The sequence below is a fragment of the Oncorhynchus kisutch genome, linkage group LG25 (genome assembly GCF_002021735.2).
Source record: "Oncorhynchus kisutch isolate 150728-3 linkage group LG25, Okis_V2, whole genome shotgun sequence".
Classification (NCBI taxonomy): domain Eukaryota; kingdom Metazoa; phylum Chordata; class Actinopteri; order Salmoniformes; family Salmonidae; genus Oncorhynchus; species Oncorhynchus kisutch.
Window position 1 is genome coordinate 41752615 of NC_034198.2, and position 72089 is coordinate 41824703.

At 44.6% G+C, this 72089-nt stretch overlaps 1 protein-coding gene across 1 annotated transcript; it reads right to left on the reverse strand.

The window, feature by feature from the left end:
- Positions 1-2628: 2628 nt before the first annotated feature.
- Positions 2629-46872, reverse strand: LOC109884088 (cadherin-related family member 1-like). Its single transcript, XM_031804549.1, has 18 exons — positions 46742-46872; positions 46492-46494; positions 44689-44784; positions 43497-43642; positions 43311-43361; positions 43085-43174; positions 42232-42318; positions 36519-36635; positions 25490-25633; positions 23235-23313; positions 22629-22729; positions 21701-21907; positions 18521-18673; positions 17982-18146; positions 14939-15006; positions 12699-12927; positions 10901-11155; positions 2629-4043 (listed from the first exon to the last, which is right to left on the reverse strand). The coding sequence occupies exons 1-18, from the start codon at positions 46818-46820 to the stop codon at positions 3423-3425; spliced, it is 2691 nt and encodes an 896-aa protein (XP_031660409.1). The 5' UTR covers positions 46821-46872; the 3' UTR covers positions 2629-3422.
- Positions 46873-72089: the final 25217 nt, after the last annotated feature.

The window sequence follows — 72089 nt, forward strand, 5'->3', positions numbered from 1 at the left end:
TACCAATCCACCACCAATCCAACACCAATCCACCACCAAACCACCCCCAATACAACACCAATCCAATACCAGTCCACCACCAATCCAATACCAATCCACCACCAATCCACCCCCAATACAACACCAATCCAATACCAATCCAATACCAATCCAACACCAATCCAATACCAATCCACCACCAATCCACCACCAATCCAACACCAATCCAATACCAATCCACCACCAATCCACCCCCAATACAACACCAATCCAATACCAATCCACCACCAATCCACCCCCAATACAACACCAATCCAATACCAATCCAACACCAATCCAACACCAATCCACCACCAATCCAACACTAATCCAACACCAATCCAACACCAATCCACCAATCCAACACCAATCCACCACCAATCCAACATCAATCCAACACCAATCCACCCAATTAAAAGATTACCCTTTAGAAATCCAAAAGCATTTAAGAAGAAAAAGCAAGTGATTTGAAACAAGAGCTTCAGAATCTTCTAAGTCTCTACTTCAAAATACGACCAACACCATTAGAATGTCACTACACTAATACTTCTCCTACATTTAAAATGTGGATTGAACAGATTGTTGACTTTCTTCTTCTTGAAAAGCTCACGTATGACCTCCGCAAGAGACAGAACCAAGTTTGATAGACTCTGGTCTCCACGACTCAACTATATTTCAAACTGGACAGAGTGAATGGGGTGATTGGGGGAAATGAGCAGATACATGTTGTGTAAGGTGCTGTTAAAACCAATGATTTGCTCGTCGTCTCAGCTAAGGTTGGAAATAGAACAAGAACCTTGATAGTGCTGCTGTAAGATTATTTTTTTACAGTTTTTTTTATTATTATTGTCAGTTATTTTTTTATATATTTTTTATAAGTCTGTCACATCTGTGAATGTGGAATGTGTTTATAAGTCTGTCACATCTGTGAATGTGGAATGTGTTTATAAGTCTGTCACATCTGTGAATGTGGAATGTGTTTATAAGTCTGTCACATCTGTGAATGTGGAATGTGTTTATAAGTCTGTCACATCTGTGAATGTGGAATGTGTTTATAAGTCTGTCACATCTGTGAATGTGGAATGTGTTTTTAAGTCTGTCACATCTGTGAATGTGGAATGTGTTTTTAAGTCTGTCACATCTGTGAATGTGGAATGTGTTTATAAGTCTGTCACATCTGTGAATGTGGAATGTGTTTATAAGTCTGTCACATCTGTGAATGTGGAATGTGTTTATAAGTCTGTCACATCTGTGAATGTGGAATGTGTTTATAAGTCTGTCACATCTGTGAATGTGGAATGTGTTTATAAGTCTGTCACATCTGTGAATGTGGAATGTGTTTATAAGTCTGTCACATCTGTGAATGTGGAATGTGTTTATAAGTCTGTCACATCTGTGAATGTGGAATGTGTTTATAAGTCTGTCACATCTGTGAATGTGGAATGTGTTTATAAGTCTGTCACATCTGTGAATGTGGAATGTGTTTATAAGTCTGTCACATCTGTGAATGTGGAATGTGTTTATAAGTCTGTCACATCTGTGAATGTGGAATGTGTTTATAAGTCTGTCACATCTGTGAATGTGGAATGTGTTTATAAGTCTGTCACATCTGTGAATGTGGAATGTGTTTATAAGTCTGTCACATCTGTGAATGTGGAATGTGTTTATAAGTCTGTCACATCTGTGAATGTGGAATGTGTTTATAAGTCTGTCACATCTGTGAATGTGGAATGTGTTTATAAGTCTGTCACATCTGTGAATGTGGAATGTGTTTATAAGTCTGTCACATCTGTGAATGTGGAATGTGTTTATAAGTCTGTCACATCTGTGAATGTGGAATGTGTTTATAAGTCTGTCACATCTGTGAATGTGGAATGTGTTTATAAGTCTGTCACATCTGTGAATGTGGAATGTGTTTATAAGTCTGTCACATCTGTGAATGTGGAATGTGTTTATAAGTCTGTCACATCTGTGAATGTGGAATGTGTTTATAAGTCTGTCACATCTGTGAATGTGGAATGTGTTTATAAGTCTGTCACATCTGTGAATGTGGAATGTGTTTATAAGTCTGTCACATCTGTGAATGTGGAATGTGTTTATAAGTCTGTCACATCTGTGAATGTGGAATGTGTTTATAAGTCTGTCACATCTGTGAATGTGGAATGTGTTTATAAGTCTGTCACATCTGTGAATGTGGAATGTGTTTATAAGTCTGTCACATCTGTGAATGTGGAATGTGTTTATAAGTCTGTCACATCTGTGAATGTGGAATGTGTTTATAAGTCTGTCACATCTGTGAATGTGGAATGTGTTTATAAGTCTGTCACATCTGTGAATGTGGAATGTGTTTATAAGTCTGTCACATCTGTGAATGTGGAATGTGTTTATAAGTCTGTCACATCTGTGAATGTGGAATGTGTTTATAAGTCTGTCACATCTGTGAATGTGGAATCTGTTTATAAGTCTGTCACATCTGTGAATGTGGAATGTGTTTATAAGTCTGTCACATCTGTGAATGTGGAATGTGTTTTGGTGGTTGATTGAAACACTAAAGAAAATGAAATAAAACTTTAAATTGAAGAAGAAGAAAAAAGAATGTCACTGCAGAGGTCTATGAGCACTTCATGTTTAAAAGCAACGGCATTTATCCTGTCAAGAATATCTCATATTTTATAGCTGTCTTATATACCGTTATCTGCATTATCACTGCATTATCACTGCATCATCACTTTGATGAACAAGTCAAAGTGAGTACATTTGCCAGGCAACATAGTTTAAACATTAATCCGTATTCTATATTATAGCACTATTAAATGAAAACATTACATGATCTTAAGCAAATAAAATACAACTTTTCAGGAAACGTCAGGAACACACGTTCAGTTCTGTATACACATAAATGCTCAGTAATCCTTCCCTCAGACATGGCTCAGTAGTTCCCCCTCGGACATTCTTGTTAACATGTTTCCCTCAAGATGGCAGCAATGCAAAAGATTTATCTAACAAGCATCCCATTACATGATCTTCAAGATGGCAGCGCAGAAACATGTCTAGGTATTTCTAATGCTGGATGACAGAGTGTGCATCCCAAGAGGCACCCTATTCCCTAAATACTGCACTATTCTGGACCAGGGCCCAAGTATCCAACGTGATGTTAACATCTTTAAGAACACATGTAGAAGTGGTTGGATTAAATAGGTTCAATAAAATGTGTTGGAACATTGCTTTGACAAAGGACTTGCTTTGAAATTGTGTCGTCAATAACATTTTAAAGGAAATGAACCTGCTGTCCTCAACCTTCCTTTACATTTGCAGTTTTACAATCCTAGGACTGAGTAACCTTCAGAAGTCGAGACAATTACTGACAGATTGGTTAAAGTGAAAACACACTACAATAATCAGATTTAATAATAGCTTGAGTTGCTCTCAATGATTTTCTGCTCTAGTCTCATTTTGAGTTCAGAGACCAGGGCTGAGCTGACGGGGATCCTAGAAGTGTCAGAGCTGATGTTGATCTCCCTGCTCTGGCTGGAACTCCTGGAACCAGTACAGGTCAGGCCCCCAGAGACGGTGGGCACTGCTGCCCAGTGCCGGGGCCTCTCACTGGGCCTGGGGTTGGAGGACGGAGGAGGGCAGGATGGAGGGGGCAGGCAGGGAGCTCTAGGGGGCGTAGGCTTGGGTTTTGACCTGGAGCACCGGGGGCCGCCTTTGTTGTTGAGGTTTACGTTGACACTCCCTGCTTCCTGGTCGCCTACAATGAACTTGTTTGACGAGTCATTTCCGCTACCACGGAACGGTACGTTAAAAGTCCACGGCTTGCGGTCCCTTGGCAGTCTCCGTCTGATGACGATGCGACGTGCCGGCATTATCCTGTTGGACTTGGTGTTGCGCAAGAACGTAGCCGTGGAGATCAAGACAGTGACCCCTACCAATATGCTGATGACACCAGCGACCATGCCAAGGGCCTTCATTGGGTTGTCCCTACTTTGCAATAAAAAGTCTGCCATAGGCCCATTGATTTGAGTCTGTAAAAGAGCACAAAGAGAAATACTTTTAATCACGGGACTAGATTATCAAACATTTTAAACGTTCACCATTTAGGGTCCAAAGCATGTAGGCAAGCAGTGAGGTCAGAGGTCAGACATGGATGATCCAAGCACCGACAGAGGAGCCTCAGACAGACTACATCTCTATAACAGTACTGACAGAGGAGCTCCAGACAGACTACATCTCTATAACAGTACTGACAGAGGAGCTCCAGACAGACTACATCTCTATAACAGTACTGACAGAGGAGCCTCAGACAGACTACATCTCTATAACAGTACTGACAGAGGAGCCTCAGACAGACTACATCTCTATAACAGTACTGACAGAGGAGCTCCAGACAGACTACATCTCTATAACAGTACTGACAGAGGAGCTCCAGACAGACTACATCTCTATAACAGTACTGACAGAGGAGCTCCAGACAGACTACATCTCTATAACAGTACTGACAGAGGAGCTCCAGACAGACTACATCTCTATAACAGTACTGACAGAGGAGGCTCAGACAGACTACATCTCTATAACAGTACTGACAGAGGAGCTCCAGACAGACTACATCTCTATAACAGTACTGACAGAGGAGCTCCAGGCAGACTACATCTCTATAACAGTACTGACAGAGGAGCTCCAGACAGACTACATCTCTATAACAGTACTGACAGAGGAGCCTCAGACAGACTACATCTCTATAACAGTACTGACAGAGGAGCTCCAGACAGACTACATCTCTATAACAGTACTGACAGAGGAGCTCCAGGCAGACTAAATCTCTATAACAGTACTGACAGAGGAGCTCCAGACAGACTACATCTCTATAACAGTACTGACAGAGGAGCTCCAGACAGACTACATCTCTATAACAGTACTGACAGAGGAGCTCCAGACAGACTACATCTCTATAACAGTACTGACAGAGGAGCTCCAGTCAGACTACATCTCTATAACAGTACTGACAGAGGAGCTCCAGGCAGACTACATCTCTATAAAGGTACTGACAGAGGAGCCTCAGACAGACTACATCTCTATAACAGTACTGACAGAGGAGCCTCAGACAGACTACATCTCTATAACAGTACTGACAGAGGAGCCTCAGACAGACTACATCTCTATAACAGTACTGACAGAGGAGCTCCAGTCAGACTACATCTCTATAACAGTACTGACAGAGGAGCTCCAGGCAGACTACATCTCTATAAAGGTACTGACAGAGGAGCCTCAGACAGACTACATCTCTATAACAGTACTGACAGAGGAGCCTCAGACAGACTACATCTCTATAACAGTACTGACAGAGGAGCCTCAGACAGACTACATCTCTATAACAGTACTGACAGAGGAGCTCCAGACAGACTACATCTCTATAACAGTACTGACAGAGGAGCTCCAGACAGACTACATCTCTATAACAGTACTGACAGAGGAGCTCCAGACAGACTACATCTCTATAACAGTACTGACAGAGGAGCTCCAGACAGACTACATCTCTATAACAGTACTGACAGAGGAGGCTCAGACAGACTACATCTCTATAACAGTACTGACAGAGGAGCTCCAGACAGACTACATCTCTATAACAGTACTGACAGAGGAGCTCCAGGCAGACTACATCTCTATAACAGTACTGACAGAGGAGCTCCAGACAGACTACATCTCTATAACAGTACTGACAGAGGAGCTCCAGACAGACTACATCTCTATAACAGTACTGACAGAGGAGCTCCAGACAGACTACATCTCTATAACAGTACTGACAGAGGAGCTCCAGGCAGACTACATCTCTATAACAGTACTGACAGAGGAGCTCCAGACAGACTACATCTCTATAACAGTACTGACAGAGGAGCTCCAGACAGACTACATCTCTATAACAGTACTGACAGAGGAGCTCCAGACAGACTACATCTCTATAACAGTACTGACAGAGGAGCTCCAGACAGACTACATCTCTATAACAGTACTGACAGAGGAGCTCCAGGCAGACTACATCTCTATAACAGTACTGACAGAGGAGCTCCAGACAGACTACATCTCTATAACAGTACTGACAGAGGAGCTCCAGGCAGACTACATCTCTATAACAGTACTGACAGAGGAGCCTCAGACAGACTACATCTCTATAACAGTACTGACAGAGGAGCTCCAGACAGACTACATCTCTATAACAGTACTGACAGAGGAGCCTCAGACAGACTACATCTCTATAACAGTAACAGTACTGACAGAGGAGCCTCAGACAGACTACATCTCTATAACAGTAACAGCATCATGACTGCAGGTGGTCCTTTGTGGCTCAGTTGGGGGAAAAAGCATGGGTTCAGCAACACCAAAGTTGGGGGTTTAATTCCCACAGGAAGCTCATAGATGCGCCAATGAAGTATGTACTCACTGTACTGGATAAAAACATCTGTTAACTGGCACATACAGTGGGGAGAACAAGTATTTGATACACTGCCGATTGTGCAGGTTTTCCTACTTACAAAGCATGTAGAGGTCTGTAATTTGTATCATGGGTACACTTCAACTGTGAGAGACGGAATTTGCAATAAAATGCTAATTAACTACTTAAAAATCATACAATGTGATTTTCTGGATTTTTGTTTTTAGATTCCATCTCTCACAGTTGAAGTGTACCTATGATAAAAATTACAGACCTCTACATGCTTTGTAAGTAGGAAAACCTGCAAAATCGGCAGTGTATCAAATACTTGTTCTCCCCACTGCATGATATTACGATATATGAGTTTGACGCTGATCCATTCATCCCAGCCTGCTGTGACTGTTGATCATCGAGGCTTAGGATGTGACCCAAATTACAACCTATTCCCTACATGGTGCCCTGCCCGGTGGGCTCATCAGAACTGTCTGTTCCATCTGTTCACTAGCATGTTTCTGATGAGGATTAAGTTCCTGTGACAGGTTCACAAAGCACTGCATTGACAGCTACTGGATCTCTCTGGTTGATATGAGAGATTATTCTGTTCTTCTGACAAAGGAGCTCAAACAGACACTGGGCCTGTAATTAAATGACTTCACGTTTGTTACCTCAGTATAGTTGTTAGTATAGTAAACTGTTTAAAGTAGGCTATGGTAAGGGTTAGTTAAGGTTGGAAGGCTATGTTAAGGGTTAGTTAAGGTTAGAAGGCTATGTTAAGGGTTTGGGTAAGTTAAGGTTGGAAGGCTATGTTAAGGGTTAGTTAAGGTTAGAAGGCTGTGGTAAGGGTTAGTTAAGGTTAGAAGGTTATGGTAAGGGTTAGTTAAGGTTAGAAGGCTGTGGTAAGGGTTAGTTAAGGTTAGAAGGCTATGGTAAGGGTTAGTTAAGGTTAGAAGGCTGTGGTAAGGGTTTGGATTAGTTAAGGTTGGAAGGCTATGGTAAGGGTTAGTTAAGGTTAGAAGGCTATGGTAAGGGTTAGTTAAGGTTAGAAGGCTATGGTAAGGGTTAGTTAAGGTTAGAAGGCTGTGGTAAAGGTTTGGGTTAGTTAAGGTTGGAAGGCTATGGTAAGGGTTTGGGTTAGTTAAGGTTAGATGGCTATGGTAAGGGTTTGGGTTAGTTAAGGTCAGAAGGCTATGGTAAGGGTTTGGGTTAGTTAAGGTTGGAAGGCTATTGTAAGGGGTTGGGTTAGTTAAGGTTAGAAGGCTATGGTAAGGGTTAGTTAAGGTTAGAAGGCTATGGTAAGGGTTTGGATTAGTTAAGGTTAGAAGGCTATGGTAAGGGTTTGGGTTAGTTAAGGTTGGAAGGCTATGGTAAGGGTTAGTTAAGGTTAGAAGGCTATGGTAAGGGTTTGGGTTAGTTATGTTCAGAAGGCTATGGTAAGGGTTTGGGTTAGTTAAGGTTAGAAGGCTATGGTAAGGGTTAGTTAAGGTTAGAAGGCTATTGTAAGGGTTTGGGTTAGTTAAGGTTAGAAGGCTATGGTAAGGGTTAGTTAAGGTTAGAAGGCTATGGTAAGGGTTTGGGTTAGTTAAGGTTAGAATGCTATGGTAAGGGTTAGTTAAGGTTAGAAGGCTGTGGTAAGGGTTTGGGTTAGTTAAGGTTAAAAGGCTATGGTAAGGGTTTGGGTTAGTTAAGGTTAGAAGGCTGTGGTAAGGGTTTGGGTTAGTTAAGGTTAGAAGGCTATGGTAAGGATTTGGGTTCGTTAAGGTAAGGATTAGGGTTAGGTAACGTAGGTTTAAACTCTTTACAACCCAGTGATGCCGATGCTCACCACAGCCGTAGTCAGCAACAAAAAAGAAATTGACCCAGAGCTAATTTCAGGTCTGCTGAGCACAAACTTGAACGTTGTGACACTTCTGTGCAACTTCCAGCGCGCACGTCCTGTAAACACCGAGGATGTGACCACTATAAGTTACAGTTTTAACAGTTGTCAAGTAGGCTGCTGTGGCTATTTGATCATAATGTAGTGCCTACCAGAGTGGCCTACCATCAAAAACTATGGAGAAAATGCATCCCATAACATTTTAACATGGAAATAGCTGTTCTATCATCCAGCCTACAGTAGCAGCCAATGTGTGGTGTTCAATGTAAGCCTACATTCCGAGATAACATGCAGGGCTTGACATGAACCTGTGTATCTACGTGTCCTTCAGACACGGAGGTGACTGAAAATGTTGTTGTGTTGTTCGATGCAAAATACCACTTTACAGAATAAAAATGCATTATTATTCCCATAGCATTATTACAGAGTCAGACACATTATGCTCCCCTCTGCCTATTGGCTACTGAGCTTATTCAAGCCTGTATCAAAATACAACACTGCCACTTTAAGTTAAAAAATATATAAAAAATAAGTTATTTACCTGACTGGCTTTTCAAAGACATCTAGAAATGTACATATTTTGGGCTCTTGTAGAAAGTATAAAAACAACAGTTTTTTTGCCGTACTTGTTGACAGTCTCTCTCTAGTCGTGGTTTTAAACATTTGTTGACAGTCTCTCTCTAGTCGTGGTTTTAAACATTTGTTGACAGTCTCTCTCTAGTCGTGGTTTTAAACATTTGTTGACAGTCTCTCTCTAGTCGTGGTTTTAAACATTTGTTGACAGTCTCTCTCTAGTCGTGGTTTTAAACATTTGTTGACAGTCTCTCTCTAGTCGTGGTTTTAAACATTTGTTTACAGTCTCTCTTTAGTCGTGGTTTTAAACATTTGTTGACAGTCTCTCTCTAGTCGTGGTTTTAAACATTTGTTGACAGTCTCTCTCTAGTCGTGGTTTTAAACATTTGTTGACAGTCTCTCTCTAGTCGTGGTTTTAAACATTTGTTGACAGTCTCTCTCTAGTCGTGGTTTTAAACATTTGTTGACAGTCTCTCTCTAGTCGTGGTTTTAAACATTTGTTGACAGTCTCTCTCTAGTCGTGGTTTTAAACATTTGTTGACAGTCTGTCTCTAGTCGTGGTTTTAAACATTTGTTGACAGTCTCTCTCTAGTCGTGGTTTTACACGTTTTGAAATTTTACAGTCTCAATTTTGCTGTAGATTTATTTTATGCCTGCTCACGTCACTGCAGACATCCGATTGGCCAGCGGTTTATAGTGCACTTGATTTGCTCTCCGGGCCCACCAGAGACGGTCATCTGAGACATCCGATTGGCCAGCGGTAGGTTTATAGTGCACTTGATTTGCTCTCCGGGCCCACCAGACACGGTCATCTGAGACATCCGATTGGCCAGCGGTAGGTTTATAGTGCACTTGATTTGCTCTCCGGGCCCACCAGACAAGGTCATCTGAGACATCCGATTGGCCAGCGGTAGGTTTATAGTGCACTTGATTTGCTCTCCGGGCCCACCAGACACGGTCATCTGAGACATCCGATTGGCCAGCGGTAGGTTTATAGTGCACTTGATTTGCTCTCCGGGCCCACCAGACACGGTCATCTGAGACATCCGATTGGCCAGCGGTAGGTTTATAGTGCACTTGATTTGCTCTCTGGGCCCACCAGACACGGTCATCTGAGACATCCGATTGGCCAGCGGTAGGTTTATAGTGCACTTGATTTGCTCTCTGGGCCCACCAGACACGGTCATCTGAGACATCCGATTGGCCAGCGGTAGGTTTATAGTGCACTTGATTTGCTCTCTGGGCCCACCAGACACGGTCATCTGAGACATCCGATTGGCCAGCGGTAGGTTTATAGTGCACTTGATTTGCTCTCTGGGCCCACCGGGGAAGGCAGTTATTACCTTCAGACATAAGAAATGTTCAAAATGGCAACAGTTCTCCTAGCCAGCGCGCAGGGCAGCTGAATCAGGTGCACCAAGTACCACCGACAGCACAAGACTAAATCATTCAAAAGGAATACAAGGCTTTATCATTGTTGTTGTTTTTTACAGAAACGTTTGGCGATCGACTAGGAATGCTTAGGAGATGGACCAGTCGATCGTGATCAACCGGTTCGTGACCACTGCTCTAGAAAGTTGAGTGAAAAGTCAATCTCCTGCTTCTCTCTGTGGACTGATATTTCTAAGTGGCAGTCATGGGGAGCTGCAGCTTAGATGGAACATTGGGTCAGCATTACGGTTAGATTAGGGTTAGGGTTATAACTCTACGGTTAGAGTTAGGTTATGGTTAGGTTAAGGTTAGGATTCGAGTTAGGTTAAGGTTAGAGTTATGTTAAGGTTAGAGTTAGGTTATGGTTAGGGTTAGGTTAAGGTTAGGGTTCGAGTTAGGTTAAGGTTAGGTTAAGGTTAGGGTTCAAGTTAGGTTAAGGTTAGGTTAAGGTTAGAGTTAGGTTATGGTTATGGTTAGGTTATGGTTATGGTTAGGTTAAGGTTAGAGTTAGGTTATGGTTAGGTTAAGGTTAGAATTAGGTTTAGGTTAGGGTTAAGGTCAGGAAACATTGAACTTACCGCCTCAGTGATGTCGATGTTGACCACGGCGGTAGTGCTGAAGGACGGAGACCCTCGGTCCCGGGCTTGGACCACCAGAGACCACCTGCAGTCCTTCTGCTTGGTGATGTTCTGCACGATCTCCATGGACTTGATGTACGACTTCAGCTTGATCTCTCCAGTCTCTGCGTTGATGTCGAAGATGTTGTCCGGCTCAGCTTGCATGATGGAATACTCAATGATGTTATTGGGCGACCCTGCATCGGCATCTATTGCCTGAATGAAATAAGGAAAAATCGGCAAAAACCAAACACATGACTTAAATGTATACTGTATATATACTCTGAAGCGGTTCTGGATACACTCACATTTGACATTTCAGGTAATTATCATCCAAACATTCACTACACAGTTGTGACTAGGGTCGTAACGATTCATACAGTGTTTACTAGGGTTGTAACGATTCATACAGTGTTTACTAGGGTCGTAACGATTCATACAGTGTTTACTAGGGTCGTAACGATTCATACAGTGTTTACTAGGGTTGTAATGATTCATACAGTATTTACTAGGGCCGTAACGATTCATACAGTGTTTACTAGGGCCGTAACGATTCATACAGTATTTACTAGGGCCGTAACGATTCATACAGTGTTTACTAGGGCCGTAACGATTCATACAGTGTTTACTAGGGCCGGAACGATTCATACAGTGTTTACTAGGGTCGTCACGATTCATACAGTGTTTACTAGGGCTGTAACGATTCATACAGTGTTTACTAGGGTTGTAACGATTCATACAGTGTTTACTAGGGTTGTAATGATTGATACAGGGTTTACTAGGGTCGTATTGATTCACAGGGCCGTAATGATTCATACAGTGTATTTAGGGTTGTAATGATTCATACAGTGTTTACTAGGGTCGTAACAATTCATACAGTGTTTACTAGGGTTGTAACGATTCATACAGTGTTTACTAGGGTCGTATTGATTCACAGGGCCGTAATGATTCATACAGTGTATTTAGGGTTGTAATGATTCATACAGTGTTTACTAGGGTCGTAACGATTCATACAGTGTTTACTAGGGTTGTAACGATTCATACAGTGTATTTAGGGTTGTAACGATTCATACAGTGTTTACTAGGGTCGTATTGATTCATAGGGTCGTAATGATTCATACAGTGTATTTAGGGTTGTAACGATTCATACAGTGTTTACTAGGGTTGTAACGATTCATACAGTGTTTACTAGGGTTGTAACTATTCATACAGTGTATTTAGGTTTGTAACGATTCATACAGTGTATTTAGGGTTGTAACGATTCATACAGTGTTTACTAGGGTCGTATTGATTCATAGGGTCGTAATGATTCATACAGTGTATTTAGGGTTGTAACGATTCATACAGTATTTACTAGGGTTGTAATGATTCATACAGTGTTTACTCGGACCAAACCGGACCGATGGCCAGTGAACCCCTAGGGAACACCTCTACACACCACACTGTACCTCCTTTAGGGATCTATAATTTACCCCCTTTTTCTCCCCAATTTCAATCTTGTCTCATCGCTGCAACTCCCCAACGGGCTCTGTAGAGGCGAAGGTCGAGTCATGCATCCCGCAAAACATGACCTGCCAAACCGCACGTCTTAACACCCTTCCGCTTAACCCGGAAGCCCCCCCCCCCCCCCCCCCCCCCGGCCAAACACTCCCCTAATCCGGACGACACTGGGCCAATTGTGCGCTGCCCTATGGGACTCCTGGTCACGGCCGGTTGTAATACAGCCACTCTTATCTTATCTTATAGCTACTGTACATACCTCTACTTTAACAGGTGCACCAATGACCATGGTCCTCTCCACAAGGCTGTCATCGAACTCTGGAGCATGGTCGTTGATGTCCAGGACAGTGACAAACACCTCCGCCAGGCTGTACTTTCCCTCTGTGTCCTCTGCCTTCACGTAGAAGTTGTACTTGGACTTGACCTCAGCATCCAGAATGGCCCAGGCCTGGGTGTATATGATGCCTGAAGACGGATGGATGAGAAACCTGGAATACACAACAGAGAGTGGATTGGCAGTATATTAGTAGTATATTGGGAGTATAATGGCTGTTTGATAGCCTTATATTGGCAGAATTTTAGCGGCATATTGGCAGTATATTAGCAGTATATTGGCAGTATATTAGCAGTATATTGGCAGTATTTTAGGAGTATATTGGCAGTATTTTAGGTGCATATCGGTAGTATATTGACAGTATGGCAGTATATTGGCAGTATATTAGCAGTATATTGGCAATATTTTAGGAGTATATTGGTAGTATATTGACAGTATGGCAGTATATTGGTAGTATATTGGCAGTATATTAGCAGTATATTGGGAGTATATTGGTAGTATATTGACAGTATGGCAATATATTGGCAGCATATTGGCAGTATATTGACAGTATGGCAGTATATTGGCAGTATATTGGCACTATATTAGCAGTATATTGGCAGTATATTGACAGTATGGCAGTATATTGGCAGTATATTGGCAGTATATTGGCAGTATACTGGCAGTATATTAGCAGTATATTGACAGTATGGCAGTATATTGGCAGTATATTAGCAGTATATTGGCAGTATATTGACAGTATGGCAGTATATTGGCAGTATATTAGAAGTATATTGGTAGTATATTGACAGTATATTGACAGTATGGCAGTATATTGACAGTGTGGCACTATATTGGCAGTATATTAGCAGTATATTGGCAGTATATTGACAGTATATTGACAGTATGGCAGCATATTGGCAGTATATTAGAAGTATATTGGTAGTATATTGACAGTATGGCAGTATATTAGCAGTATATTGGCAGTATATTGACAGTATGGCACTATATTGGCAGTATATTAGCAGTATATTGGCAGTATATTAGAAGTATATTGGCAGTATATTAGAAGTATATTGGTAGTATATTGACAGTTACAGTTTAATCTTGGATTAAAACTTGTGGTAAAAATATGTCAAGAAAGTCCTGTGTGTCACGCCTTGGTCATTGTATTTTGTGTTTTCGTTATATATTTGGTCAGGCCAGGGTGTGACAGGGGTTTATGTTATTGTATTTCGTATTGGGTTGTAGTATTTGGGATCGCGGCTGATTAGGGGTGTTGTATAGGCTTGGCTGCCTGAGGCGGTTCTCAATCAGCTGTCAGGTGATTCTCGTTGCCTCTGATTGGGAACCGTATTTAGGTAGCTTGAGTGTCGCTTTGTCTTTCGTGGGTGATTGTTCCTGTCTTTGTGTTAGTTAGCACCAGACAGGCTGTAAAGGTTTTCACGTTTAGTTTGTTGTTTTTTGTATTATAGTTATTTCATGTATCGCTATTCTTCATTAAAAGACATGAGTAACCACCACGCTGCATTTCGGTCCAACTCTCCTTCAACAGACGAACGCCGTTACACTGTGGTCCAGAGGCTGGATAAAGTTTTCTGTATTATCCACAAAGGTAATTATTTGTCCAGTACACATTTTGTATGTCCAATGTTGTTTAAAGTGGCACATATTCAGCCATTTTCAATCATTTTCCTTTCACAACGTATTCCCTGTGAAAATTAACAAATACAAAGCAACCTGTTAACTTTAACAAGTTTAGAATTAGACTTCCCGTGTCAAGACGGCTAGCAAAACTGGAAGATAAATTGACACTTGTTTTTTTTCAATGTACTGCCTGCCTTGCTTTCCATAGCAGAGCTCCAGCTGTCACATTGCATGTTAATTGGCCCTCTCTACATGGGGCATCCAAGCCTGGCAGGCTATTTCTTACCCTACAATCCAATTACGAGATTAACCAGTCAGTATCTTGCTGCCATCTTAGAGGAAGCTGGTACAGGGGAAAGGGGGGAGCTACAGTCTACCAGCAGAGCCACAGATGTTACAAATAATGATATTGTATAAGTGATCATTTTTTTTGCCCATTTTGATCTATTCAACTGGCTCCACATCAACCGAGGAAGTGATTTTACACAGATCATCATGTCCGACAATCATTGGTGTTGGCAGGACTCTACTGCACTTACAAATCATATCTGGATCCATAGATGGAGTACTTGACTTCACCCCAAAGGCCAGAGTCTGGATCATTGGCCTGGAAAGCAACCAAGGAAAGGGAGTTAGAACACTGGAATGGAAATTAGAGTAGACTAGAGGAGAGAATTTAGAATGCTGATAGAACACTGGAACGGAACATAGAGTAGACTACAGGAGAGAATTTAGAATGCTGATAGAACACTGGAACGGAACATAGAGTAGACTAGAGGAGAGAATTTAGAATGCTGATAGAACACTGGAACGGAACATAGAGTAGACTAGAGGAGAGAATTTAGAATGCTGATAGAACACTGGAACGGAACATAGAGTAGACTAGAGGAGAGAATTTAGAATGCTGATAGAACACTGGAACGGAACATAGAGTAGACTAGAGGAGAGAATTTAGAATGCTGATAGAACACTGGAACGGAACATAGAGTAGACTAGAGGAGAGAATTTAGAATGCTGATAGAACACTGGAACGGAACATAGAGTAGACTAGAGGAGAGAATTTAGAATGCTGATAGAACACTGGAACGGAACATAGAGTAGACTAGAGGAGAGAATTTAGAATGCTGATAGAACACTGGAACGGAACATAGAGTAGACTAGAGGAGAGAATTTAGAATGCTGATAGAACACTGGAACGGAACATAGAGTAGACTAGAGGAGAGAATTTAGAATGCTGATAGAACACTGGAACGGAACATAGAGTAGACTAGAGGAGAGAATTTAGAATGCTGATAGAACACTGGAACGGAACATAGAGTAGACTAGAGGAGAGAATTTAGAATGCTGATAGAACACTGGAACGGAACATAGAGTAGACAAGAGGAGAGAATTTAGAATGCTGATAGAACACTGGAACGGAACATAGAGTAGAGTAGAGGAGAGAATTTAGAATGCTGATAAAATACTGGAACGGAACATAGAGTAGACTAGAGGAGAGAATTTAGAACGGAATATAGAGGATACAGTAGAAGTTAGAATGCTGGTAGAATACTGAAACGGAACATAGAGGATACAGTAGAAGTTAGAATGCTGGTAGAATACTGAAACGGAACATAGAGGATACAGTAGAAGTTAGAATGCTGGTAGAATACTGGAACAGAACATAGAGGATACAGTAGAAGTTAGAATGCTGGTAGAATACAGGAAGGGAACATAGAGGATACAGTAGAAGTTAGAATACTGGTAGAATACTGGAACGGAACATAGAGGATACAGTAGAAGTTAGAATGATGGTAGAATACTGGAACGGAACATAGAGAATACAGTAGAAGTTAGAATGCTGATAGAATACTGGAACAGAACATAGAGGATACAGTAGAAGTTAGAATGCTGGTAGAATACTGGAACGGAACTTAGAGGATACAGTAGAAGTTAGAATGCTGGTAGAATACAGGAACGGAACATAGAGGATACAGTAGATGTTAGAATACTGGTAGAATGCTGGTAGAATACTGGAATGGAACATAGAGGATACAGTAGAAGTTAGAATGCTGGTAGAATACTGGAACGGAACATAGAGGATACAATAGAAGTTAGAATGCTGGTAGAATACTGGAACGGAACATAGAGGATGCAGTAGAAGTTAGAATGCTGGTAGAATGCTGGTAGAATACTGGAACGGAACATAGAGGATACAGTAGAAGTTAGAATGCTGGTAGAATACTGGAACGGAACATAGAGGATACAATAGAAGTTAGAATGCTTGTAGAATACTGGAACGGAACATAGAGAATACAGTAGAAGTTAGAATGCTGATAGAATACTGGAACGGAACATAGAGGATACAGTAGAAGCTAGAATGCTGGTAGAATACTGAAACGGAACATAAAGGATACAGTAGAAGTTAGAATGCTGGTAGAATACAGGAACGGAACATAGAGGATACAGTAGAAGTTAGAATACTGGTAGAATGCTGGTAGAATACTGGAACGGAACATAGAGGATACAGTAGAAGTTAGAATACTGGTAGAATACTGGAACGGAACATAGAGGATACAATAGAAGTTAGAATACTGGTAGAATACTGGAACGGAACATAGAGGATACAGTAGAAGTTAAAATACTGGTAGAATGCTGGTAGAATACTGGAACGGAACATAGAGGATACAGTAGAAGTTAGAATACTGGTAGAATGCTGGTAGAATACTGGAACGGAACATAGAGGATACAATAGAAGTTAGAATACTGGTAGAATACTGGAACGGAACATAGAGGACACATTTTTGTGGACAATATTGTTGAGTTGGGACTCATCTCCTGAGAAGGTCATACAATGACTATCCATTAGTTGATTGGAACAGTGTGCGGATAAGGTCAAACACGATGTGAGGGAGATTTCACCCCAGCAGGGGCTGTCTACTCAGCTCTATCCAATTCCCTGGGGGTGAGTAGCACACGGCCACACAAGGACATCACAGGGTAAAGGTCAATATGATAAACCCTAACGGGATTGTTTCCATCTCACCAAACTGTAATTCCTGCTAAACATTTACTAGTAGGAATATCCCAGTATATATAATAATACTGCTATGGAAGCAGATTCATGTCAAAATAAATAATAGTCCAATATGACCTTTATTTCAACATTGTTATCATCGTTGTTTCAATACTACTTTCTACTTCTTTCGGGAATGAATCTGGTTACACAGTTTCTGTTTACATTTTAGTCATTTAGCAGAGGATCTTATCTAGAGCGACTTATAGTGAAGTGTATTCATCTTAAGACAGTTAGTTGAGTATTGTACGGAGAAAGTAGTTTATCTCTACCAATTGATATCAACATTCAGTGACACTATGCTTGCAGGTCAATCATACAGGTGTTAGTTCTCTCTCTCCTGGCGAAAAAAATATCAAATTTTGTGGAATTCCTACAAGCCTGAAAAAACCTCTGCTTCCTTTCAGTTTCCAATTAACCTTAACCATTAATATTTATCTATCAGTGGATTATTGTTGGGGGATTACGTAACCATATTTAGCTGGCAGTGGCCTTCGAGTAGAGTTGAATAATCCAGATGTACTCACGGTGACAGACACAACGTTGGAGCCTCCGGGGGAGTTTTCCGGGATACGTGCGATGTAATACTCTGAGGTGAATCTGGGAGTGTTGTCATTGGTGTCCAAAAGATGAATCACAATATCAGCCGTCGCACTGAACCTCTCAGGGGTGTCAATCTCCACCGCTAGTAACTGAGGGGGGGGGGGGGGGGGGGGGGGGAGAAAAAACATGTCAAATCTATCAAATACTCAGTGCTATTTCTGCTGTTGTACTAAAGTAACAAAATATATATTATGGAATGAACATGGTTGGATTCCCTCTGGGACCAAACATAAGAAATATATGCAAGCAGTACTGTAGGTCACTTAAGTCACAATTATTCTTATATTATATTAAGCAACTCATAGGTTATTACTGTATAATAACCATTATAATTTACCATGGAAATTTCTGCACCATTTTATTTTTTAAAGTTCAACCAAATGCATTTTACAGTGTCCCTCCTAGGAGCAAATATTCGATATCCCAGTCTGTCATAAGTGCAGCTGAAGACAGTCTGAAATACCTTGTATGTTAAGGATTTGCCTTTTTCGTAATCGATGGCAGCAGAGTCTTCAACGATGACGGTGACCTGTGCTTCATTGAGGACCGTCTGGGGCACCACTCTGAGTACGTGACCAGGCCCCACCAACCTCAGTTTAAATTTAGCATTCGCACCCTGTCAGAGAAAAAAAACACACCTACATGAGGCTGCCGTTGATGACAATATTCATGGCAAATACCAGAATCTTTTGACCTCTGTCTGATAACAGTCACTTTAATTTAGCCTATGGGCTGAGGGAGAAAACTGTCAATGGATACAAGTAGAAAATATTATGTCATGTAAAAAACAACATATTTTAAAAAACGCAGACAAGGAAATCTGCTAAAATCCTGTTTTCTGGGAACATCGACATAATGATAATGATTCGCTGAATAAGGGATTATGATATTTATTTCTGAAATGGGGTTACGTAATGTGACATACTGTCAACATACTGTTTCAGATGGATAAAGAATCCTTTATGAAATCTAGATTTGAAAAATAAAATAAATAAATGTTAGGGCCTTCAGTAAAATCAACCAGCAAACATGAATGAAACCATAGTCATGGTTGGATATATCAACACCTTAGTATCAGTCAAGAGGTCAGAGGTTAGGGATCCACACGTTTTTAGGACACACACTATAGGGCTATCACAGTGGTTTCCATGAGAGTAAGAGGGGAAATAAATCAGGAATGGGGTGATATAGTGTAATATAGTGTGATATAGTGTGATAGGGTAATGGGTGATATAGTGTGATAGGGTAATGGTGTGATATAGTGTGATATAGTGTGATAGGGTAATGGGGTGATACAGTGTGATAGGGTAATGGGGTGATATAGTGTGACAGGGTAATGGGTGATATAGTGTGATATAGTGTGATAGGGTAATGGGTGATATAGTGTGATAGGGTAATGGGGTGATATAGTGTGATAGGGTAATGGGGTGATATAGTGTGATATAGTGTGATAGGGTAATGGGTGATATAGTGTGATAGGGTAATGGGGTGATATAGTGTGATATAGTGTGATAGGGTAATGGGGTGATATAGTGTGATAGGGTAATGGGGTGATATAGTGTGATAGGGTAATGGAGGTGATATAGTGTGATAGGGTAATGGGGTGATATAGTGTGATAGGGTAATGGGGTAATGGGGTGATATAGTGTGATAGGGTAATGGGTGATATAGAGTGATAGGGTAATGGGGTGATATAGTGTGATAGGGTAACGGGGTGATATATTGTGATATGGTAATGGGTGATATAGTGTGATAGGGTAATGGGGTGATATAGTGTGATAGGGTAATGGGGTGATATAGTGTGATAGGGTAATGGGTGATATAGTGTGATAGGGTAATGGGTGATATAGTGTGATATGGTAATTGGGTGATATAGTGTGATAGGGTAATGGGGTGATATAGTGTGATATAGTGTGATAGGGTAATGGGGTGATATAGTGTGATAGGGTAATGGGGTAATGGGGTGATATAGTGTGATAGGGTAATGGGTGATATAGAGTGATAGGGTAATGGGGTGATATAGTGTGATAGGGTAACGGGGTGATATATTGTGATATGGTAATGGGTGATATAGTGTGATAGGGTAATGGGGTGATATAGTGTGATAGGGTAATGGGGTGATATAGTGTGATAGGGTAATGGGTGATATAGTGTGATAGGGTAATGGGTGATATAGTGTGATAGGGTAATTGGGTGATATAGTGTGATAGGGTAATGGGGTGATATAGTGTGATATAGTGTGATAGGGTAATGGGGTGATATAGTGTGATAGGGTAATGGGGTGATATAGTGTGATAGGGTAATGGGGTGATATAGTGTGATAGGGTAATGGGGTGATATAGTGTGATAGGGTAATGGGTGATATAGTGTGATAGGGTAATGGGTGATATAGTGTGCTAGGGTAATGGGGTGATATAGTGTGATAGGGTAATGGGGTGATATAGTGTGATATAGTGTGCTAGGGTAATGGGGTGATATAGTGTGCTAGGGTAATGGGGTGATATAGTGTGATAGGGTAATGGGGTGATATAGTGTGATAGGGTAATGGGGTGATATAGTGTGATAGGGTAATGGGGTGATATAGTGTGATAGGGTGATATAGTGTGATAGGGTAATGAGGTGATATAGTGTGACAGGGTAATATAGTGTGATAGGGTAATGGGGTGATATAGTGTGATAGGGTAATGGGGTGATATAGTGTGATAGGGTATGGGTGATATAGTGTGATAGGGTAATGGGGTGATATAGTGTGATAGGGTAATGGGGTGATATAGTGTGATATAGTGTGATAGGGTAATGGGGTGATATAGTGTGATAGGGTAATGTGGTGAAATAGTGTGATAGGGTAATGGGGTGATATAGTGTGATATAGTGTGATAGGGTAATGGGGTGATATAGTGTGATAGGGTAATGGGTGATATAGTGTGATAGTGTAATGGGGTGATATAGTGTGATATAGTGTGATAGGGTAATGGGGTGATATAGTGTGATAGGGTAATGGGGTGATATAGTGTGATATAGTGTGATAGGGTAATGGGGTGATATAGTGTGATAGGGTAATGTGGTGAAATAGTGTGATAGGGTAATGGGTGATATAGTGTGATAGGGTAATGGGGTGATATAGTGTGATAGGGTAATGGGGTGATATAGTGTGATATGGTAATGGGGTGATATAGTGTGATATAGTGTGATAGGGTAATGGGTGATATAGTGTGATATAGTGTGATAGGGTAATGGGGTGATATAGTGTGATGGGGTAATGTGGTGAAATAGTGTGATAGGGTAATGGGTGATATAGTGTGATAGGGTAATGGGGTGATATAGTGTGATAGGGTAATGGGGTGATATAGTGTGATAGGGTAATGGGGTGATATAGTGTGATTATAGTGTGATAGGGTAATGGGGTGATATAGTGTGATAGGGTAATGGGGTGATATAGTGTGATAGGGTAATGGGGTGATATAGTGTGATTATAGTGTGATAGGGTAATGGGGTGATATAGTGTGATTATAGTGTGATAGGGTAATGGGGTGATATAGTGTGATAGGGTAATGGGGTGATATAATATAGGACCCTAGTCAAAAGTAGTGCACTATATAGGGAATATGGTGCGATTTGGGATACAGAGCCTGCCTTCCAGTACCTGATCAGAGTCGTTGACTGTTATCTTCAGCCCCCTGAGGATCTCCCCCTCTGGAGGGTGCTCATACATGGTCACCTCGAACTGGCTCTGGGGCCCGTTCTCTCCGTAGAAGGTAGGAGGGTGGTTGTTGAGGTCCACCACTCGAACCGTCACCACAGTCATGGTATAGTAGTCCAACAGCTCCTCACTCGGCCCCAGCTCAGTGGCCTGAGAGACAGAGAGAGAGACAGAGAGAGAGACAGAGAGAGAGACAGAGACAGAGACATAGAGAGACAGAGGAGAGAGACAGAGAGAGAGACAGAGACAGAGAGAGACAGAGACAGAGAGAGAGGAGGGAGAGACAGAGACAGAGACAGAAACAGAGAGAGAGTGAGGTGAGAGACAGAAAGAGAGAGAGAGAGGAGAAACAGAGACAGAGAGAGACAGAGAGGAGGGAGAGAGGGGAGAGACACAGAGAGAGAAAGAGACAGAGACTCAGACAGAGAGAGAGGGGGGAGAGACAGAGACAGAAACAGAGAGAGAGAGAGAGAGTGAGGTGAGAGACAGAAAGAGAGAGAGAGAGAGAGAGAGAGAGAAGGAGAGAGAGAGAGAAGGAGAGAGAGAGAGAAGGAGAGAGAGAGAGAGAAGGAGAGAGAGAGAGAGAGTGAGGTGAGAGACAGAAAGAGAGAGAGAGAGAGAGAGAGAGAGAGAGAGAGAGAGAGAAGGAGAGAGAGAGAGAAGGAGAGACAGAGACAGAAACAGAGAGAGAGAGAGAGTGAGGTGAGAGACAGAAAGAGAGAGAGAGAGAGAGAGAGAGAGAGAGAGAGAAGGAGAGAGAGAGAAATAAATAAATAAAAATAAAAAGAGATTAGACAATAAAACATATGCGATAACCATGTAATAACCTAGAAATAACAACGTAATAACCGGATAAGGAAAGGCTTATTACTTTGACTTGTATTTCATATAATTCATTCCTCAGCGTGACTGGATAAGCTGTTAGGCTGATACAACCACTTGTGCTATTGATGGTGAAGACACCCTCACTGCCTGCAGAAGAAAGGAACGCATGTGAATCATGACTCATACAGAAATCACAAATATCTGTCAAACGGTAGACAAACACACAGTTTATCAGTATGTAAAGAAATAGCTTTGTATTGTGTGTGTGTGTTCGTGTGTGTGTTTGTGTGTGTGTGTGTGTGTGTGTGTGTGTGTGTGTGTGTGTGTGTGTGTGTGTGTGTGTGTGTGTGTGTGTGTGTGTGTGTGTGTGTGTGTGTGTGTGTGTGTGTGTGTGTGTGTGTGTGTGTGTGTGTGTGTATGTGTTCGTGTGTGTGTGTGTGTGTATGTGTTCATGTGTATGTGTTCGTGTGTGTGTGTTCGTGTGTGTGTCTGTGTGTGTCTGTGTGTGTGCGTGCGTGCGTGTGTATGGTTTCGTGTGTGTGTGTGTGTGTGTGTGTGTGTGTGTGTGTGTGTGTGTGTGTGTGTGTGTGTGTGTGTGTGTGTGTGTGTGTGTGTGTGTGTGTGTGTGTGTGTGTGTGTGTTACCAACTTACCATTGGTAATAGAGTAATGAATAGAATTAGGGTTTCCTTCGTCTCCATCTTTGGCAAACACAGTGGATATTTCAGAACCCTGCAAATACAAATTATACATCATAAAGAAATGGCCTGGAAAATATTTTATAAAAAGTACTGGAACATACACTATATACACAAAACTATGTGGACACCCCTTCAAATTAGTGGATTCGGCTATTTCAGCCACGCCCGTTGTGAACAGGTGTATAAAATCGAGCACACAGCCATGCAATCTCCATAGACAAACATTGGCAATGGAATGACCCGTAGTGAAGAGCTCAGTGACTTTCAATGTGGCACTTTCATAGGATGTCAACTTTCCAACAAGTCAGTTCGTGAAATTTCTGCCCTGCTAGAGCTGACCCCCGGTCAACTGTAAGTGCTGTTATTGTGAAGTGGAGCAACATGTAGGAGCAACAACGGCTCAGCCATTAAGTGGTAGGCCACTCAAGCTCACAGAACCAGGACCGCAGAAGTGCGTAACAATACTATACAACAATATAATACAACATTCACTACCGAGTTGCAAACTGCCTTTGGAAGCAACATAATCAGCACAAGAACTGTTCGTCGGGAGCTTCGTGAAATGGGTTTCCATGGCCGAGCAGCCGCACACAAGCCTAAGATCACCATGCGCAATGCCAAGCGTCGTCTCGAGTGGTGTAAAGCTCGCCACCATTGGACTCTGGAGCAGTGGAAACACGTTCTCTGGAGAGATGAATCACGCTTCACCATCTGGCAGTCTGATGGACAAAATCTGGGTTTGGCAGATTCCAAGAGAACGTTACCTGCCCGAATGCATAGTGCCAACTGTAATGTTTGGTGGAGGAGGAATAATGATCTGGGGCTGTTTTTCATGGTTCGGGCCTCTTAGATCCAGTGAAGAAAAATCTTAACACTACAGCATATAATGACATTCAACACGATTCTGAACTCCCAACTTTGTGGCAACGGTTTGGGGAAGGCCCTTTCCTGTGTTAGCATGAAAATGCCCCTGTGCACAAAGCGAGGTACATACAGAAATGTGTTGTTGACATCGGTGTGGAAGAACTTTACTGGCCTGCACAGAACCCTGACCTCAACCCCATCGAACAGCTTTGGGATGAATTGGCACACCGATTGCGAGCCAGGCCTAATCGCCAACATCAGTGCCCGACCTCACTAATGCTCTTGTGGCTGAATGGAAGCAAATCCCCACAGCAATGTTCCAACATCTAGTGGAAAAGCCTTTCTAGAAGAGTGGAGGCTGTTATAGCAGCAATGTTCCAACATCTAGTGGAAAGCCTTCCCAGAAGAGTGGAGGCTGTTATAGCAGCAATGTTCCAACATCTAGTGGAAAGCCTTCCCAGAAGAGTGGAGGCTGTTATAGCAGCAATGTTCCAACATCTAGTGGAAAGCCTTCCCAGAAGAGTGGAGGCTGTTATAGCAGCAATGTTCCAACATCTAGTGGAAAAGCCTTCCCAGAAGAGTGGAGGCTGTTATAGCAGCAATGTTCCAACATCTAGTGGAAAAGCCTTCCCAGAAGAGTGGAAGCTGTTATAGCAGCAAAAGGGGGACCAACTCCATATTAATACCCATGATTTTGGAATGAGATTTTCGACGAGCAGGTGTCCACATATTTTTGGTCATGTAGCGTATGTTAATATGGCAAGATGTTGTTCAAAAAAACAATTCAAATACGATGTATTGATTATAAAGAAATGACTTGAAAAAGGTTCTCTAAAGAAATTGTTTATAGCTTTTCTATAACAGGGTTCTGTGTTAAAGACCAGAGGATCATCAGGTTACGATGTGTTTACAGGAAGTGAGACCTCGTAGACGTAGCCAAAGTAAGGAGGTTGTGTTGTACTTACAGGAAGTGAGACCTCGTAGATGTAGCCAAAGTAAGGAGGTTGTGTTGTACTTACAGGAAGTGAGACCTCGTAGACGTAGTCAAAGTAAGGAGGTTGTGTTGTACTTACAGGAAGTGAGACCTCGTAGATGTAGCCAAAGTAAGGAGGTTGTGTTGTACTTACAGGAAGTGAGACCTCGTAGACGTAGTCAAAGTAAGGAGGTTGTGTTGTACTTACAGGAAGTGAGACCTCGTAGACGTAGTCAAAGTAAGGAGGTTGTTTTGTACTTACAGGAAGTGAGACCTCGTAGACGTAGCCAAAGTAAGGAGGTTGTGTTGTACTTACAGGAAGTGAGACCTCGTAGACGTAGTCAAAGTAAGGAGGTTGTGTTTTACTTACAGGAAGTGAGACCTCGTAGACGTAGCCAAAGTAAGGAGTTCCAACGAAGGCTGGAGGAGTGTCTTGGGCGTCGAGGACGTTGATGGTTATGGTGGCTGTAGATGTCAACACCTGATGCTTCCCTTTGTACTGCCCGCCCCCATCCTGATGGATACAACAAAAGGGTGGACATTGGACATGGTAAATAATGACTGATTACCCAGTGCTGATGTTACGAGCTAAAATCACTATTGTGAAGCAACGGTACTCTGCAGAAGTTAACCCTCTGTGTTAAGGCTGTAACGGTGTTTAATAGTGAGGAGGTACCACTTCCCCCCCTTAATAGAGGAGGTACCACATCCCCCCCCCTTAATAGTGAGGAGGTACCACATCCCCCCCTTAATAGAGGGGGTACCACATCCCCCCTTAATAGAGGAGGTACCACTTCCCCCCTTAATAGAGGAGGTACCACTTCCCCCCCCCCCTTAATAGAGGGGGTACCACATCCCCCCTTAATAGAGGAGGTACCACTTCCCCCCTTAATAGAGGAGGTACCACTTCCCCCCTTAATAGAGGAGGTACCACATCCCCCCCCTTAATAGAGGGGGTACCACATCCCCCCTTAATAGAGGAGGTACCACTTCCCCCCCTTAATAGAGGAGGTACCACTTCCCCCCTTAATAGAGGAGGTACCACTTCCCCCCGTTAATAGAGGAGGTACCACTTCCCCCCCTTAATAGAGGAGGTACCACTTCCCCCCCTTAATAGAGGAGGTACCACTTCCCCCCCCTTAATAGAGGGGGTACCACATCCCCCTTAATAGAGGAGGTACCACACCCCCCCTTAATTGAGGAGGTACCACTTCCCCCCCTTAATAGAGGAGGTACCACTTCCCCCCCTTAATAGAGGAGGTACCACTTCCCCCCCTTAATAGAGGAGGTACCACTTCCCCCCCTTAATAGAGGAGGTACCACTTCCCCCCCTTAATAGAGGAGGTACCACTTCCCCCCCCTTAATAGAGGAGGTACCACTTCCCCCCCTTAATAGAGGAGGTACCACTTCCCCCCCCCTTAATAGAGGAGGTACCACACCCCCCCCTTAATAGAGGAGGTACCACTTCCCCCCCCTTAATAGAGGAGGTACCACTTCCCCCCCTTAATAGAGGAGGTACCACTTCCCCCCCTTAATAGAGGAGGTACCACTTCCCCCCCCTTAATAGAGGAGGTACCACTTCCCCCCCTTAATAGAGGGGGTACCACATCCCCCCTTAATAGAGGAGGTACCACATCCCCCTTAATAGAGGAGGTACCACATCCCCCCTTAATAGAGGAGGTACCACATCCCCCCTTAATAGAGGAGGTACCACATCCCCCCCCCCTTAATAGAGGAGGTACCACATCCCCCCCTTAATAGAGGAGGTACCACATCCCCCCTTAATAGAGGAGGTACCACACACCCCCTTAATAGAGGAGGTACCACATCCCCCCCTTAATAGAGGAGGTACCACATCCCCCCTTAATAGAGGAGGTACCACACCCCCCCCCTTAATAGAGGAGGTACCACACCCCCCCTTAATAGAGGAGGTACCACACCCCCCCCCCCTTAATAGAGGAGGTACCACCCCCCCCTTAATAGAGGAGGTACCACATCCCCCCTTAATAGAGGAGGTACCACACCCCCCCTTAATAGAGGAGGTACCACATCCCCCTTAATAGAGGAGGTACCACATCCCCCCTTAATAGAGGAGGTACCACATCCCCCCTTAATAGAGGAGGTACCACATCCCCCCCCTTAATAGAGGAGGTACCACATCCCCCCTTAATAGAGGAGGTACCACATCCCCCCTTAATAGAGGAGGTACCACACCCCCCCTTAATAGAGGAGGTACCACATCCCCCCCTTAATAGAGGAGGTACCACATCCCCCCTTAATAGAGGAGGTACCACACCCCCCCCCCCCCTAAATAGAGGAGGTACCACACCCCCCCTTAATAGAGGAGGTACCACACCCCCCCCCTTAATAGAGGAGGTACCACCCCCCCCCCTTAATAGAGGAGGTACCACATCCCCCCTTAATAGAGGAGGTACCACCCCCCCCCCTTAATAGAGGAGGTACCACACCCCCCCCCTTAATAGAGGAGGTACCACACACCCCCCTTAATAGAGGAGGTACCACATCCCCCCCTTAATAGAGGATGTACCACTTCCCCCCCTTAATAGAGGAGGTACCACATCCCCCCCCTTAATAGAGGAGGTACCACACACCCCCCTTAATAGAGGAGGTACCACATCCCCCCCTTAATAGAGGATGTACCACTTCCCCCCCTTAATAGAGGAGGTACCACATCCCCCCCCTTAATAGAGGAGGTACCACATCCCCCCCTTAATAGAGGAGGTACCACATCCCCCCCTTAATAGAGGAGGTACCACATCCCCCCCTTAATAGAGGAGGTACCACACCCCCCCTTAATAGAGGAGGTACCACATCCCCCTTTAATAGAGGAGGTACCACTTCCCCCCTTAATAGAGGAGGTACCACACCCCCCCCTTAATAGAGGAGGTACCACATCCCCCCCCCCTTAATAGAGGAGGTACCACATCGCCCCCCCCTTAATAGAGGAGGTACCACATCCCCCCCCCCTTAATAGAGGAGGTACCACATCCCCCCCTTAATAGAGGAGGTACCACTTCCCCCCCCCTTAATAGAGGAGGTACCACTTCCCCCCCTTAATAGAGGAGGTACCACTTCCCCCCCTTAATAGAGGGGGTACCACATCCCCCCTTAATAGAGGAGGTACCACATCCCCCCTTAATAGAGGAGGTACCCCATCCCCCCTTAATAGAGGAGGTACCACATCCCCCCCCCTTAATAGAGGAGGTACCACCCCCCCCCCCCCTTAATAGAGGAGGTACCACATCCCCCCCTTAATAGAGGAGGTACCACATCCCCCCTTAATAGAGGAGGTACCACCTCCCCCCCTTAATAGAGGAGGTACCACATCCCCCCCCCCTTAATAGAGGAGGTACCACATCCCCCCCTTAATAGAGGAGGTACCACATCCCCCCCTTAATAGAGGAGGTACCACATCCCCCCCCTTAATAGAGGAGGTACCACATCCCCCCCTTAATAGAGGAGGTACCACACCCCCCCTTAATAGAGGAGGTACCACATTCCCCCCCCCTTAATAGAGGAGGTACCACATCCCCCCCTTAATAGAGGAGGTACCACACCCCCCCCCCCCTTAATAGAGGCGGTACCACACCCCCCCCCCCTTAATAGAGGAGGTACCACCCCCCCCCCCCCCCTTAATAGAGGAGGTACCACATCCCCCCCTTAATAGAGGAGGTACCACATCCCCCCTTAATAGAGGAGGTACCACATCCCCCCCTTAATAGAGGAGGTACCACATCCCCCCCCTTAATAGAGGAGGTACCACATCCCCCTTAATAGAGGAGGTACCACATCCCCCCCCTTATAGAGGAGGTACCACATCCCCCCCCTTAATAGAGGAGGTACCACACCCCCCTTAATAGAGGATGTACCACATCCCCCCCCTTAATAGAGGAGGTACCACATCCCCCCTTAATAGAGGAGGTACCACACCCCCCCCCCCTTAATAGAGGAGGTACCACATCCCCCCTTAATAGAGGAGGTACCACATCTCCCCCCCCTTAATAGAGGAGGTACCACATCCCCCCCCTTAATAGAGGAGGTACCACAACACCCTTAATAGAGGAGGTACCACACACCCCCCTTAATAGAGGAGGTACCACCCCCCCCCCCTTAATAGAGGAGGTACCACATCCCCCTTAATAGAGGAGGTACCACATCCCCCCCCCTTAATAGAGGAGGTACCACCCCCCCCCCCCCTTAATAGAGGAGGTACCACATCCCCCCCTTAATAGAGGAGGTACCACATCCCCCCTTAATAGAGGATGTACCACCTCCCCCCCTTAATAGAGGAGGTACCACATCCCCCCCTTAATAGAGGAGGTACCACATCCCCCCTTAATAGAGGAGGTACCACATCCCCCCCTTAATAGAGGAGGTACCACATCCCCCCCCCCCTTAATAGAGGAGGTACCACATCCCCCCTTAATAGAGGAGGTACCACATCCCCCCCTTAATAGAGGAGGTACCACATCCCCCCCTTAATAGAGTAGGTACCACACCCCCCCTTAATAGAGGATGTACCACATCCCCCCCCTTAATAGAGGAGGTACCACATCCCCCCTTAATAGAGGAGGTACCACACCCCCCCCCCCCTTAATAGAGGAGGTACCACATCCCCCCTTAATAGAGGAGGTACCACATCTCCCCCCCTTAATAGAGGAGGTACCACATCCCCCCCCTTAATAGAGGAGGTACCACAACACCCTTAATAGAGGAGGTACCACATCCCCCCTTAATAGAGGAGGTACCCCATCCCCCCTTAATAGAGGAGGTACCACATCCCCCCCCCCTTAATAGAGGAGGTACCCCATCCCCCCTTAATAGAGGAGGTACCACATCCCCCCCCTTAATAGAGGAGGTACCACAACACCCTTAATAGAGGAGGTACCACATCCCCCCTTAATAGAGGAGGTACCACATCCCCCCCTTAATAGAGGAGGTACCACATCCCCCCCTTAATAGAGGATGTACCACCTCCCCCCCTTAATAGAGGAGGTACCACATCCCCCCCCCTTAATAGAGGAGGTACCACATCCCCCCTTAATAGAGGAGGTACCACATCCCCCCCTTAATAGAGGAGGTACCACATCCCCCCCCTTAATAGAGGAGGTACCACACCCCCCTTAATAGAGGATGTACCACATCCCCCCCCTTAATAGAGGAGGTACCACATCCCCCCTTAATAGAGGAGGTACCACACCCCCCCCCCTTAATAGAGGAGGTACCACATCCCCCCCCCCATAATAGAGGAGGTACCACATCCCCCCCCCTTAATAGAGGAGGTACCACATCCCCCCTTAATAGAGGAGGTACCACATCCCCCCCCTTAATAGAGGAGGTACCACATCCCCCCCCTTAATAGAGGAGGTACCACACCCCCCTTAATAGAGGATGTACCACATCCCCCCCCTTAATAGAGGAGGTACCACATCCCCCCTTAATAGAGGAGGTACCACACCCCCCCCTTAATAGAGGAGGTACCACATCCCCCCTTAATAGAGGAGGTACCACATCTCCCCCCCCTTAATAGAGGAGGTACCACATCCCCCCCCTTAATAGAGGAGGTACCACAATACCCTTAATAGAGGAGGTACCACACCCCCCCCCTTAATAGAGGAGGTACCACCCCCCCCCCCTTAATAGAGGAGGTACCACATCCCCCCTTAATAGAGGAGGTACCACACCCCCCCTTAATAGAGGAGGTACCACACCCCCCCTTAATAGAGGAGGTACCACATCCCCCCCTTAATAGAGGAGGTACCACACCCCCCCCTTAATAGAGGAGGTACCACACCCCCCCCTTAATAGAGGAGGTACCACACCCCCCCCCTTAATAGAGGAGGTACCACACCCCCCCTTAATAGAGGAGGTACCACACCCCCCCTTAATAGAGGAGGTACCACACCCCCCCTTAATAGAGGAGGTACCACATCCCCCCCTTAATAGAGGAGGTACCACCCCCCCCCTTAATAGAGGAGGTACCACATCCCCCCTTAATAGAGGAGGTACCACATCCCCCCTTAATAGAGGAGGTACCACTTCCCCCCTTAATAGAGGAGGTACCACATCCCCCCTTAATAGAGGAGGTACCACACCCCCCCCCCCTTAATAGAGGAGGTACCACATCCCCCCCTTAATAGAGGAGGTACCACACCCCCCCTTAATAGAGGAGGTACCACATCCCCCTTTAATAGAGGAGGTACCACTTCCCCCCCTTAATAGAGGAGGTACCACACCCCCCCCTTAATAGAGGAGGTACCACATCCCCCCCCCCCTTAATAGAGGAGGTACCACATCCCCCCCCCCCTTAATAGAGGAGGTACCACATCCCCCCCCCCCCCCTTAATAGAGGAGGTACCACATCCCCCCCTTAATAGAGGAGGTACCACTTCCCCCCCCCCTTAATAGAGGAGGTACCACTTCCCCCCCTTAATAGAGGAGGTACCACTTCCCCCCTTAATAGAGGGGGTACCACATCCCCCCTTAATAGAGGAGGTACCACATCCCCCTTAATAGAGGAGGTACCACATCCCCCCTTAATAGAGGAGGTACCACATCCCCCCCCCTTAATAGAGGAGGTACCACCCCCCCCCCCCCCCTTAATAGAGGAGGTACCACATCCCCCCCTTAATAGAGGAGGTACCACATCCCCCCCTTAATAGAGGATGTACCACCTCCCCCCCTTAATAGAGGAGGTACCACATCCCCCCCTTAATAGAGGAGGTACCACATCCCCCCCTTAATAGAGGAGGTACCACATCCCCCCCTTAATAGAGGAGGTACCACATCCCCCCCTTAATAGAGGAGGTACCACACCCCCCCTTAATAGAGGATGTACCACATCCCCCCCCTTAATAGAGGAGGTACCACATCCCCCCTTAATAGAGGAGGTACCACACCCCCCCCCTTAATAGAGGAGGTACCACATCCCCCCTTAATAGAGGAGGTACCACATCTCCCCCCCTTAATAGAGGAGGTACCACATCCCCCCTTAATAGAGGAGGTACCACACCCCCCCCTTAATAGAGGAGGTACCACCCCCCCCCCCCCCCTTAATAGAGGAGGTACCACATCCCCCCTTAATAGAGGAGGTACCACACCCCCCCCCCTTAATAGAGGAGGTACCACACCCCCCCTTAATAGAGGAGGTACCCACACCCCCCCTTAATAGAGGAGGTACCACATCCCCCCCTTAATAGAGGAGGTACCACACCCCCCCCTTAATAGAGGAGGTACCACACCCCCCCCTTAATAGAGGAGGTACCACACCCCCCCCCTTAATAGAGGAGGTACCACACCCCCCCTTAATAGAGGAGGTACCACACCCCCCCTTAATAGAGGAGGTACCACATCCCCCCCTTAATAGAGGAGGTACCACCCCCCCCCTTAATAGAGGAGGTACCACATCCCCCCTTAATAGAGGAGGTACCACATCCCCCCTTAATAGAGGAGGTACCACTTCCCCCCTTAATAGAGGAGGTACCACATCCCCCCTTAATAGAGGAGGTACCACCCCCCCCCCCCTTAATAGAGGAGGTACTACATCCCCCCCTTAATAGAGGAGTTACCACATCCCCCTTTAATAGAGGAGGTACCACATCCCCCCTTAATAGAGGAGGTACCACATCCCCCCCTTAACAGAGGATGTACCACTTCCCCCCCTTAATAGAGGAGGTACCACATCCCCCCCCCCTTAATAGAGGAGGTACCACATCCCCCCCTTAATAGAGGAGGTACCACATCCCCCCCCTTAATAGAGGAGGTACCACATCCCCCCCTTAATAGAGGAGGTACCACACCCCCCCCTTAATAGAGGAGGTACCACATCCCCCCCTTAATAGAGGAGGTACCACTTCCCCCCTTAATAGAGGAGGTACCACATCCCCCCTTAATAGAGGAGGTACCACATCCCCCCTTAATAGAGGAGGTACTACATCCCCCCCTTAATAGAGGAGGTACCACATCCCCCCCTTAATAGAGGAGGTACCACACCCCTCCCTTAATAGAGGAGGTACCACATCCCCCCCTTAATAGAGGAGGTACCACATCCCCCCCCCTTAATAGAGGAGGTACCACATCCCCCCCTTAATAGAGGAGGTACCACATCCCCCCCTTAATAGAGGAGGTACCACATCCCCCCTTAATAGAGGAGGTACCACATCCCCCCTTAATAGAGGAGGTACCACATCCCCCCTTAATAGAGGAGGTACCACTTCCCCCCTTAATAGAGGAGGTACCACATCCCCCCCTTAATAGTGGAGGTACCACATCCCCCCCTTAATAGAGGAGTTACCACATCCCCCTTTAATAGAGGAGGTACCACATCCCCCTTAATAGAGGAGGTACCACACCCCCCCCTTAATAGAGGAGGTACCACACCCCCCCCTTAATAGAGGAGGTACCACACCCCCCCTTAATAGAGGAGGTACCACACCCCCCCTTAATAGAGGAGGTACCACACCCCCCCTTAATAGAGGAGGTACCACATCCCCCCTTAATAGAGGAGGTACCACATCCCCCCTTAATAGAGGAGGTACCACCCCCCCCCCCCTTAATAGAGGAGGTACCACACACCCCCTTAATAGAGGAGGTACCACACCCCCCCTTAATAGAGGAGGTACCACATCCCCCTTAATAGAGGAGGTACCACATCCCCCCTTAATAGAGGAGGTACCACACCCCCCCCCCTTAATAGAGGAGGTACCACATCCCCCCTCCCCCTTAATAGAGGAGGTACCACATCCCCCCCTTAATAGAGGAGGTACCACATCCCCCCCTTAATAGAGGAGGTACCACATCCCCCCTTAATAGAGGAGGTACCACCCCCCCCCCCCTTAATAGAGGAGGTACCACACCCCCCCCCCTTAATAGAGGAGGTACCACATCCCCCCTCCCCCTTAATAGAGGAGGTACCACATCCCCCCTTAATAGAGGAGGTACCACACCCCCCCCCCCCTTAATAGAGGAGGTACCACACCCCCCCCCCCCCTTAATAGAGGAGGTACCACCCCCCCCCCTTAATAGAGGAGGTACCACATCCCCCCCTTAATAGAGGAGGTACCACATCCCCCCTTAATAGAGGAGGTACCACATCCCCCCTTAATAGAGGAGGTACCACATCCCCCCTTAATAGAGGAGGTACCACATCCCCCCTTAATAGAGGAGGTACCACTTCCCCCCTTAATAGAGGAGGTACCACATCCCCCCCCTTAATAGTGGAGGTACCACATCCCCCCCTTAATAGAGGAGTTACCACATCCCCCTTTAATAGAGGAGGTACCACATCCCCCTTAATAGAGGAGGTACCACACCCCCCCCTTAATAGAGGAGGTACCACACCCCCCCCTTAATAGAGGAGGTACCACACCCCCCCTTAATAGAGGAGGTACCACACCCCCCCTTAATAGAGGAGGTACCACACCCCCCCTTAATAGAGGAGGTACCACACCCCCCTTAATAGAGGAGGTACCACATCCCCCCTTAATAGAGGAGGTACCACATCCCCCCTTAATAGAGGAGGTACCACCCCCCCCCCCCTTAATAGAGGAGGTACCACACACCCCCTTAATAGAGGAGGTACCACACCCCCCCTTAATAGAGGAGGTACCACATCCCCCCTTAATAGAGGAGGTACCACATCCCCCCTTAATAGAGGAGGTACCACACCCCCCCCCCTTAATAGAGGAGGTACCACATCCCCCCTCCCCCTTAATAGAGGAGGTACCACATCCCCCCCTTAATAGAGGAGGTACCACATCCCCCCCCCCCCTTAATAGAGGAGGTACCACATCCCCCCCTTAATAGAGGAGGTATCACATCCCCCCCATAATAGAGGAGGTACCACATCCCCCACTGATCTGCACATCCAGAGACTCCATCCCACTCATGAAAAATACCTTCACCAATGGCGCAAAGAGGCGATACTTCAGACTGAGGAGCGAGCTGCCACAGATCCCCCCCCCCTATCTGCCACAGACCCCCCCCCCCCAGCTGCTACAGATCCCCCCCCCCCCCCCAGCTGCCACAGATCCCCCCCATCTGCTACAGATCCACCATGTACATTTCATCCTGCTTTCTATGTGATCAGGCTTCCGTTAAAAAACACACTTAACATGTAATAAAGGGCTTGTGTTGTTGTTTACAAACATCCAGTCGTAAAACAACTTGCTCCTTCACCCAAGACAATTAGTCGATCAGCTGCCATGTGGTGGGGTCAAGGGTGGCGTTGTAGTGTAGCCTTAGGTAAATCAGGGCTGACCCATCACAAGAGCTTAGAGACGGACACACAGGGATATAGGAGAGGAGCTGACCCTCCCACTGAGGCTAAAAGACAGAGAAGGAAGAGAGACCCCCAGCCCTTCACCTTCCCCCATGGCTCAGAGAAGAGGACAAGTTTTCCTCCCCCTGAGAGACAGGGAAGGAGGAGAGAGAGTTTACCCTCCCTCCCTCTGAGGCCCTGAGATAGAGATGGAAGAGAGAGAGTTTAACATCCCTCTGAAGCCCAGAGACAGGGCCAGAAGATATCAGCATTCCCAGACCAGACAAGATCAAACCAGACCAGACCAGTCCAGACCAAACCAGACCAGACCAGACAAGATCAAACCAAACCAGACCAGACCAAACCAGACCAGACCAGACCAAAGCAGACCAGACCAAACCAGACCAGACCAGACCAAACCAGACCAGACCAGACCAAACCAGAACAAACCAGACCAGAACAAAACAGACCAGACCAAACCAGACCAGATCAAACCAAACCAAACCAAACCAGACCATACCAGACCAGAACAAAACAGACCAGACCAAACCAGACCAGACCAAACCAGACCAGACCAGACCAAACCAGACCAGAACAAACCAGACCAGAACAAAACAGACCATACCAGACCAGACCATACCAGACCAGACCAAACCAGACCAGATCAAACCAAACCAAACCAAACCAGACCGTACCAGATCAAACCAAACCAAACCAAACCAAACCAGACCAGACCAAACCAGACCAGAACAAACCAGACCAGAACAAAACAGACCAGATCAAACCAAACCAAACCAGACCAGACCAGACCATACCAGACCAGATCAAACCAAACCAGACCAGACCATACCAGACCAGACCAGATCAAACCAAACCAAACCAGACCATACCAGACCAGATCAAACCAAACCAAACCAGAACAAACCAGACCAAACCAGACCAGACCAGACCAAACCAGACCAGACCAGACAGGTGTGATACATTGCTTTTGGTTTTTTAGGTCTTTCACATCTATAAAGCACTTTGTGACAACTGTGTTAAAAGAGCTTTAATATATTTTTTTGGGGGGGGGATTAATTGATTGATGGATTGATTGACACATAGCTAGCCTACACTCACCTTGGCAACCACTATCACAAAGTGTGTTGCTGTGGTCTCGTAGTCGAGCGTCTCGCCTGGTTTGATCCGCAGGACCCCACTGTGGCCGTCCATGGTGAACCTGGTAGTAGTGGTGCCCTGGGAACAGACAGTAAAACCCTGGATTATGATAATGCATACTGAGATCTAAATTGAACTACATCTAACTAATCACACCCTCCATTCAATGACTAATTGAACCCTCCATTCAATGACTAATTTAACCCTCCATTCAGTGACTAATCACACCCTCCATTCAGTGACTAATCACACCCTCCATTCAATGACTAATCTCACCCTCCAGTCAATTACTAATTGAACCCTCCATTCAATGACTAATCACACCCTCCATTCAATGACTAGTTGAACCCTCCATTCAATGACTAATCACACCCTCCATTCAATGACTAATTGAACCCTCCATTCAATGACTAATCACACCCTCCATTCAATGACTAATCGCACCCTCAATTCAATGACTAATTGAACCCTCCATTCAATGACTAATCACACCCTCCATTCAATGACTAATTGAACCCTCCATTCAATGACTAATCACACCCTCCATTCAATGACTAATCACACCCTCAATTCAATGACTAATGGCACCCTCCATTCAATGACTAATTGAACCCTCCATTCAATGACTAATTTCACCCTCCATTCAATGATTAATTTCACCCTCCATTCAATGACTAATCACACCCTCCATTCAATGACTAATTTAACCCTCCATTCAATGACTAATCACACCATCCATTCAATGACTAATCACACCCTCCATTCAATGACTAATTGAACCCTCCATTCAATGACTAATCACACCCTCCATTCAATGACTAATCACACCCTCAATTCGATGACTAATCACACCCTCCATTCAATGACTAATCACACCCTCAATTCAATGACTAATTGAACCCTCCATTCAATGACTAATTGAACCCTCCATTCAGTGACTAATCACACCCTCCATTCAGTGACTAATCTCACCCTCCAGTCAATGACTAATTGAACCCTCCATTCAATGACTAATTGAACCCTCCATTCAATGACTAATCACACCCTCCATTCAATGACTAATTGAACCCTCCATTCAATGACTAATCACACCCTCCATTCAATGACTAATCACACCCTCAATTCGATGACTAATCGCACCCTCAATTCAATGACTAATTGAACCCTCCATTCAATGACTAATTGCACCCTCCATTCAATGACTAATTGAACCCTCCATTCAATGACTAATCACACCCTCCATTCAATGACTAATCACACCCTCCATTCAATGACTAATCACACCCTCAATTCAATGACTAATTTCACCCTCCATTCAATGACTAATCACACCCTCTATTCAATGACTAATTTCACCCTCCATTCAATGACTAATTGCACCCTCAATTCAATGACTAATCACACCCTCCATTCAATGACTAATTTCACCCTCCATTCAATGACTAATTGCACCCTCAATTCAATGACTAATCACACCCTCCATTCAATGACTAATTGAACCCTCCATTCAATGACTAATCACACCCTCCATTCAATGACTAATCACACCCTCAATTCAATGACTAATGGCACCCTCCATTCAATGACTAATTGAACCCTCCATTCAATGACTAATTTCACCCTCCATTCAATGATTAATTTCACCCTCCATTCAATGACTAATCACACCCTCCATTCAATGACTAATTTAACCCTCCATTCAATGACTAATCACACCATCCATTCAATGACTAATCACACCCTCCATTCAATGACTAATTGAACCCTCCATTCAATGACTAATTTCACCCTCCATTCAATGACTAATTGCACCCTCAATTCAATGACTAACATTCACACATCAAACCCAACCAATACCATCACACATCTAAATATAGCTAAAACAACCAATAACAGTCGACATATGAACAGTGCCAACTACTGTTTGCTTGCTGATGGCCAAAAGCTACCCTAAGCTTCAGCTAAGCCCTCAATAACTTACTAAAATGTAATTGAAATGTAATCCACTAGAGGGGCACCATTTCCTGCCTCCACTCTAGTGTAAAATTAATTGTTTTCTCTCCACAGATGGCTTCCTTCCTGTTTTGATCAAATACATGCCCTTACCATCCATCTGGTCCGTTTTACACTGAACAAAAATATTAATCATAACATGCAACAACTTCATTGATTTTACTGAGTTACAGTTCATATAAGGAAATACATCAATGAGGTCCTAATCAATGGATTTCATATGACTGGGAACGCAGATATGCATCTGTTGGTCACAGATACCATTATAATAAAGGGTTGGGGTGTGGATCAGAAAACCAGTCAGTATCTGGTGTGGATCAGAAAACCAGTCAGTATCTGGTGTGGATCAGAAAACCAGTCAGTATCTGGTGTGGATCAGAAAACCAGTCAGTATCTGGTGTGGATCAGAAAACCAGTCAGTATCTGGTGTGGATCAGAAAACCAGTCAGTATCTGGTGTGGATCAGAAAACCAGTCAGTATCTGGTGTGGATCAGAAAACCAGTCAGTATCTGGTGTGGATCAGAAAACCAGTCAGTATCTGGTGTGGATCAGAAAACCAGTCAGTATCTGGTGTGGATCAGAAAACCAGTCAGTATCTGGTGTGGATCAGAAAACCAGTCAGTATCTGGTGTGGATCAGAAAACCAGTCAGTATCTGGTGTGGATCAGAAAACCAGTCAGTATCTGGTGTGGATCAGAAAACCAGTCAGTATCTGGTGTGGATCAGAAAACCAGTCAGTATCTGGTGTGGATCAGAAAACCAGTCACTATCTGGTGTGGATCAGAAAACCAGTCAGTATCTGGTGTGGATCAGAAAACCAGTCAGTATCTGGTGTGGATCAGAAAACCAGTCAGTATCTGGTGTGGATCAGAAAACCAGTCACTATCTGGTGTGGATCAGAAAACCAGTCAGTATCTGGTGTGGATCAGAAAACCAGTCAGTATCTGGTGTGGATCAGAAAACCTGTCAGTATCTGGTGTGGATCAGAAAACCAGTCAGTATCTGGTGTGGATCAGAAAACCAGTCAGTATCTGGTGTGGATCAGAAAACCAGTCAGTATCTGGTGTGGATCAGAAAACCAGTCAGTATCTGGTGTGGATCAGAAAACCAGTCAGTATCTGGTGTGGATCAGAAAACCAGTCAGTATCTGGTGTGGATCAGAAAACCAGTCAGTATCTGGTGTGGATCAGAAAACCAGTCAGTATCTGGTGTGGATCAGAAAACCAGTCAGTATCTGGTGTGGATCAGAAAACCAGTCAGTATCTGGTGTGGATCAGAAAACCAGTCAGTATCTGGTGTGGATCAGAAAACCAGTCAGTATCTGGTGTGACCACCATTTGCCTCATGCAGCGTGACACATCTCCTTCTCATAGAGTTGATCAGGCTGCTGATTGTGGCCTGTGAAATGTTGTCAAACTCGGTTCACAACGTTGACATCAGCAAACCACTCCACCATGCAATCCCCATACACGCTGTCTGTCATCTGCACGGTACAGTTGATACCAGGATTAATCTGTTTAGAGCACACTTCTCCAGCGTGCCAGTGGCCATCGAAGATGAGCATTTGCCCACTGAAGTCAGTTACGACGCCGAACTGCAGTCAGGTCAAGACCCTGGGGAGGACGACGGGCACGCAGATGAGCTTCCTGAGACGTTTCTGACAGTTTGTGCAGAAATTCTTCAGTTGTGCAAACCCACAGATTCCTCAGCTGTTCGGGTGGCTGGTCTCAGAGGATCCCACAGGAGAAGAAGTCTGATGTTGCGTGGTCTGCTGTTGTGAGGCCAGTTGCACGCCAAATTCTCTAAAAGGACATTGGAAGTGACTTATGTTAGAGAAATGAACATTCAATTATCTGACAACATTTCTGGAGGACATTCCTGCAGTCAGCGTGCTAATTGCACGCTCCCTCAAAACTTGAAACATCTGTGGCATTGTGTTGTGTGACAAAACTGCACGTTTTAGAGTGGCCTTTTATCGTCCCAAGAACAAGGTCCACCTATGTAATGATCATGCTGTTTAATCAGCTTCTTGATTTGCCACACCTGTCAGGTGGATGGATTATCTTGGCAAATGAGAAATACTCACTAACAGGGATGTAAACAAATTTGTGCACAATATTTGAGAAAAATATGTTTTTTTTGTACTTATGAAACATTTCTGGGATCTTTTATTTCAGATCATGAAACATGAGACCAACACTTTAAATGTTGCGGTTATATTTTTGTTCAGTGTGTATCAGTTGGTACAGAATGGTGCTGTAACACCAAGGTTGTGGGTTCGATTCCCGAGACCACCGTACGTAAATTGTAAAAAAAAAAACGTCTGCTAAATGGCATATACACTCAGTAGCCACATTATTAGGTACACCAAACTGTTCACGAAAATGGTTCACTCCTACAGACAGTGAGGCAGGTGGCCGTGACTTGGTATATAAAGCAGGCAGACAGGCATCGAGGCATTCAGTTACTGTTGGATTGAACGTTAGAATGGGCAAAACGTTATGTTGGCTGACAGTTTGTTACGCTGTCCTTACGAACCGCAAAGCATATCCTTACAGCGGTATGTACCAGGATGTTAGCTACGGTTAACTACATAACGTTTGTTAGCTACTAATTCATCAAACTTTGCCAGTAACTAAGCAACTTTCAGTGTAATATTATCGTCTGTGCCAGGCCGGCCTCCTGGGCTTTTCACGCACGACAGCGTCTAGGGTTTACAGAGAACGGTGCGACAAACAGAAACATCCAGTCAGCGGCAGACCTGTGGGTGAAAAAAACAGCTTGTTGATGAGAGAGGTGGGAAGGAGAATGGCAAGAATCGTGCACGCTAACAGGCACGCTAACAGGCACGCTAACAGGCACTAACAGGCCGGCCACAAACAGACACATAACGGCGCAGTACAACAGCGGTGTGCAGAACGGCATCTCGGAACGCACAACTCGTCGATCCTTGTCACGGACGGGTTATTACAGCAGGCGACCACACCGGGTTCCACTGCTATCAGCTAAAAACAAGAAGAAGACGCTCCAGTGGACACACGATCACCAACACTGAAAACATTGCCTGGTCTGATGAATCACAGGCTGGTGTTAACAGTACAGGCTGGTGTCAACGGTACAGGCTGGTGGCGGTGCTGTAATGGTGAGGGGGAATGTTTTTCCTGATACATGTCGGGTCCCTCGATAACAATTGAGCAACGTTTGAATGCCACACATTCTAGAATCCAGGCCCCGAAGGATTCAGCTTGTTCTGGAGGCAAAGGGGGGTCCAAACTGGTACTAAATGGAGGGGGTCCAAACTGGTACTAAATGGAGGGGGTCCAAACCGGTACTAAATGGAGGGGGTCCAAACTGGTACCAAATGGAGGGGGTCCAAACTGGTACCAAATGGAGGGGGTCCAAACCTAATAAACTGGCCACTATTATATATACAGTATATTTATACATATATTATTATATATTATCTACTGTATGACAATGGATCCCCCATATAACCTTTGATCTAACTCTGAATTCTCTGTCAGACCAGGACAGTGTTCATTAGGGAAAACTGTAGGAGAAAAAAAAGGTTTTATTTGACAAGTTCATAGAGTCCCTCCCTGTTTCAGAACATGTTCTTTCTATGTATGAGCCAGACCCAGGGCTGTGGACATGATCTACCAGTAAATAGTAGTTGACACTGCCTCCAGAGCCCATGTCTTTATCCACCGCTTGTATTCTGTAAATGCTGCTTCCAGCTGCGGTGTCCTGCAGATGACACAAACATCAATGACATTAATTAGAACATTGCCTGTGCGCTTATCTAGTACATATCCGGTAGAGCCTTTAAACATTATCTCTGAACACATGATGACACTATTGACATCTATCAATATCTTTAAACATTATCTCTGAACACATGATGACATCTATCAATATCTTTAAACATTATCTCTGAACACATGATGACACTATTGACATCTATCAATATCTTTAAACATTATCTCTGAACACATGACACTATTGACATCTATCAATATCTTTAAACATTATCTCTGAACACATGATGACACTATTGACATCTATCAATATCTTTAAACATTATCTCTGAACACATGATGACACTATTGACATCTATCAATATCTTTAAACATTATCTCTAAACACATGATGACACTATTGACATCTATCAATATCTTTAAACATTATCTCTAAACACATGATGACACTATTGACATCTACTAATATCTTTAAACATTATCTCTAAACACATGATGACACTATTGACATCTACTAATATCTTTAAACATTATCTCTAAACACATGATGACACTATTGACTTCTATCAATATCTTTAAACATTATCTCTAAACACATGACGACACTATTGACTTCTATCAATATCTTTAAACATTATCTCTAAACACATGATGACACTATTGACATCTATCAATATCTTTAAACATTATCTCTGAAGACATTTTAAACCAATGACAGAGCTGTCTTCATGTCGATGACGGGTTTTAACACTGACCTCGGGGACGTCCACGGTGAAAGGCAGGTTCTGGAACTCTGGTTGCTCATCGTTGGCGTCGGTGACAAACACCCGTATCGTCTCGACAACCTAAAGGAAGGAACAAACAGATGACATCACAATAGCCCAGCTGAGAAGCCAGGAATGATTATTGTATTAGCGTATAGGCCTATACATGGGATGCATATGGATTTGCAACTAATGCTGTTGTCAAAGCTCAGCTCACCTTATTCCGACCATCTGTTATGCTAACAAAAGCCAAGATTTCACCTTGTTTCTGACAGAACAAAGAACACACGTTGTTAACAGCACTGTGGGTAATGACAGACTCACCAACACACACAAGACTTGGTTCTGGTTCTCCTGAGATTACTGGACATCATGTTGTCAAAGCGCCCTACGTTACACTCACCTCTCTGTCTAGTTCCTGAATGAGAGTTATGTTTCCTGACTTAGGGTCCACTCTCAGGTATTCTCTGGTGCCCTTCTCAAAGGTCAGGCCAAACCACACGGCATCCCCCTCTGGGTCGGTACCGTTTAGGATATATAGTTGTGTTCCTGTGGGGTCACAGACAGAAATCGCACCTGCTTATTCATTTGTTATGAATGGTTATGAATGTGGTATTAATGGTTATGAATGTGGTATGAATGTGTTATGAAAGAGGTATGAATGCTTATGAATGTGGTATGAATGGTTATGAATGTGGTATGAATGGTTATGAATGTGTCATGAATGGTTATGAATGTGGTATGAATGGTTATGAATGTGGTATGAATGGTTATGAATGTGGTATGAATGCTTATGAATGTGCCATAAATGGTTATACATGTGTTATGGAGTCTATGTAGGTACCCTTCAAATAATAGAGATACTGTATTTGGTTAAAGCATTGCCTATCAAGTACAGGAAAGGCAACCCATCTCTACAGTTGTACAGAAGATAATCATTAGAAAGACGATCATACCATTAACCGGATCTAGACTTAAAGTTAATTCTGAGATGTATATCATTGATTCTGTTTCTAAGTCATGACAGACCCATTGACTCTAATGGGTGTTTCCGTTCTAGTGATTCTATTTCTATGGTGTATTATTGTATTGTCAGATGTTAGTTAAATTGTTGACAGCCACTCCTTCATCTCTTTTGTTTTCCTGGCTAAGCCTATTACTGTGCGTCCACCTCCACTGAAGGGCATTATGGTGATGCAGCTCAATGCTGCTCATGTGATCACTGATCAGTCTATCATTAGAAGACCTGGGTTCAAATACTATTTGAAATCTTTCAGTCCTGGGAACCACCCCTGGAATTAAGCAAGCGCAAGGATAAATTCAAGGATAAATTATTTAAAATGTTTAAAAATACTATTTAAAATGTTAAAAAATAGTATTGAACATTTTTTAAATAGCATTTTATATAATTATTTAAATAATATAAAATATAATTAAAAAGTGTTAAAATAGTAAATAAATGTTTAAAATGTTTGCTCTTTGAAACACAAGATCAATCACAACCACATTGAGATTTTCTTAGAATTTAGCCACATTAAAATTAAAATAATTAACTAAATGATCATCGCATTTATATAATTGTTTACAACACTCACCGACTTCTGTGTCTTCTGAGATACTGAACAGAGCCATATTCCCATTGGTGCTGCTCGGTCCGTTGTCATAGAAATAGGGAGCGTAGTCAGTTTGCCCTGGGTGGAGAAGAACATTTTTATCGAAACTTAAGAGTTGAACGTGTCATTTATAACAAGCAGCAATTTACAGCGTGTTCACAAACAGGTATATGACAATCTAAAGATAGTGTCCATGCTTTGGGTAGTGTCCAGTTCACACATTATAACACATGCTATCATAGTGTCCAGTTCACACACTATAACACATGCTATCATAGTGTCCAGATCACACTATAACACATGCTATCATAGTGTCCAGTACATTATAACACATGCTATCATAGTGTCCAGTACATTATAACACATGCTATCATAGTGTCCAGTTCACACTATAACACATGCTATCATAGTGTCCAGATCACACTATAACACATGCTATCATAGTGTCCAGTACATTATAACATGCTATCATAGTGTCCAGTTCACACTATAACACATGCTATCATAGTGTCCAGTTCACACTATAACACATGCTATCATAGTGTCCAGTACATTATAACACATGCTATCATAGTGTCAAGTTCACACTATAACACATGCTATCATAGTGTCCAGATCACACTATAACACATGCTATCATAGTGTCCAGTACATTATAACACATGCTATGATAGTGTCCAGTTCACACTATAACACATGCTATCATAGTGTCCAGTACATTATAACATGCTATCATAGTGTCCAGTTCACACTATAACACATGCTATCATAGTGTCCAGTTCACACTATAACACATGCTATCATAGTGTCCAGATCACATTATAACACATGCTATCATAGTGTCCAGTTCACACTATAACACATGCTATCATAGTGTCCAGTTCACACTATAACACATGCTATCATAGTGTCCAGTACATTATAACATGCTATCATAGTGTCCAGTACATTATAACATGCTATCATAGTGTCCAGTACATTATAACACATGCTATCATAGTGTCCAGTACATTATAACACATGCTATCATAGTGTCCAGATCACACTATAACACATGCTATCATAGTGTCCAGTACATTATAACACATGCTATGATAGTGTCCAGTTCACACACTATAACACATGCTATCATAGTGTCCAGTACATTATAACATGCTATCATAGTGTCCAGTACATTATAACATGCTATCATAGTGTCCAGTACATTATAACACATGCTATCATAGTGTCCAGTACATTATAACACATGCTATCATAGTGTCCAGATCACACTATAACACATGCTATCATAGTGTCCAGTACATTATAACATGCTATCATAGTGTCCAGTTCACACACTATAACACATGCTATCATAGTGTCCAGATCACACATTATAACACATGCTATCATAGTGTCCAGTACATTATAACATGCTATCATAGTGTCCAGTACATTATAACACATGCTATCATAGTGTCCAGATCACACATTATAACACATGCTATCATAGTGTCCAGATCACACATTATAACACATGCTATCATAGTGTCCAGTACATTATAACACATGCTATCATAGTGTCCACATGCTATCATAGTGTCCAGTTCACATTATAACACATGATTTCATAGTGTCCAGATTACATTATAACACATGATTTCATAGTGTCCAGATCACACACTATAACACATCCTATCATAGTGTCCAGATCACATTATAACACATGATTTCATAATCAATTCAATACTGTAAACACCCGTGGTAATATTGATCTGAATATTGTAACACTAAGTTTGTACTCACTTGCTGAAACGGCAGGGCAGCGGAAAGAAACAGGAGAGTTCAATGTCAACAGAGGTCAATAAAATGATACATCGTACCCACACCACCTAACACATACAGACACATGCAGTGGGGGGGGGGATTAGGAAGGGAAGAGAAGGTGCAGGAACTCCTGTAGTATCAAGGACAGAGAACAGAAAACCTACCCAGAGAGGGAGACAGAAGAAGAGTAACCTCCTGTAGTATCAAGGACAGAGAACAGAAAACCTACCCAGAGAGGGAGACAGAAGAAGAGTAACCAGGAAAAGTAAGAGGAAAATACACCGTCTTCTTTTCTTTTGGTTCTTCATCCTGACGGAGGTGGAAGAAGAGGAAGACGGCTTGTCTGGATCCAGGCGTTCTCGCTAGGCGGCTCAGTCGCTAGACGTCTCAGCTCAGTGGAAGAGGGGGGGAGGGGGGGGGGCAGGGTTCTCAGGACGGCGTTAGTCCACTGACGTATCCTGTCTTCCACTCCTTTACCTCACAGTCACAACAGACATCTTAGACAGACCTACCGCTGCTCTCTTCCCCACAGAGAGGGACTAGGAGATATCTAATGTAACAGACTGTTCCCCACAGAGAGAGACTAGACTGTATCTAATGTAACAGACTGTTCCCCACAGAGGGAGACTAGGAGATATCTAATGTAACAGACTGTTCCCCACAGAGAGGGACTAGACTGTATCTAATGTAACAGACTGTTCCCCACAGAGAGGGACTAGACTATATCTAATGTAACAGACTGTTCCCCACAGAGAGAGACTAGACTGTATCTAATGTAACAGACTGTTCCCCACAGAGAGAGACTAGGAGATATCTAATGTAACAGACTGTTCCCCACAGAGAGAGACTAGACTGTATCTAATGTAACAGACTGTTCCCCACAGAGAGAGACTAGACTGTATCTAATGTAACAGACTGTTCCCCACAGAGAGAGACTAGACTGTATCTAATGTAACAGACTGTTCCCCACAGAGAGAGACTAGACTGTATCTAATGTAACAGACTGTTCCCCACAGAGAGAGACTAGACTGTATCTAATGTAACAGACTGTTCCCCACAGAGAGGGACTAGGAGATATCTAATGTAACAGACTGTTCCCCACAGAGAGAGACTAGACTGTATCTAATGTAACAGACTGTTCCACACAGAGAGAGACTAGACTGTATCTAATGTAACAGGCTGTTCCCCACAGAGAGAGACTAGACTGTATCTAATGTAACAGACTGTTCCCCACAGAGAGAGACTAGACTGTATCTAATGTAACAGACTGTTCCCCACAGAGAGAGACTAGACTGTATCTAATGTAACAGGCTGTTCCCCACAGAGAGAGACTAGACTGTATCTAATGTAACAGACTGTTCCCCACAGAGAGAGACTAGACTGTATCTAATGTAAAAGACTGTTCCCCACAGAGAGAGACTAGGAGATATCTAATGTAACAGACTGTTCCCCACAGAGAGAGACTAGACTGTATCTAATGTAACAGACTGTTCCCCACAGAGAGAGACTAGACTGTATCTAATGTAACAGACTGTTCCCCACAGAGAGAGACTAGGAGATATCTAATGTAAAAGACTGTTCCCCACAGAGAGAGACTAGACTGTATCTAATGTAAAAGACTGTTCCCCACAGAGAGGGACTAGGAGATATCTAATGTAACAGACTGTTCCCCACAGAGAGAGACTAGACTGTATCTAATGTAACAGACTGTTCCCCACAGAGAGAGACTAGACTGTATCTAATGTAACAGACTGTTCCCCACAGAGAGAGACTAGACTAGATTATTTATTTATTTATTTTTAGAACACACTCAAGAACCTCCAGAAGCTAACCAGCTAACTAGCTACAAGCTATTTAGTCATTGTTAGTTTTTTTAAACCTGGATAACACTCGCCAGGCCAGCTTCCCTGCCCCATCCACCGCTGCCCCCTGGACACTGATCTCTTGGCTACATAGCTGATGCACGCTGGACTGTCCATTAATCACGGTACTCCATTCTGCTTGTTTGTTCTATCTGTTGGCCCCGTTGCCTAGTCTACGCCATTTTACCTGCTGTTGTTGTGCTAGCTGATTAGCTGTTGTCTCACCTACTGTTTTAGCTAGCTTTCCCAATTCAACACCTGTGATTACTGTATGCCTCGCTGTATGTCTCTCTCAAATGTCAATATGCCTTGTATACTGTTGTTCAGGATAGTTATCATTGTTTTAGTTCACAATGGAGCCCCTAGTTCCACTCTTCACGCCCCTGATAACTCCTTTGTCCCACCTCCCACACATGCGGTGACCTCACCCATTACTACCAGCATGTCCAGAGATACAACCTCCCTCATCATCACCCAGTGCCTGGGCTTACCTCCGCTGTACCCGCACCCCACCATACCCCTGTCTACGCATTATGCCCTGAATATATTCTACCATGCCCAGAAACCTGCTCCTCTTATTCTCTGTCCCCAACGCTCTAGGCGACCAGTTTTGATAGCCTTTAGCCGCACCCTCATACTACTCCTTCTCTGTTCCGCGGGTGATGTGGAGGTAAACCCAGGCCCTGCATGTCCCCAGGCACCCTCATTTGTTGACTTCTGTGATCGAAAAAGCCTTGGTTTCATGCATGTCAACATCAGAAGCCTCCTCCCTAAGTTTGTTTTACTCACTGCTTTAGCACACTCTGCTAACCCTGATGTCCTTGCTGTGTCTGAATCCTGGCTCAGGAAGGCCACCAAAAATTCAGAGATTTCCATACCCAACTATAACATCTTCCGTCAAGATAGAACTGCCAAAGGGGGCGGAGTTGCAGTTTACTGCAGAGATAGCCTGCAAAGTAATGTCATACTTTCCAGGTCCATACCCAAACAGTTCGAACTACTAATTTTGAAAATTACTCTCTCCAGAAATAAGTCTCTCACGGTTGCCGCCTGCTACTGACCCCCCCCAGCTCCCAGCTGTGCCCTGGACACCATTTGTGAATTGATCGCCCCCCATCTAGCTTCAGAGTTTGTTCTGTTAGGTGACCTAAACTGGGATATGCTTAACACCTCGCCAGTCCTACAATCTAAGCTAGATGCCCTCAATCTCACACAAATCATCAAGGAACCCACCAGGTACAACCCTAACTCTGTAAACAAGGGCACCCTCATAGACGTCATCCTGACCAACTGGCCCTCCAAATACACCTCCGCTGTCTTCAACCAGGATCTCAGCGATCACTGCCTCATTGCCTGTATCCGCTACGGAGCCGCAGTCAAACGACCACCCCTCATCACTGTCAAACGCTCCCTAAAACACTTCTGTGAGCAGGCCTTTCTAATCGACCTGGCCCGGGTATCCTGGAAGGACATCGACCTCATCCCGTCAGTTGAGGATGCCTGGTTATTCTTTAAAAGTAACTTCCTCACCATTTTAGATAAGCATGCTCCGTTCAAAAAATGCAGAACTAAGAACAGATACAGCCCTTGGTTCACCCCAGACCTGACTGCCCTCGACCAGCACAAAAACATCCTGTGGCGGACTGCAATAGCATCGAATAGTCCCCGTGATATGCAACTGTTCAGGGAAGTCCGGAACCAATACACGCAGTCAGTCAGGAAAGCTAAGGCCAGCTTCTTCAGGCAGAAGTTTGCATCCTGTAGCTCCAACTCCAAAAAGTTCTGGGACACCGTGAAGTCCATGGAGAACAAGAGCACCTCCTCCCAGCTGCCCACTGCACTGAGGCTAGGTAACACGGTCACCACTGATAAATCCATGATTATCGAAAACTTCAATAAGCATTTCTCAACGGCTGGCCATGCCTTCCGCCTGGCTACTTCAACCTCGGCCAACAGCTCCGCCCCCCCCGCAGCTCCTCGCCCAAGCCTCTCCAGGTTCTCCTTTAACCAAATCCAGATAGCAGATGTTCTGAAAGAGCTGCAAAACCTGGACCCGTACAAATCAGCTGGGCTTGACAATCTGGACCCTCTATTTCTGAAACTATCTGCCACCATTGTCGCAACCCCTATTACCAGCCTGTTCAACCTCTCTTTCATATCATCTGAGATCCCCAAGGATTGGAAAGCTGCCGCAGTCATCCCCCTCTTCAAAGGGGGAGACAACCTGGACCCAAACTGTTACAGACCTATATCCATCCTGCCCTGCCTATCTAAGGTCTTCGAAAGCCAAGTCAACAAACAGGTCACTGACCATCTCGAATCCCACCGCACCTTCTCCGCTGTGCAATCTGGTTTCCGAGCCGGTCATGGGTGCACCTCAGCCACACTCAAGGTACTCAACGATATTATAACCGCCATCGATAAAAGACAGTACTGTGCAGCCGTCTTCATCGACCTTGCCAAGGCTTTCGACTCTGTCAATCACCATATTCTTATCGGCAGACTCAGGAGCCTCGGTTTTTCGGATGACTGCCTTGCCTGGTTCACCAATTACTTTGCAGACAGAGTTCAGTGCGTCAAATCGGAGGGCATGCTGTCTGGTCCTCTGGCAGTCTCTATGGGGGTGCCACAGGGTTCAATTCTCGGGCCGACTCTTTTCTCTGTGTATATCAATGATGTTGCTCTTGCTGCGGGCGATTCCCTGATCCACCTCTACGCAGACGACACCATTCTATATACCTTCGGCCCGTCTTTGGACACTGTGCTATCTAACCTCCAAACAAGCTTTAATGCCATACAACACTCCTTCCGTGGCCTCCAACTGCTCTTAAACGCTAGTAAAACCAAATGCATGCTTTTCAACCGGTCGCTGCCTGCACCCGCATGCCCGACTAGCATCACCACCCTGGATGGTTCCGACCTAGAATATGTGGACGTCTATAAGTACCTAGGTGTCTGGCTAGACTGCAAACTCTCCTTCCAGACTCATATCAAACATCTCCAATCGAAAATCAAATCAAGAGTCGGCTTTCTATTCCGCAACAAAGCCTCCTTCACTCACGCCGCCAAGCTTACCCTAGTAAAACTGACTATCCTACCGATCCTCGACTTCGGCGATGTCATCTACAAAATGGCTTCCAACACTCTACTCAGCAAACTGGATGCAGTCTATCACAGTGCCATCCGTTTCGTCACTAAAGCACCTTATACCACCCACCACTGCGACTTGTATGCTCTAGTCGGCTGGCCCTCGCTACATATTCGTCGCCAGACCCACTGGCTCCAGGTCATCTACAAGTCCATGCTAGGTAAAGCTCCGCCTTATCTCAGCTCACTGGTCACGATGGCAACACCCATCTGTAGCACGCGCTCCAGCAGGTGTATCTCACTGATCATCCCTAAAGCCAACACCTCATTTGGCCGCCTTTCGTTCCAGTACTCTGCTGCCTGTGACTGGAACGAATTGCAAAAATCGCTGAAGTTGGAGACTTTTATCTCCCTCACCAACTTCAAACATCAGCTATCTGAGCGGCTAACCGATCGCTGCAGCTGTACATAGTCTATTGGTAAATAGCCCACCCTTTCTCACCTACCTCATCCCCATACTGTTTTTATTTATTTACTTTTCTGCTCTTTTGCACACCAATATCTCTACCTGTACATGACCATCTGATCATTCATCACTCCAGTGTTAATCTGCAAAATTGTAATTATTTGCCTACCTCCTCATGCCTTTTGCACACATTGTATATAGACTCCCCCTTTGGTTTCTACTTTGGTTTCTACTGTGTTATTGACTTGTTAATTGTTTACTCCATGTGTAACTCTTTGTTGTCTGCTCACACTGCTATGCTTTATCTTGGCCAGGTCGCAGTTGCAAATGAGAACTTGTTCTCAACTAGCCTACCTGGTTAAATAAAGGTGTTCTCAACTAGCCTACCTGGTTAAATAAAGGTGTTCTCAACTAGCCTACCTGGTTAAATAAAGGTTAAATAAAAAATAAATAAATAAATGTATCTAATGTAACAGACTGTTCCCCACAGAGAGAGACTAGGAGATATCTAATGTAACAGACTGTTCCCCACAGAGAGAGACTAGACTGTATCTAATGTAACAGACTGTTCCCCACAGAGAGAGACTAGGAGATATCTAATGTAACAGACTGTTCCCCACAGAGAGAGACTAGGAGATATCTAATGTAACAGACTGTTCCCCACAGAGAGAGACTAGACTGTATCTAATGTAACAGACTGTTCCCCACAGAGAGAGACTAGACTGTATCTAATGTAACAGACTGTTCCCCACAGAGAGAGACTAGACTGTATCTAATGTAACAGACTGTTCCCCACAGAGAGAGACTAGGAGATATCTAATGTAACAGACTGTTCCCCACAGAGAGAGACTAGACTGTATCTAATGTAACAGACTGTTCCCCACAGAGAGAGACTAGACTGTATCTAATGTAACAGACTGTTCCCCACAGAGAGAGACTAGACTGTATCTAATGTAAAAGACTGTTCCCCACAGAGAGAGACTAGGAGATATCTAATGTAACAGACTGTTCCCCACAGAGAGAGACTAGACTGTATCTAATGTAACAGACTGTTCCCCACAGAGAGAGACTAGACTGTATCTAATGTAACAGACTGTTCCCCACAGAGAGAGACTAGACTGTATCTAATGTAACAGACTGTTCCCCACAGAGAGAGACTAGACTGTATCTAATGTAACAGACTGTTCCCCACAGAGAGAGACTAGACTGTATCTAATGTAAAAGACTGTTCCCCACAGAGAGAGACTAGGAGATATCTAATGTAACAGACTGTTCCCCACAGAGAGGGACTAGACTGTATCTAATGTAACAGACTGTTCCCCACAGAGAGAGACTAGACTGTATCTAATGTAACAGACTGTTCCCCACAGAGAGAGACTAGACTATATCTAATGTAAAAGACTGTTCCCCACAGAGAGAGACTAGACTGTATCTAATGTAACAGACTGTTCCCCACAGAGAGAGACTAGACTGTATCTAATGTAACAGACTGTTCCCCACAGAGAGAGACTAGACTATATCTAATGTAAAAGACTGTTCCCCACAGAGAGAGACTAGACTGTATCTAATGTAACAGACTGTTCCCCACAGAGAGAGACTAGGAGATATCTAATGTAACAGACTGTTCCCCACAGAGAGAGACTAGACTGTATCTAATGTAACAGACTGTTCCCCACAGAGAGAGACTAGACTGTATCTAATGTAACAGACTGTTCCCCACAGAGAGAGACTAGACTGTATCTAATGTAACAGACTGTTCCCCACAGAGAGGGACTAGGAGATATCTAATGTAACAGACTGTTCCCCACAGAGAGAGACTAGACTGTATCTAATGTAACAGACTGTTCCCCACAGAGAGAGACTAGGAGATATCTAATGTAAAAGACTGTTCCCCACAGAGAGAGACTAGGAGATATCTAATGTAACAGACTGTTCCCCACAGAGAGAGACTAGACTGTATCTAATGTAACAGACTGTTCCCCACAGAGAGAGACTAGACTGTATCTAATGTAACAGACTGTTCCCCACAGAGAGAGACTAGACTGTATCTAATGTAACAGACTGTTCCCCACAGAGAGAGACTGTATCTAATGTAAAAGACTGTTCCCCACAGAGAGAGACTAGGAGATATCTAATGTAACAGACTGTTCCACACAGAGAGAGACTAGACTGTATCTAATGTAACAGACTGTTCCCCACAGAGAGAGACTAGACTGTATCTAATGTAACAGACTGTTCCCCACAGAGAGAGACTAGGAGATATCTAATGTAACAGACTGTTCCCCACAGAGAGAGACTAGACTGTATCTAATGTAACAGACTGTTCCCCACAGAGAGAGACTAGACTGTATCTAATGTAACAGACTGTTCCCCACAGAGAGAGACTAGACTGTATCTAATGTAACAGACTGTTCCCCACAGAGAGAGACTAGACTGTATCTAATGTAACAGACTGTTCCCCACAGAGAGAGACTAGACTGTATCTAATGTAACAGACTGTTCCCCACAGAGAGAGACTAGACTGTATCTAATGTAACAGACTGTTCCCCACAGAGAGAGACTAGACTGTATCTAATGTAACAGACTGTTCCCCACAGAGAGAGACTAGACTGTATCTAATGTAACAGACTGTTCCCCACAGAGAGAGACTAGACTGTATCTAATGTAACAGACTGTTCCCCACAGAGAGAGACTAGACTGTATCTAATGTAAAAGACTGTTCCCCACAGAGAGAGACTAGGAGATATCTAATGTAACAGACTGTTCCCCACAGAGAGAGACTAGACTGTATCTAATGTAACAGACTGTTCCCCACAGAGAGAGACTAGACTGTATCTAATGTAACAGACTGTTCCCCACAGAGAGAGACTAGACTGTATCTAATGTAACAGACTGTTCCCCACAGAGAGAGACTAGACTGTATCTAATGTAACAGACTGTTCCCCACAGAGAGAGACTAGGAGATATCTAATGTAACAGACTGTTCCCCACAGAGAGGGACTAGACTGTATCTAATGTAACAGACTGTTCCCCACAGAGAGAGACTAGACTGTATCTAATGTAAAAGACTGTTCCCCACAGAGAGAGACTAGGAGATATCTAATGTAACAGACTGTTCCACACAGAGAGAGACTAGACTGTATCTAATGTAACAGACTGTTCCCCACAGAGAGAGACTAGGAGATATCTAATGTAACAGACTGTTCCCCACAGAGAGAGACTAGACTGTATCTAATGTAACAGACTGTTCCCCACAGAGAGAGACTAGACTGTATCTAATGTAACAGACTGTTCCCCACAGAGAGAGACTAGGAGATATCTAATGTAACAGACTGTTCCCCACAGAGAGAGACTAGACTGTATCTAATGTAACAGACTGTTCCCCACAGAGAGAGACTAGACTGTATCTAATGTAAAAGACTGTTCCCCACAGAGAGAGACTAGGAGATATCTAATGTAACAGACTGTTCCCCACAGAGAGAGACTAGACTGTATCTAATGTAACAGACTGTTCCCCACAGAGAGAGACTAGACTGTATCTAATGTAACAGACTGTTCCCCACAGAGAGAGACTAGACTGTATCTAATGTAACAGACTGTTCCCCACAGAGAGAGACTAGACTGTATCTAATGTAACAGACTGTTCCCCACAGAGAGAGACTAGACTGTATCTAATGTAACAGACTGTTCCCCACAGAGAGAGACTAGACTGTATCTAATGTAACAGACTGTTCCCCACAGAGAGAGACTAGGAGATATCTAATGTAACAGACTGTTCCCCACAGAGAGAGACTAGACTGTATCTAATGTAACAGACTGTTCCCCACAGAGAGAGACTAGACTGTATCTAATGTAACAGACTGTTCCCCACAGAGAGAGACTAGACTGTATCTAATGTAACAGACTGTTCCCCACAGACAGAGACTAGACTGTATCTAATGTAACAGACTGTTCCCCACAGAGAGAGACTAGGAGATATCTAATGTAAAAGACTGTTCCCCACAGAGAGAGACTAGACTGTATCTAATGTAAAAGACTGTTCCCCACAGAGAGGGACTAGGAGATATCTAATGTAACAGACTGTTCCCCACAGAGAGAGACTAGACTGTATCTAATGTAACAGACTGTTCCCCACAGAGAGAGACTAGACTGTATCTAATGTAACAGACTGTTCCCCACAGAGAGAGACTAGACTGTATCTAATGTAACAGACTGTTCCCCACAGAGAGAGACTAGGAGATATCTAATGTAACAGACTGTTCCCCACAGAGAGAGACTAGACTGTATCTAATGTAACAGACTGTTCCCCACAGAGAGAGACTAGACTGTATCTAATGTAACAGACTGTTCCCCACAGAGAGAGACTAGACTGTATCTAATGTAACAGACTGTTCCCCACAGACAGAGACTAGACTGTATCTAATGTAACAGACTGTTCCCCACAGAGAGAGACTAGGAGATATCTAATGTAAAAGACTGTTCCCCACAGAGAGAGACTAGACTGTATCTAATGTAAAAGACTGTTCCCCACAGAGAGGGACTAGGAGATATCTAATGTAACAGACTGTTCCCCACAGAGAGAGACTAGACTGTATCTAATGTAACAGACTGTTCCCCACAGAGAGAGACTAGACTGTATCTAATGTAACAGACTGTTCCCCACAGAGAGAGACTAGACTAGATTATTTATTTATTTATTTTTAGAACACACTCAAGAACCTCCAGAAGCTAACCAGCTAACTAGCTACAAGCTATTTAGTCATTGTTAGTTTTTTAAAACCTGGATAACACTCGCCAGGCCAGCTTCCCTGCCCCATCCACCGCTGCCCCCTGGACACTGATCTCTTGGCTACATAGCTGATGCACGCTGGACTGTCCATTAATCACGGTACTCCATTCTGCTTGTTTGTTCTATCTGTTGGCCCCGTTGCCTAGTCTACGCCATTTTACCTGCTGTTGTTGTGCTAGCTGATTAGCTGTTGTCTCACCTACTGTTTTAGCTAGCTTTCCCAATTCAACACCTGTGATTACTGTATGCCTCGCTGTATGTCTCTCTCAAATGCCAATATGCCTTGTATACTGTTGTTCAGGATAGTTATCATTGTTTTAGTTCACAAGGGAGCCCCTAGTTCCACTCTTCACGCCCCTGATAACTCCTTTGTCCCACCTCCCACACATGCGGTGACCTCACCCATTACTACCAGCATGTCCAGAGATACAACCTCCCTCATCATCACCCAGTGCCTGGGCTTACCTCCGCTGTACCCGCACCCCACCATACCCCTGTCTACGCATTATGCCCTGAATATATTCTACCATGCCCAGAAACCTGCTCCTCTTATTCTCTGTCCCCAACGCTCTAGGCGACCAGTTTTGATAGCCTTTAGCCGCACCCTCATACTACTCCTTCTCTGTTCCGCGGGTGATGTGGAGGTAAACCCAGGCCCTGCATGTCCCCAGGCACCCTCATTTGTTGACTTCTGTGATCGAAAAAGCCTTGGTTTCATGCATGTCAACATCAGAAGCCTCCTCCCTAAGTTTGTTTTACTCACTGCTTTAGCACACTCTGCTAACCCTGATGTCCTTGCTGTGTCTGAATCCTGGCTCAGGAAGGCCACCAAAAATTCAGAGATTTCCATACCCAACTATAACATCTTCCGTCAAGATAGAACTGCCAAAGGGGGCGGAGTTGCAGTTTACTGCAGAGATAGCCTGCAAAGTAATGTCATACTTTCCAGGTCCATACCCAAACAGTTCGAACTACTAATTTTGAAAATTACTCTCTCCAGAAATAAGTCTCTCACGGTTGCCGCCTGCTACTGACCCCCCCCAGCTCCCAGCTGTGCCCTGGACACCATTTGTGAATTGATCGCCCCCCATCTAGCTTCAGAGTTTGTTCTGTTAGGTGACCTAAACTGGGATATGCTTAACACCTCGCCAGTCCTACAATCTAAGCTAGATGCCCTCAATCTCACACAAATCATCAAGGAACCCACCAGGTACAACCCTAACTCTGTAAACAAGGGCACCCTCATAGACGTCATCCTGACCAACTGGCCCTCCAAATACACCTCCGCTGTCTTCAACCAGGATCTCAGCGATCACTGCCTCATTGCCTGTATCCGCTACGGAGCCGCAGTCAAACGACCACCCCTCATCACTGTCAAACGCTCCCTAAAACACTTCTGTGAGCAGGCCTTTCTAATCGACCTGGCCCGGGTATCCTGGAAGGACATCGACCTCATCCCGTCAGTTGAGGATGCCTGGTCATTCTTTAAAAGTAACTTCCTCACCATTTTAGATAAGCATGCTCCGTTCAAAAAATGCAGAACTAAGAACAGATACAGCCCTTGGTTCACCCCAGACCTGACTGCCCTCGACCAGCACAAAAACATCCTGTGGCGGACTGCAATAGCATCGAATAGTCCCCGTGATATGCAACTGTTCAGGGAAGTCCGGAACCAATACACGCAGTCAGTCAGGAAAGCTAAGGCCAGCTTCTTCAGGCAGAAGTTTGCATCCTGTAGCTCCAACTCCAAAAAGTTCTGGGACACCGTGAAGTCCATGGAGAACAAGAGCACCTCCTCCCAGCTGCCCACTGCACTGAGGCTAGGTAACACGGTCACCACTGATAAATCCATGATTATCGAAAACTTCAATAAGCATTTCTCAACGGCTGGCCATGCCTTCCGCCTGGCTACTTCAACCTCGGCCAACAGCTCCGCCCCCCCCGCAGCTCCTCGCCCAAGCCTCTCCAGGTTCTCCTTTAACCAAATCCAGATAGCAGATGTTCTGAAAGAGCTGCAAAACCTGGACCCGTACAAATCAGCTGGGCTTGACAATCTGGACCCTCTATTTCTGAAACTATCTGCCACCATTGTCGCAACCCCTATTACCAGCCTGTTCAACCTCTCTTTCATATCATCTGAGATCCCCAAGGATTGGAAAGCTGCCGCAGTCATCCCCCTCTTCAAAGGGGGAGACAACCTGGACCCAAACTGTTACAGACCTATATCCATCCTGCCCTGCCTATCTAAGGTCTTCGAAAGCCAAGTCAACAAACAGGTCACTGACCATCTCGAATCCCACCGCACCTTCTCCGCTGTGCAATCTGGTTTCCGAGCCGGTCATGGGTGCACCTCAGCCACACTCAAGGTACTCAACGATATTATAACCGCCATCGATAAAAGACAGTACTGTGCAGCCGTCTTCATCGACCTTGCCAAGGCTTTCGACTCTGTCAATCACCATATTCTTATCGGCAGACTCAGGAGCCTCGGTTTTTCGGATGACTGCCTTGCCTGGTTCACCAATTACTTTGCAGACAGAGTTCAGTGCGTCAAATCGGAGGGCATGCTGTCTGGTCCTCTGGCAGTCTCTATGGGGGTGCCACAGGGTTCAATTCTCGGGCCGGCTCTTTTCTCTGTGTATATCAATGATGTTGCTCTTGCTGCGGGCGATTCCCTGATCCACCTCTACGCAGACGACACCATTCTATATACCTTCGGCCCGTCTTTGGACACTGTGCTATCTAACCTCCAAACAAGCTTCAATGCCATACAACACTCCTTCCGTGGCCTCCAACTGCTCTTAAACGCTAGTAAAACCAAATGCATGCTTTTCAACCGGTCGCTGCCTGCACCCGCATGCCCGACTAGCATCACCACCCTGGATGGTTCCGACCTAGAATATGTGGACGTCTATAAGTACCTAGGTGTCTGGCTAGACTGCAAACTCTCCTTCCAGACTCATATCAAACATCTCCAATCGAAAATCAAATCAAGAGTCGGCTTTCTATTCCGCAACAAAGCCTCCTTCACTCACGCCGCCAAGCTTACCCTAGTAAAACTGACTATCCTACCGATCCTCGACTTCGGCGATGTCATCTACAAAATGGCTTCCAACACTCTACTCAGCAAACTGGATGCAGTCTATCACAGTGCCATCCGTTTCGTCACTAAAGCACCTTATACCACCCACCACTGCGACTTGTATGCTCTAGTCGGCTGGCCCTCGCTACATATTCGTCGCCAGACCCACTGGCTCCAGGTCATCTACAAGTCCATGCTAGGTAAAGCTCCGCCTTATCTCAGCTCACTGGTCACGATGGCAACACCCATCCGTAGCACGCGCTCCAGCAGGTGTATCTCACTGATCATCCCTAAAGCCAACACCTCATTTGGCCGCCTTTCGTTCCAGTACTCTGCTGCCTGTGACTGGAACGAATTGCAAAAATCGCTGAAGTTGGAGACTTTTATCTCCCTCACCAACTTCAAACATCAGCTATCTGAGCGGCTAACCGATCGCTGCAGCTGTACATAGTCTATTGGTAAATAGCCCACCCTTTCTCACCTACCTCATCCCCATACTGTTTTTATTTATTTACTTTTCTGCTCTTTTGCACACCAATATCTCTACCTGTACATGACCATCTGATCATTCATCACTCCAGTGTTAATCTGCAAAATTGTAATTATTTGCCTACCTCCTCATGCCTTTTGCACACATTGTATATAGACTCCCCCTTTGGTTTCTACTTTGGTTTCTACTGTGTTATTGACTTGTTAATTGTTTACTCCATGTGTAACTCTTTGTTGTCTGCTCACACTGCTATGCTTTATCTTGGCCAGGTCGCAGTTGCAAATGAGAACTTGTTCTCAACTAGCCTACCTGGTTAAATAAAGGTGTTCTCAACTAGCCTACCTGGTTAAATAAAGGTGTTCTCAACTAGCCTACCTGGTTAAATAAAGGTTAAATAAAAAATAAATAAATAAATGTATCTAATGTAACAGACTGTTCCCCACAGAGAGAGACTAGGAGATATCTAATGTAACAGACTGTTCCCCACAGAGAGAGACTAGACTGTATCTAATGTAACAGACTGTTCCCCACAGAGAGAGACTAGGAGATATCTAATGTAACAGACTGTTCCCCACAGAGAGAGACTAGACTGTATCTAATGTAACAGACTGTTCCCCACAGAGAGAGACTAGACTGTATCTAATGTAACAGACTGTTCCCCACAGAGAGAGACTAGACTGTATCTAATGTAAAAGACTGTTCCCCACAGAGACTAGACTGTATCTAATGTAACAGACTGTTCCCCACAGAGAGAGACTAGACTGTATCTAATGTAACAGACTGTTCCCCACAGAGAGACTAGACTGTATCTAATGTAACAGACTGTTCCCCACAGAGAGAGACTAGACTGTATCTAATGTAACAGACTGTTCCCCACAGAGAGAGACTAGACTGTATCTAATGTAACAGACTGTTCCCCACAGAGAGAGACTAGACTGTATCTAATGTAAAAGACTGTTCCCCACAGAGAGAGACTAGGAGATATCTAATGTAACAGACTGTTCCCCACAGAGAGGGACTAGACTGTATCTAATGTAACAGACTGTTCCCCACAGAGAGAGACTAGACTGTATCTAATGTAACAGACTGTTCCCCACAGAGAGAGACTAGACTATATCTAATGTAAAAGACTGTTCCCCACAGAGAGAGACTAGACTGTATCTAATGTAACAGACTGTTCCCCACAGAGAGAGACTAGACTGTATCTAATGTAACAGACTGTTCCCCACAGAGAGAGACTAGACTATATCTAATGTAAAAGACTGTTCCCCACAGAGAGAGACTAGACTGTATCTAATGTAACAGACTGTTCCCCACAGAGAGAGACTAGGAGATATCTAATGTAACAGACTGTTCCCCACAGAGAGAGACTAGACTGTATCTAATGTAACAGACTGTTCCCCACAGAGAGAGACTAGACTGTATCTAATGTAACAGACTGTTCCCCACAGAGAGAGACTAGACTGTATCTAATGTAACAGACTGTTCCCCACAGAGAGGGACTAGGAGATATCTAATGTAACAGACTGTTCCCCACAGAGAGAGACTAGACTGTATCTAATGTAACAGACTGTTCCCCACAGAGAGAGACTAGGAGATATCTAATGTAAAAGACTGTTCCCCACAGAGAGAGACTAGGAGATATCTAATGTAACAGACTGTTCCCCACAGAGAGAGACTAGACTGTATCTAATGTAACAGACTGTTCCCCACAGAGAGAGACTAGACTGTATCTAATGTAACAGACTGTTCCCCACAGAGAGAGACTAGACTGTATCTAATGTAACAGACTGTTCCCCACAGAGAGAGACTGTATCTAATGTAAAAGACTGTTCCCCACAGAGAGAGACTAGGAGATATCTAATGTAACAGACTGTTCCACACAGAGAGAGACTAGACTGTATCTAATGTAACAGACTGTTCCCCACAGAGAGAGACTAGACTGTATCTAATGTAACAGACTGTTCCCCACAGAGAGAGACTAGGAGATATCTAATGTAACAGACTGTTCCCCACAGAGAGAGACTAGACTGTATCTAATGTAACAGACTGTTCCCCACAGAGAGAGACTAGACTGTATCTAATGTAACAGACTGTTCCCCACAGAGAGAGACTAGACTGTATCTAATGTAACAGACTGTTCCCCACAGAGAGAGACTAGACTGTATCTAATGTAACAGACTGTTCCCCACAGAGAGAGACTAGACTGTATCTAATGTAAAAGACTGTTCCCACAGAGAGAGACTAGGAGATATCTAATGTAACAGACTGTTCCCCACAGAGAGAGACTAGACTGTATCTAATGTAACAGACTGTTCCCCACAGAGAGAGACTAGACTGTATCTAATGTAACAGACTGTTCCCCACAGAGAGAGACTAGACTGTATCTAATGTAACAGACTGTTCCCCACAGAGAGAGACTAGACTGTATCTAATGTAACAGACTGTTCCCCACAGAGAGAGACTAGGAGATATCTAATGTAACAGACTGTTCCCCACAGAGAGGGACTAGACTGTATCTAATGTAACAGACTGTTCCCCACAGAGAGAGACTAGACTGTATCTAATGTAAAAGACTGTTCCCCACAGAGAGAGACTAGGAGATATCTAATGTAACAGACTGTTCCACACAGAGAGAGACTAGACTGTATCTAATGTAACAGACTGTTCCCCACAGAGAGAGACTAGGAGATATCTAATGTAACAGACTGTTCCCCACAGAGAGAGACTAGACTGTATCTAATGTAACAGACTGTTCCCCACAGAGAGAGACTAGACTGTATCTAATGTAACAGACTGTTCCCCACAGAGAGAGACTAGGAGATATCTAATGTAACAGACTGTTCCCCACAGAGAGAGACTAGACTGTATCTAATGTAACAGACTGTTCCCCACAGAGAGAGACTAGACTGTATCTAATGTAAAAGACTGTTCCCCACAGAGAGAGACTAGGAGATATCTAATGTAAAAGACTGTTCCCCACAGAGAGAGACTAGACTGTATCTAATGTAACAGACTGTTCCCCACAGAGAGAGACTAGGAGATATCTAATGTAACAGACTGTTCCCCACAGAGAGAGACTAGACTGTATCTAATGTAACAGACTGTTCCCCACAGAGAGAGACTGTATCTAATGTAACAGACTGTTCCCCACAGAGAGAGACTAGACTGTATCTAATGTAACAGACTGTTCCCCACAGAGAGAGACTAGACTGTATCTAATGTAACAGACTGTTCCCCACAGAGAGAGACTAGACTGTATCTAATGTAACAGACTGTTCCCCACAGAGAGAGACTAGACTGTATCTAATGTAACAGACTGTTCCCCACAGAGAGAGACTAGGAGATATCTAATGTAACAGACTGTTCCCCACAGAGAGAGACTGTATCTAATGTAACAGACTGTTCCCCACAGAGAGAGACTAGACTGTATCTAATGTAACAGACTGTTCCCCACAGAGAGAGACTAGACTGTATCTAATGTAACAGACTGTTCCCCACAGACAGAGACTAGACTGTATCTAATGTAACAGACTGTTCTCCACAGAGAGAGACTAGACTGTATCTAATGTAACAGACTGTTCCCCACAGAGAGAGACTAGACTGTATCTAATGTAACAGACTGTTCCCCACAGAGAGAGACTAGACTGTATCTAATGTAACAGACTGTTCCCCACAGAGAGAGACTAGACTGTATCTAATGTAACAGACTGTTCCCCACAGAGAGGGACTAGGAGATATCTAATGTAACAGACTGTTCCCCACAGAGGCTACCCACTGGGCACAGACGTCAGTTCAACCTCTAGTTTTGAGTTATCCACTAACGTGAATTCATTGTGTAATCAACACGAAAGTCAATTCCCTGATGTCGATAACTTTTTGCAAATCTAATCAGTTTTCCACGTTGATTCAACATCATCACACTGATTTTGTATTTATTTAAATGACATGGAAAGTGTCTCGGAGATATCTCGCCTCATCTCACAACGTGATGCAGTGCCTTAAGTTTTCATACCACTTAAACAATTCCACATTTGGTTGTGTTACAGCAGGAATTCAAAATGGACTAAATAAATGAAACATTTCACCCATCTACACACAATACCCCATAATGACATCACAATACCCCATAATGACATCACAATACCCCATAATTACATCACAATACCCCATAATGACATCACAATACCCCATAATTACATGTTTTTAGAAATGTTTGCAAATTTATTGAAAACTAAATACAGAAATGTCTGATTTACATAAGTATTCACACCCCTGAATAAATACATGTTAGAATCACCTTGGGCAGTGATTACAGCTGTGAGTCTTTCTGGGTAAGTCTCCAAGAACTTTGCACACCTGGATTGTATAATATTTGCACAGTATTCTTTTTAAAATTCTTCAAGCTCTGTCAGTGTCACACCCTGATCTGTTTCACCTGTCTTTGTCCTTGTCTCCACCCCCTCCTCCAGGTGTCGCCCATCTTCCCCATTATCCCCTGTGTATTTATACCTGTGTTCTCTGTTTGTCTGTTGCCAGTTTGTTTTGTTCCGTCAAGCCTACCAGCGTTTACCCCTCTGCTCCTTTCTCTCGATTGTTCCTGTTTTTGACCTTTTCTGCTTGCCCTGACCCCGAGCCTGCCTGCCGTCCTGTACCTTTGCCCCACCTATCTGGGTTACTGACCTCTGACCCTGCCCTTGACCTGTCTTTTACCTGCCCCTGTTGGATTAATAAACTGTTGTTAATTCGATGTTGTCTGCATCTGGGTCTTACCTTGAAACGTGATAGTCAGATGTGTTGTTGATCATAGCTAGACAGACATGTTCAAGTCTTGCCATAGATTTAAGCCGATTTAAATCAAAACTGTAACTAGCCCACTCAGGAACATTCAATGTCATCTTGGTAAGCAACTCCAGTGTATATTTGGCCTTGTGTAATAAGTTATTGTCCAGCTGAAAGGTGAATTTGTCTCCCAGTGTCTGTTGGGAAGCAGACTGAACCAGGTTTTCCTCTAGGATTTTGCCTGTGCTTAGCTATATTCCATTTATTTGTATCCTAAAAAAAACTCCCTAGTCCTTGCAGATGACAAGCATACCCATAACATGATGCAGCCACTACCATGCTTCAAAATTTGAAGAGCGATACTCAGTGATGTGTTGTGTTTGATTTGCCTCAAACATAACACTTTGTAATCAGCACATAAAGTTAATTTCTTTGGCACATTTTTTGCAGAAGTTAAGTGCCTTATTAAAACAGGATTCATGTTTTGGAATATTTTTATTCTGTACCGGCTTCCTTCTTTCACTCTGTCATTTAGGTTAGTATTGTGGAGTAACTACAATGTTGTTGATCCATCCTCAGTTTTCTCCTATCACAGCCATTAAACTCTGTAACTGTTTTAAAGTCACCATTGGCCTCCTGTTGAAATCCCCGAGCGGTTTCCTTCCTCTCCAGCAACTGAGTTAGGAAGGACGCCTGTATCTTTGTAGTGACTGGGTGTATTGATGCACCTACCAAAGTGTAACTAATAACATCACCATGCTCAAAGGGATACTCAACGTCAGTTTTTTTAAAAGCCATCTACCAATCTGTGCCCTTCTTTTCGAGACATTGGAAAACCTCCCTGGTCTTTGTGGTTGAATCTGTATTTGAAATTCCCCGCTGGACTGGGGGACCTTAATTGTATGTGTGGGGTACAAAAATGAGGTAGTCATTGAAAAATCATGATAAACACTATTATTATAAAAAATAAAATACAAAATGTATGGGGTATTGTGTGTAGATGAGTAAAAACATTCTTTAATCCATTTTAGAATAAGGCTGTAGCGTAACGAAATGTGGAAAAAGTCAAGAGGTCTGAGTACCTTCCGAATGCACCGTATATCAAGTATCTTATATTAAACCCTGTATGAGTCATACTGACAGCATGTGGTGTGTAAGGTGTAACTGAGTCTACACAGTTAATTAAGAACAAATTCTTATTTTCAATGAAGGCCTAGGAACAGTGGGTTAACTGCCTGTTCATGGGTCAGAACGACAGATTTGTACCTTGTCAGCTCGGGGGTTTGAACTTGCAACCAAGTGGCTCTAACCACTAGGCTACCCTGCCGCTACCCTGGGGACTTACAAATATTCCCAACAAGCACATACATTGAATAATACAGAGCATAGTATTTTTTTTATAGTCATTTTGAGTAGAAAGGGTGGTGCCTGGTGGATTAAAACAGAAATATCTGAATGACAGATTCTAGATTTTGAGAAAGTGATAAAACCAACTGCAGTGTCGGTAATCATCCCAGGTGGTTCTGATTGGACAGCGTGCCGGTAATCATCCCAGGTGGTTCTGATTGGACAGCGTGCCGGTAATCATCCCAGGTGGTTCTGATTGGACAGCGTGTCGGTAATAATCCCAGGTGGTTCTGATTGGACAGCGTGTCGGTAATCATCCCAGGTGGTTCTGATTGGACAGCGTGCCGGTAATCATCCCAGGTGGTTCTGATTGGACAGCGCCTGCTAGAAGAAGTGTTCACTAGGGCCAAAGAGATTAAGGCAGGTTTCACTTGTATGTCAATGGGTCTGTCTGAAAGACAGAGATACAGAGAAAGAACTGTGGGCCAGGTCAGTTGCAGAGCTAGACAGTCCTTGCTCAGTAGTCTGTTACCAGGGTGGTCTACTGAACTCAGTAGTCTGTTACCAGGGTGGTCTACTGAACTCAGTAGTCTGTTACTAGGGTGGTCTACTGAACTCAGTAGTCTGTTACTAGGGTGGTCTACTGAACTCAGTAGTCTGTTACCAGGGTGGTCTACTGAACTCAGTAGTCTATTACCAGGGTGGTCTACTGAACTCAGTAGTCTGTTACTAGGGTGGTCTACTGAACTCAGTAGTCTGTTACCAGGGTGGTCTACTGAACCTAGTAGTCTGTTACCAGGGTGGTCTACTGAACTCAGTAGTCTGTTACCAGGGTGGTCTACTGAACTCAGTAGTCTGTTACTAGGGTGGTCTACTGAACTCAGTAGTCTGTTACTAGGGTGGTCTACTGAACTCAGTAGTCTGTTACTAGGGTGGTCTACTGAACTCAGTAGTCTATTACCAGGGTGGTCTACTGAACTCAGTAGTCTGTTACCAGGGTGGTCTACTGAACTCAGTAGTCTGTTACTAGGGTGGTCTACTGAACTCAGTAGTCTGTTACTAGGGTGGTCTACTGAACTCAGTAGTCTGTTACCAGGGTGGTCTACTGCTAGTCCCCTACTGGTAGTGCCTGGGATGATCTGCTAAAAGTTTGTAAAGGCCTATCCACCCTCGCTTGACAGACAGAGAGAAAGCCCTGTGGGCAAGGTCAGTGAGATTAGCTATTTGTACAAACACAACAATGACAAGGACAAGGCACTGTAGGCCTTGTCTACACTAGAGACCCTACTGATCCGGACTATACAGACAGGATCCTTGAAACGGTTGTATGTCCACCTCCACCTGATGGACTTACCACTTTGTTTAAGAGCAACAATATAATCTATTGTATGCAGATGTTTTCTTGAAACATCGTACGCCATGTGTTGATTGTGACTTCAAGTAAAGACATTCTCACCCCTCACTACTGGTGAACCTATCTGAAACGTTAACAGATTCAAGGCAGCAGACATCCATAGCAACCGTCAGGACACGCTCATCAAGCATTGCATTATAATCTAACTGAAAGCCTACCGTTTCTCTACGTACAAATATCGAACATATTCCGTCAAATCAGACCATATCATAACGTACATATCCTGATAAATAGTATTTGCTGTGATTTAAATGATTAAAATCCAACCCAAGCAGCAACACATGTCTGTTTTTCCCATGGAAGTACCTGGCTAGTTACAGATGTTGGTGCCCTGGTTTTGTGGTTTAATTTTAGAGGGCCAGTGTGGGACGGCCATGGGGCAGATGGCTGACAAGAGGATTATCTGACTAAGCCTTTGTCATCTGGTGCTAGTAGCTACGCATGTTGTCTGTGGAGAAATACAAGGTGGATGGACGCCTCCTGTCTGTTCTGTACACACAGACCCGCTACTATAACCTTCATGGTTATTATCTGACCCCCTCCACTATAAACTTCATGGCTATTATCTGACCCTCTACTATAACCTTCATGGTTATTATCTGACCGTCTACTATAACCTTCATGGCTATTATCTGACCCCCTCTACTATAACCTTCATGGCTATTATCTGACCCCCTCTACTATAACCTTCATGGTTATCTGACCCCCTCTACTATAACCTTCATGGTTATTATCTGACCCCCTCTACTATAACCTTCGTGGTTATTATCTGGCCCCCTCTACTATAACCTTCATGGTTATTATCTGACCCCCGCTACTATAACCTTCATGGTTATTATCTGACCCCCTCCACTATAACCTTCATGGTTATTATTTGACCCCCTCTACTATAACTTTCATGGTTATTATCTGACCCCCTCCACTATAACCTTCATGGTTATTATCTGACCCCCTCTACTATAACCTTCATGGTTATTATCTGACCCCCTCTACTATAACCTTCATGGTTATTATCTGACCCCCTCTACTATAACCTTCATGGTTATTATCTGACCCCCTCTTCAAAAGTAGCTACCCGTTGCCTTGATGACAGCTTTGTACTCTTGGCATTCTCTCAACCAGAGACTTTTTCTTGTTAAGTTACAGCCTTACTCTAAAATGTATTAAATAAAATACTCCGCTTGTTACCTCATGCCGTTCGACATGCCGCTTGTCTGTTCTAATACTCCGCTTGTTACCTCATGCCGTTCGACATGCCGCTTGTCTGTTCTAATACTCCGCTTGTTACCTCATGCCGTTCGACATGCCGCTTGTCTGTTCTAATACTCCGCTTGTTACCTCATGCCGTTCGACATGCCGCTTGTCTGTTCTAATACTCCGCTTGTTACCTCATGCCGTTCGACATGCCGCTTGTCTGTTCTAATACTCCGCTTGTTACCTCATGCCGTTCGACATGCCGCTTGTCTGTTCTAATACTCCGCTTGTTACCTCATGCCGTTCGACATGCCGCTTGTCTGTTCTAATACTCCGCTTGTTACCTCATGCCGTTCGACATGCCGCTTGTCTGTTCTAATACTCCGCTTGTTACCTCATGCCGTTCGACATGCCGCTTGTCTGTTCTAATACTCCGCTTGTTACCTCATGCCGTTCGACATGCCGCTTGTCTGTTCTAATACTCCGCTTGTTACCTCATGCCGTTCGACATGCCGCTTGTCTGTTCTAATACTCCGCTTGTTACCTCATGCTGTTCGACATGCCGCTTGTCTGTTCTAATACTCCGCTTGTTACCTCATGCCGTTCGACATGCCGCTTGTCTGTTCTAATACTCCGCTTGTTACCTCATGCCGTTCGACATGCCGCTTGTCTGTTCTAATACTCCGCTTGTTACCTCATGCCGTTCGACATGCCGCTTGACTGTTCTAATACTCCGCTTGTTACCTCATGCCGTTCGACATGCCGCTTGTCTGTTCTAATACTCCGCTTGTTACCTCATGCCGTTCGACATGCCGCTTGTCTGTTCTAATACTCCGCTTGTTACCTCATGCCGTTCGACATGCCGCTTGTCTGTTCTAATACTCCGCTTGTTACCTCATGCCGTTCGACATGCCGCTTGTCTGTTCTAATACTCCGCTTGTTACCTCATGCCGTTCGACATGCCGCTTGTCTGTTCTAATACTCCGCTTGTTACCTCATGCCGTTCGACATGCCGCTTGTCTGTTCTAATACTCCGCTTGTTACCTCATGCCGTTCGACATGCCGCTTGTCTGTTCTAATACTCCGCTTGTTACCTCATGCCGTTCGACATGCCGCTTGTCTGTTCTAATTTGCTTCTAGCGAAAAGCCACCTAATAATGCCTTCAAAGCTGAGCACATGTTGAGGGCTGGGAAGGACGAAGGGGGACATCTGAGGGGAAAAAAGGGGCTCTGGTCTAAAGTAGTGCACTATGTAGGGAATAGGGTGCCATAGGGCTCTGATCTAAAGTAGTGCACTATGTAGGGAATAGGGTGCCATAGGGCTCTGATCTAAAGTAGTGCACTATGTAGGTAATAGGGTGCCATAGGGCTCTGATCTAAAGTAGTGCACTATGTAGGGAATAGGGTGCCATAGGGCTCTGATCTAAAGTAGTGCACTATGTAGGGAATAGGGTGCCATAGTGCTCTGATCTAAAGTAGTGCACTATGTAGGGAATAGGGTGCCATAGGGCTCTGATCTAAAGTAGTGCACTAGGGAATAGGGTGCCATAGGGCTCTGATCTAAAGTAGTGCACTATGTAGGTAATAGGGTGCCATAGGGCTCTGATCTAAAGTAGTGCACTATGTAGGGAATAGGGTGCCATAGGGCTCTGATCTAAAGTAGTGCACTATGTAGGTAATAGGGTGCCATAGTGCTCTGATCTAAAGTAGTGCACTATGTAGGGAATAGGGTGCCATAGTGCTCTGATCTAAAGTAGTGCACTATGTAGGGAATAGGGTGCCATAGGGCTCTGATCTAAAGTAGTGCACTATGTAGGTAATAGGGTGCCATAGGGCTCTGATCTAAAGTAGTGCACTATGTAGGGAATAGGGTGCCATAGGGCTCTGATCTAAAGTAGTGCACTATGTAGGGAATAGGGTGCCATAGGGCTCTGGTCAAAAGTAGTGCACTAGGGAATAGGGTGCCATAGGGCTCTGATCTAAAGTAGTGCACTATGTAGGGAATAGGGTGCCATAGGGCTCTGATATAAAGTAGTGCACTATGTAGGTAATAGGGTGCCATAGGGCTCTGATCTAAAGTAGTGCACTATGTATAGGGAATAGGGTGCCATAGGACTCTGGTCTAAAGTAGTGTACTATGTAGGAAATAGGGTGCCATAAGGCTCTGATCTAAATAGTAGTGCACTATGTAGGGAATAGGGTGCCATAGGGCTCTGATCTAAAGTAGTGCACTATGTAGGGAATAGGGTGCCATAGGGCTCTGATATAAAGTAGTGCACTATTTAGGGAATAGGGTGCCATAGGGCTCTGATCTAAAGTAGTGCACTATGTATAGGGAATATGGTGCCATAGGGCTCTGATCTAAAGTAGTGCACTATGTAGGGAATAGCGTGCCATAGGGCTCTGATCTAAAGTAGTGCACTATGTATAGGGAATAGGGTGCCATAGGACTCTGGTCTAAAGTAGTGTACTATATAGGGAATAGGGTGCCATAGGGCTCTGGTCAAAATTAGTGCACTATATAGGGAATACGGTGCCATAGGGCTCTGATCTAAAGTAGTGCACTAGGGAATAGGGTGCCATAGGGCTCTGATATAAAGTAGTGCACTATGTAGGGAATAGGGTGCCATAGGGCTCTGATATAAAGTAGTGCGCTAGGGAATAAGGTGCCACAGGGCTCTGATATAAGGTAGTGTACTATATAGGAAATAGGGTGCCATAGGGCTCTGATCTAAAGTAGTGCACTATGTAGGGAATAGGGTACCATAGGGCTCTGGTCAAAAGTAGTGCACTAGGGAATAGGGTGCCATAGGGCTCTGATCTAAAGTTGTGCACTATGTAGGGAATAGGGTGCCATAGGGCTCTGATCTAAAGTAGTGCACTATGTAGGGAATAGGGTACCATAGGGCTCTGGTCAAAAGTAGTGCACTAGGGAATAGGGTGCCATAGGGCTCTGATCTAAAGTAGTGCACTATGTAGGGAATAGGGTGCCATAGGGCTCTGATATAAAGTAGTGCACTATGTAGGGAATAGGGTGCCATAGGGCTCTGATCTAAAGTAGTGC

Coding starts and splice junctions, on each gene's coding strand:
- LOC109884088 (XM_031804549.1), bottom strand. CDS start 46,820: ATGAAGAACCAAAAGAAAAGAAGACGGTGTATTTTCCTCTTACTTTTC. Junction 43,362..43,496: donor TTCAGGAACTAGACAGAGAG/GTGAGTGTAACG, acceptor TTGTTCTGTCAG/AAACAAGGTGAAATCTTGGC. Junction 23,314..25,489: donor TCTACGAGGTCTCACTTCCT/GTAAGTAAAACA, acceptor TTGTATTTGCAG/GGTTCTGAAATATCCACTGT.